Source organism: Diadema antillarum, unplaced genomic scaffold, assembly GCF_040938485.1.
Source record: "Diadema antillarum isolate AM-2024a unplaced genomic scaffold, OU_Dant_1.0 seq00001085_RagTag, whole genome shotgun sequence".
NCBI lineage: Eukaryota > Metazoa > Echinodermata > Echinoidea > Diadematoida > Diadematidae > Diadema > Diadema antillarum.
In genome coordinates this window covers 167,398-228,345 of record NW_027271905.1, presented here as the reverse complement: position 1 = coordinate 228,345, position 60,948 = coordinate 167,398, and the positions used below count along the sequence as shown (strand labels likewise).

The window sequence follows — 60,948 nt, the reverse complement described above, 5'->3', positions numbered from 1 at the left end:
GCACTACAGGCCTACTAGTTGAGTCTAAAAAATGCAAAGTCGTCAGGCAGTTGAACGAGTCAAGCAGGTATTGACATATAGAGTTGGAGTTTTGATAGCACCACAAGGTGAAATGTCTACACAACCTGCACAGAAGCAAATGTACATGTAGCTCTGCCTTTTCAAACTCCTTCTACAAAGAGATGTTGTAGGGCTTGCTATTACCAAAGTCCGCTTGGTTCTCCCTGTAAAAGAACTACGGATTTCTTTCAATATACAGGTAGCTCATGCCTGCTCCATTTGCTTGAAGTACAAGGTATCGGCACTTCATACCATCATTAAGAGAGTAATGACAGACTGATGTGACGATGTGCTTGCATCTCAAAATCATTCACATTAGAATTCCAGGAAAATCTAAATCACTTACTGAAATGTGACATCCCAACAAACAATCCTACAAAAAAAAAAAAACTAAAATGTATTAACCTCAGCATAATTACAACAGATATTCCTTTGAGCATGACACGGTAAGAAGGTAGTCTTCAATATGTGTTGTCACGTTGTAAAACACATGAACAATTTTAGCCACATTAAGACAGCAGAAGAATCGAAAATATACATCTTTCTATGAAATTACACTTTTCTTAAGTTAGTTGAAAGTCAATGTTATTTTTTTTTTCATTCACGAAAGTAAAGAGTTTGTGTACATCCCTCTTATGAGTCAGAGGTTGAGAAGGATATTGATGTTGACTGCTGTGCCCATCTCACGGTAGAATGTACCGCAGACTGGAAAGAATTCCAGGGGGCCCAGGGGCCTCCTGTCACGCAGTGTCTACGGCCTCGCTCGTGTCGCTGGTGAACGGCTCGGCACCCTCGCCCGTCACGCGGCGCCTGTGGAGGAGGGCGCGCTCGAAGGCAATCTGGACGTTCTTGCGGACGGTGGACTTCCGCCCCTCCATGAGCTTCACGTTATCCAGGCCGGAGTCGACTCCCAGGGGTTCTAGCTTGGTGCGCGGGAGCCACTGCCTGCAAACCAATGAGGAACAGGATCAGCAACTCAATGCAGGAGTACAAGTTGTAGGTACAGGTCCAGGTATTAATATTGTTACCATTCCATGCACATCTTGTTTCTCAAAAGTTGAAGGGGAGGAGCATTTACATCATCTCAAGGTCAACAAGAAGTGACTATGAAGAAATTCTTTACCATGGGTAAACACCACATTGATCCATTTCTGCTGTCCAGCCATTCCATCACATTATTTTAAGCCATGTAATTCAATTCAGAACAGAAAAGTATGATTCTCATAAAACAAGGCACACATTACAATTGTTATGCTCAAATTTTGGGAGAACTAAAGACAACAAACTTCTTAGAATGTGCAGGGATCAAGGGTGGGTGTAAAAAGACGACGCTTTAAAAATTTGGGCCGTGCTACAGCATTCTGCCATCATATAATTCATCACACTTGGCACAGAGTCTGAACATGACATGCTATCACTTCAAAAAAAAAAAATCATTTCTGACAAACTTTGATTAGTAATGTAGATATAAATTTGAGAGTGTCTGAAATTACCAGGAACTAAACATTCTCTCAAAGCTGGAAGAACTGGAACATTGAGGTACAATCTGAATGTTTGTCACTCGACAATTAGTGTTGTATTTGCTTCACAGACCATTTTATTCTCATGTGCAACATAAGCACCAGTCTGGGACACTGTGTCTGTACCTGAGAAGTTTTGCTTTGTTTTCATACAGTTGGATCAAGAGCTGTGGTATGCATTTGGCTGTTTCCTCTCAACACTTCAGCATCTCACGTGTACTCTCACTCTGAGACAGAAATCTTGCAAGTCTAAAAGCTGCATTAAAGCATGAACCTTCATGAGAAACTAGACGCACTTGGAAAGTGCAAACCTCCCCAAAAGGCCATTTGGTCAGCAACGATTAAAGAATTTGGCACACAGCTTCCTTTGCAAAAATCAAGATCATGATCCGAATCACCACTAGAAGCTTATCACCTGATCCTTTTACTTAATGTCATGGTTGAATGGGTGTTTGCTATTACAAGTTATGTGCACTTCCTAAAGTTTGGTTTGCAAAATCCTTTTGTTCTTATCTGCTTCACTATGAATACCGGAAAAGGGTATTATCGACTTGCTTGATTCAATAGACTGTATAGATATGTGAAGAGTGATGACAATGCATGCACAGCTTGGATTAAACATTGCTGACACTCAATTACACAACTCTATTCAAACAAAGTATATGAAGCTGATACCTGGCAATGCTACCTACCATGACCATTCAACCTGTTGCCTCTATCAGGCACTGCCATTTCCATGATTACAGGCCACTTGCAGTTTTCATATGCAAGATATGTCAATAAACCAGTTAATTAACATATATATTCCTACTGGTTAATTAGCATAAATGCCTACCTAGAGCTGTATAGTGTAGATCACAAATGAACTTGCAGACAATCAGAAAACTTCACTTCCCTTCACTGTAAACACACAAAAGGCCAAATGTGGTAACAAAAACGGCCGCGAATTTGGCCAAGCACTGGAGGTAGTCTCGGCCCGGCCTTTTCTCACTGTAACGCAAACTGGTCCAAATACGGTACCGAATTGCGACCAGCACGCTCCCAGTAATAATCTTTTGTTTACAAGCAGAGGGCCACTACGACAATTACTGAAAGGTTTGAATTAAAAGCCCGGGCTGAGCCCTCCACTGCGAACAGACAGAATTGCGGGGCCGAGTACCGCAATTGAGGCCGGGCTTGGCCCAGCCCTACACTGTAAATGGGGTCTTAGGCACGAAAAATCTGATTAAGACAGAGTATTGACATTTACTCAGCAGGAACAGGTGAATGCAGGAGTTTCATTATATTATTTGACAATCTGAGAACAGCAGATTTTCTTCAATGGTATTAAAGATGATAAGAAAACTTGTCCTTGTCCTACCTAACAACAACTTACGGATGCAATTTGACTCAGACTGAGGTTATACTCTAAACTCTCCAAAGTCTACAAAGTAGGTGAAAGAATTGCAAATTACTCAGATTGGCTGAAAGAACACCCTTACATCAGAATACATTACAAAAGTCCCATATTGAATTGAATTTTGTATTTTGTACTTTGTTTTGTTCTTGGTTTTTTTTACAAAGTACTCGGGGAACAACATAGCTTAACTTTGATGCATATAAGTAAACTGGTTTGTTCTCAGTGTGACTACATTGCAATGTGTTGGGAAATTGAGGGGGGCGGAGATGGGTGGCATGCCCAACTCACCATGTACGCTTGTTGTCAAAGAAGAGAACGAGGTAGAGGTGTTCATCCGAGCTGATTCGCTGGTTGAGGACCTCCTTGGTGGGCACCGGGATGGGCACGCCGTTGTGGAACATTCCCGACCGCGGCATCTTGGGGTCGATGATCTGTGAGTGGGGTTGAAAGCACAGAGGCGTCATTCTTTGGGACGGTGGGAGGCAGCGGCATTGAACACAGTGGCATCCATCCTGTTTTGTGCAGAAACACGGCACCAGTGGCATAGCCCGTGTTTGTGCACAAAACAGCGGCACACGCCCTCAACGTGCAGCACTATGTGCATCGCTCATTATCCACGATGCCAATTCATATGAAGGGCTATGCCAAATTGTTGCCACATGTGAAAAGCGGGTATCAGTCACACAGCTTACGACAGGAATATCATGCCACAATGAACATTCCGATAGGGAGACACAGCTCCTGAAATCAAAATACTGAATACTCCCACAGGCTCACAAATGAGGTGCGTGTGATGTCAACCAGAGGCTTGGACTCAGATTCTGGGTATAACAAATCCTGTTTCTTTCTGCATTTCAAAACTAGATCATTAGCACATCTATTCACTTTGAAAATTAAGACATTCTGAATTCACTACACTGTTAAGAGACACTTCCATTCCCCTATGGAGTGGAAATTATCGATGGAACGACAACCTTTCCCTGCAACCAAATGTGATAAGGAAGCACTGAAATATTTTCAATCAAAATCTGTTTTGATACAGTTCTGGAAGATATTATATACTCTCTTTCTTTTTTCATCAAATGTCAAGTCCACTGTTTATACATTCAGTTCAAACAAAAGTGGATTTATGCCTGTATTATTCGACATAGACTATTAACTTCAGAATTTGTTTTTCTTTTGCATTTTGTTAAATGTTTGGCTGAAAGACGTGAACATCAAACTTCCAAACTACATTAATCTAAAATTTGTATATATCTCTCTTGTCTGCAAACCCTGTGTGAAAGTGAGTAAAGTGCTATTTTGTGTGCTTTCTAGTTCATATGATTTCTGCTCTAAGCATGGTATGTTATTCTTTTCCACTGTATATTGCTTGTGCATAGAATGTGATAGATGATTGCAATTATTGTTCTTTCTAGACACAATGCCCTTGCCTTAGGATGGATTAACAGGACCAAGGCAGTGAGCTCTCGGGGGGTATTTTCCACTTCATCTTTCTCTCATTTTTTTTTTTCTCCCCGTTTTAATTGTCCAACAGTGATGTAAATGTTTGCACAAAAATCTCGTCGAGTCAAGGCGGGGGAACAATGTCATTGAAGCTGCATATTCAGAGGGGTTAACGAACAGGTTAATAGGTATATTCATATGAACATAATATGTACTCTATGCATATGGATGCAACAATGCAAATGCAAGCTGACTCTACAAGACATGCCCATGGGTCACATACACAGAGAGGGCGGCTGCTACAAGTGTGCTACAAAGTGTCCATGACTCGACAGCTAAATGTCTACCTTTAAGTTGGAGGGGAGATATGAACATGTAGTGCACATGAAATTAGATTTCGAGAATCCTTGTCCGATTTCCACCCAAACTGATTACTTTATTTTTCTACCATAGCCAAAGCTGCACACAAAACAGGAAGCAGGGTAAATAATACCATTTTTTTTTTTTTTTTTGCCAGCAAAACACCTAAATAATATTAGAATTTTGAGGGGTAAATATGATACACATGAATAATATATCGTGAAATAAAAGACAGGAATAGGGCGGATGGAAGCCTGACATGTCTTGATTATTGTTAGGGAATAAGCGTGACAGAGGAAAAAGGTCAGTGAAGCATGAACAGCAAATGAAAGAAGGAGGTAATGATGGACAAATGTCAGGCACGCCTACTCCTCTCACCATGGAAACGGTTTCATCTCTTTGCCGCAACAAACTTACTACTGTACCTACTGGATGCAAGGCCAACGCCCTTCCTTCCTAACCTGCTAAGTCCTAATGGTCTCATGTTTTGCGTGCCTGAACCTGACAAATGCTGATGACACAAACTAGGTGCGGCTACGGCCGTCTACCACTACTCGCTACGTGACCTTCGTGACCTAGCAGGGCATGGTTTCTCCATGTCACGGGTGTCCAACCTACAGCCCACGCACCAATGGTAGCCATGCAGGGGTTAATATGCTGTACGCAAGTCCTCCCCAGACGCCAAAGAGGGGTGTTGCAAAACACACGGCATTGATAACACTTTCCAAGAACATGTAAGGTGTTATGGCTTTCTTTGTGAAGATGGCAAAACCAAAGTTTGAATGCAGAAGTGGCTTGTTGCTTGCAACCCATACAATTTTGGTCACTCTCTACATGCCTGACATTACAATCAAGTGTTGTCGATGTCAGCTACATTGTACATATGCGATCTGTCCATCACTGAATGTACACTTATAGAGAAATGGAAAGTGGAGAAGGAGGAGGAGGTGGCGGAGGGGGCTGGAATGATTGCTTCGCGACCCTTGGCTGTAGACTTTTGTAGGTTGGACACTCGACGGTGCAGGAGATCACCCCAGAATGACGGTTGGGTTGGAGTGTTTGAGTGTGTGTGTGTGTGTGTGTACATACCAGAGCGGGATACGAAGGGTAGCCTCTGCACTTGGCCCAGACCAGGTCCAGTGGATTGAGTGGGATCTCCTCTTCATCCGATCCCCATTGATGGCTCCTCAGTTTGCCTGCACGACACACAGTGGGGGTTGTGGGTACGTTAGGGGGGCCCCAAGCGGTACATCAGTCAGTCAGTCAGTTTAGGGGGACAAAAAAAAATTGTAGGGAAAGTGTTTGATTGATGACACGAACCAAAGACGTTATTTACTCTAGGATCTTATCTCTTTAGGTATCACAGGAAGAATATCTTTATATCATGTGCTAGTAGGATGGTTTGAGGTGCCAAATATTAAAGCCAGACAGACAGTGATGGTTAATGCTCAGTGATCCAAATGGGTTGTCTCAAGAAGCCCAATTCTTCTATTTGTGGTATGTTTTGTGTTGGTTTTTTTTTTTTCAATCTAACACAGGTCATACCATCTAATTCCAAAACTAAGCCTTACAGATAGGTGGGTTAACAGACTGCTGGTATGTTATCACTAGCATTTCATACATCATGAACAGTCATCATTATCATTATTACATGTGTATTATTTTTTAATATAGAAGGAAAATCCTAAAATGTTAGCTCCCATTTGCTTGAAGAATATTCTACAATTCACCAAACAAGGAAAACTCACAGGACGATACTATAATGCATAACCATGGCCCACGCATTACAAATTTATTAATTCAAAGCTTACTTTTTTGGGGGGTTCTCCATTTCTTATCTTGACTACAGTAAAATTTAGTTCATATCCAGGAGCTACAACCCTGCTTTTTAATCACTTCTCTTTGGTACTTTTCTGTGATGGAACAAATATGAAATTTAAGATGCAATCATTTTGATCTTTTATGGTTTGCTTCTTTGCAGTACAGGGCATGCATGCGAATGTGATTGTGTTAATGCATAAACAATAAGTGCCATTGATAATATTGGCTGATGAAGAGCGTCTCGAAATTTTGCGTTTTCCTGAACCTCTTGTGTTACTTTGCATCTTACAACTTGGTTTCTACGAAGATAAAATGTATTGTACACGACAAAGAAATAGGCTCTCATTCTTAAAAATGTATGCCTACATGTTGGAGGAAGAAAACTGAACTGCATTGCTGAAATTTTGCTGTTTTGCTTGCAAAGCCAAGTTGGGGGAGCCGGAGAGGATTGCGCTGCTTTTGGTTCGCATTTCATTCAGCACACTGAAAAGAAACTTTTTTTTTTGGTCTTTAAAGGCATTACACAACAAACATGCAAACTGAATTGTTCAAGATCTACTGTTAAAGTGTTCACCATATATCAGTATATCCATTGTAGAGAACTTGACAAGTTCAGACACAGACAATTTGAGGATCAAAGAACCCATCTTGGATGTTTTCTTCATGGTAATTCTTGCAAACCTGCAAGAGCACCAAGCTAGGCCTAAAAGAAAGCTTGAAAACTCAGACTGTAAGGAGAACTACTCACACCTCGTTCGTGGCAAAACCATGTACTTGTGACCCCTCAAATTTCCCCACCATCCGCTAAAAATATATACATGTACACTCGGCAGAAAAAGAAAGTAAACACTTTTTCAGGTTCATATTTCTCACAGAAAATTTGGCTAAATATTAAAATTTTATTACCATGTTAATGGTAATTTAATTGGCTATCAACCTGGTAGGTCAAGAAAAAAAAAAGAGCAAATTTTACACATGAGTGAACACACCCATTTTTCTTTTTCAAAGCACAAAAGTAAAAATTGCAAAAATGGACAAGTTGTCATTTATGCGTATGTGCTCTTCCATGTGACAATAACAAAAGACAATCCAAAACAATAAAAAATACAAATCAAGTTTCAAAAATCATCCTATGACCTCTGTAATGACTTTTTAGCGCTCAAAGATAAAGAAAGGCAAAAAAAAAGAAAGAAAGAAAGAAAATGAAGAATCTTCTGTCAAATCCAAATTCAAGTGGCATGAAAGAGGCAATGTTAACAAAAATGGTAGAAATTTCAAATGTTATTTCAAATTAAGAAGTTTGAAAATGATATTTGGTTCTTGGATTTGTCTCATGAATCCTTCAATTCCTAAATCACAAGAATGAAATAAAGAAAGACTGTCCATTTGTCATCCATTTGCGGTTTACTCCCTGCATCTTTTCAAGTTAGATTTGACAGAAAACTCTTATTTTTCCCCTTTAGTTTCCCACTTTGCTTGTGTTTGAGGATATAAAGAGAAACAAGGGACAAAAACTTATTCTTGCTATTTCACTCATGTCTCTCATTGTGTTAAATTGGTCTTTTGTTATCATTGCTATCTTAAAGGGCATTTGCAGATGAATGACAAAATGTCAATTTTTGCAATTTTTACTTTTGTATCTTGAAAGACAAAATCAATGTGTTCACTCATGCATGAAATCTCCCTTTCTATTAACCTACCTGGTTGATAGCCAATTAAATAACCTTTAATATGGTATATGACACAGCGATTTTGATCAAAATCTTCTATGAAAAATATGTGCTTGAAAAAGTGTTTTTCTTTTTTTAGCTGAGTGTATTTGTGGAAAAATGAGCAATGAAAATATATATTCATTATGGGCTTGCAGCCAGAGCAATATTTTCATGGTAAAGGGGCCCTGATGTCATCTCTCATGCAGACACTACACTGTATTACCTAATAGCTATGATTATAGGACAACAGTGGCGTAAACAGTGATCCTTAATGGCAATGGAACATGTCTCAGTTCAGCTCAAAATTGAATATCACTACATTCGCTCATTCTTCATCTGAAAATGAAAATATGCACAAGTACATGTGTGTGTATCTACCTGTCTAGTAATACACACATCTCTCTCTCTTTCTCTACATGATATTTATATTATATATATATATATATATATATATATATATACACACACATACATACACAAATATATATCTATACATATATATCTATTTCTGTATGAAATGTGTTAGACAAACAAAGTAAAAATTTCCAAAATTCAGGAGAACATTTTGAAAGAAGTAGAACAACACTTTTGTAATTATCTGATTCAGCAAAAAGTGCAAAACTATGGAATACCTACCCTACGACACGTAGAGGATTTTCTGTTCACACAAACACACACACAAAAAAAACCCCTGGAACATGGAACTATCAACTATATATTAGTTTCATCTCACAACCATACAATATGGAAAAAAGAACCCTGCAAGGTAACATGCAAATAGTGAGCCATCTCTTATCAAGTTTTAGTAGAGTGTCAACTGTGGATCATTAAGATATGAGGTTTGTGTTACACATGGTGTTTTCATTATGTGAATATGACAGTGCATATGTTGAAGTATACAAAAGGGCATACCAAAAGAACATGCTTTAAGAAGATTTCATTCCAGTCCCCTCCTATGTCTTGTTAGTCCCCTTGTAAATCATCAAGAAAGTATTGTGCTATAATAGTGCAGTTCTTACTGTAGAGGTCTTGATTTGTACAATGTGGACCATATCTGAGTTTGAACAAAATTATTATTATCATTATTGTGATTTCAACATAGAACATTTCAGATGACATAATCAACATTACATACTCAAGAAATGACATGTCAATTCCCTCCCGAATTTCAAACTTTTGTCTTACAACTGCAGAAAGAGAATTGAGGAATATGCAAATAAAATAAAATGAAAATATACTATAAAAGTTGTACAAGAAAATTCTTCACAAATTCATAACATGGGTATTTGAAATTTCCATTGCTAAAAAGAAAGGCAGCTAGATCTCATACTTGGTACCGCTAACATAAACATTTGTTTTAAGTGCTGAGCAAGTGATAACTGTGAAAAAGGGGTACTTCCTTGAAACCTACTTCTTGAAAACTGCTCAGACTTTGTCCATTACCTTAAAAAAAAAGAAAAAAAGTATCAATTCCTTGGACATTTCAAAAATGTTGTTTAAATTCCTGTGTGGGTATCTTCAATCTATTTTTTTTTTTTTTTTTTTTTTTTTTTTTTTGGGGGGGGGGCTTTTTATTTTTTATTTATTTATCATCATTATTTTTATTTCTTTTAATTCTTTATGTTATTTCATTTATTTATTTATTTATTTATTTATTTATTTATTTATTTATTTATTGATTGATTTATTATTATTATTTTTATTTATTTATTTATTTTTTTTTTTTTTGGGGGGGGTCATTGTGATGGTTGTGTTGGAATAAGACTAACACAAAATGCAGTATATTCACCCCTCGCTGAGGAGCGAACAGCTCTACAAGGCCTGGCGCAAGTAGTGCATTTAGGGCTGGTGTATTAGTGAGTGACTAGTATGTATTACATCCACAAAATGGGTTCATTACACAAACATACATGTAAATAAGCCACAAAATGATAGTACCTTGTAGATCAGTAATTATAAGAGCAAAAACTCATATCATATTTAACTCTTTCAAAAGAAGCTCTGTCACACGTAAAGTAATAGGTAAGGCCAATTGTTTGCATCATCTTGTATAAATTCTTGCTTCATTGCACACACATCATAAAAATACACCTCTACATTTGTAAGAACAATGTTTTTTCCTATTCTTTTCTCTTACACAATGTAAGACATATGCTAAATTCGCTTCCACATTAAGTTGAGATCATAAGAATTGTCCAAAAGTTTTCAGCTTCATGGAAATTCCTGTCACTTTAGCACCATGCAATGTATTCAGTCTTAGATGTCAGTTGGGAGTGTATACTGATGCTGTGTTACTTGTACAATACAACAAACAGAGTGAAAAACATCTTTTAAAAAAGCTTAATGTTATATTTTACGAGACCTGAACTTAATGTACGTACTTCTCTTTCTCTTTAATCTCTCTCTTTCTTTCTCCATCTTTTTTTTTACCTCCGACAAGGGAGGAGGTTATGTTTTCATCGGCGTTGGTTTGTTTGCTTGTCCGTGTGCAAAATAACTCAAAAAGTTGAGCATGGATTTATATGAAACTTGCGGGAAAGGTTGAGAATGACACAAGGAACAGATGATTAAATTTTGGTAGTGATCTGGAAATTTTTATGGATTTTATGAAGGATTTTCGATATTTTGGCAGGTAGGGTCAATGAACTTGAGTACAAGCTAGACATTTTTTAAAGGTTTTCATATGCGCACTAAAGTGCGTGCTCTAGTTTCTGCTAGGGCGAAGTGTGCCGAAGCGTGCTGAGGGTTTATGACATAACAAAGGCTTCTATATTGGGAAATCGGGCAATTTTTCAGCATGCATAGGCCTACGTGAGACGTATGGGTGGAAATCACTGTGAAATCTCTATGGAAGAGCAAGATCATCGGTGGAAAGTAGCTGCTTGGCGGAGGTCTGCGCTCTTAGAGTGCTTGTCTAGTTTTGTTTTGTTTTTTGTTTTTTGTTTTTTCTGGGAGGGGGGTATTCATCTATCAAAATATTACCATAATGTACTTGCAGAAAAGATTTATGAAGAGAGTGTTCATTCTTGCCTAATGATTATAGTAATACGCACTCTTCTGTGGTATTAAAGTACTGTACAGTATCTAATAGCCATAATGCAGCACTTGCGAACCTGTGTTCTGCATGTAAATCAAGGGGAAACCTGACAATATTACATCTAAAAAAAAATTCAAGTTACTGCAATAAAGCAGTTTAAACAGCACTTCTTGTAATACCAAAAAAAAAAAAAAATGAAACACTGAAACATTTTCACCAAGGACAAAGCAAACCTCTCCACATTATATTAGTAAGCTAGTACACCATGCAAATGAATTACAAGAGACCATTGGTGGTAATATGTTTTATAGTTCTCGGACAATTTACCCAAGCCCCTCCCCCTGACCCTATTCAACCCTAACCCTAATCATAAATAATACTTCAAATAGATTTTGTAAGAAGGCCTTGAAGATTGATTATAATGAAGATACACAAAGCATTAATTCACTTGATGTATTCATATTTGTATTGTCCTGTCACTGTTTATGTCATATGCCATACTATTGTCCTGTGCACCTTCTAAAATTTTGCCATTCTTTTTTCTTTCTTTTATTAAAATTGTGGGCAAATTCTAATCTGTCCGCAAATTTATTCCTCATCCATTTAATTGGATTTTTTTTCCCTTTCTGACAGATATGCGAATTACTGCAAAAGAAATTATTTTTGTGAATTTAGCAAATCACTGGTGGGTCATGAATGAACAACACACAAAAATATTGTCACATGCTGGGGTATGTACTGGCATCTCTGTGCTGTTATGATAGCCTCAGTGTCATATTGCAAAATCCACATCTTGTGGAAATGTCTGTGACCTCTTCGTTTGCCAAAATATCTGTACGCAAAAATAACAGCTTTTTCTACAGTACAGGCACTGCCTTTTAGTATGTTTGTTGGTTCCTCTATTTTTTGTTGAACATGTCTTGAATTTACAATGTACATACATCATACCTTTCATTGTGATGACAAGCATACCTGTTTCATAAGAGTGATATTCACCCATTGATTTCAGTCTGCCATCATCTCATTTGTATACCTTGTTAATTTCTGTTCCTTTTGAAAATTGAATGATAATAAATTTTGCAAATGAATGAAGTAGAACTAAACACTGATCTGAACCTGACCAGCATGCCTGTGTTTTGCTAGTTCCTAAAAATACAAACTAATCCAGGTGCTGTAGTGGAAGTTTCAAAATGGAGTAACTGATAATAATATGAAGTGCTGGTTTGAATGAAAGAGAAATAGAGAAGTATTCAGTGTTTCTTACACTCATACAAGTAATAGCAATTCCCATGTTTATCAGTGGTAACTCTCAGTCAAGTGTTACAGGTAGCATGTCATATTTCAAATGTACCTGGCAAATTATGAAGTTAAATATTCGTTGATGATTGAGCTCTCTTTCACTGACACAGTATGACCTATATTTTCAAGAAAATCATTGTGATGTGACTGACAAATACAGCATTCTGAGACTCCAAATGAATACTTTACTTGATATCAATGTTCACTCAGAACTTTCGTGATTCTTTGTCAGAAGATGCCTGCAATTCCATTATTTGCTGCATGAATTCATTAGCTCTGTGTGTCAAAATTGCTCAGAAGTTTGAACCCTCCCCCCCCCCCCCCCCCTTAAGGGCTCACAGTATGATGCGCATAGACTTGATACTGCAAAACCAGGTACAGTGGACTCTAGAATATAACGAAGTCCTCAGGACTGGCAGTTTTCTTTTGTTATATCGAAATTTTTGTTACAACCCATCAAATAAACAATAAAAGACATAGAACAAATAATGTTGCCACCTAGATTTTCATTTCATTGTAACCGGAATTTCATATAAATCATGTTCGTTACAACGGGAGTGTACTGCATGAAACTTTTGCAAATTTTGAGAGGAGCCGAGCTTTGTGAAAGTAAAATGCATGCAAAGGTGTTTTTCTATACAATACACTGAATGACAGTGGTGATTCGTGAAACTTTCATGGCGCTAACGAGGCTGTCGGCTCCCATATTCATGAAAGTTTCATGTTGCAAATGTTTTTTCTGGTTTTACAGCAGTCGCAAGCAGGCAATGTCCAAACTGAACACAGTAATCCTGTGTCTGCTCCCATGGGATAAGTACTGTATACATCATATATTTCAGGAGTCTAAATTTTCGCGAACTGGGAATTCCTGACGATTTCGCGAGTGGTTAAATTCGCGATCGTGGAGTCCTGAACTGAACGGAGAAGTGTACACGCGTATGTCACATTCACATTGGGATCAGAGTCAATATTTTTGTGTGTCTTTAATTTCACGAATAGCACCTGACTCACGAAATTCGCGAAAATAAAAACCTCGCGAAATATTCGGCGTGTACAGTATATCACAGGCATCCTGGTGAAATAATATGGGCCAAAATTTCTCACAATCAACATGACCTTTCGCACTATCAGTAAGGCGAGAGTACTGTATATGCCAAACATTTCGTGAGCATATCTCACAAATCAATATGTGTGTAAGAAAATATCCTGAGTGGTTAATTTGCGACTAAGAAACAAAAAACAGCACCTAAACAAGAACTAAGTTTTAACACTCCGTAAGAAGCAAGGTTAGTGATTTTTCATGTTGAATGTGATATGCACTGCATTTGTGCTATTCGGAGGCAATACTTACTGTATGAGGTAGAGTATTGTCAACTTTGCAAACACCAAATGACTTGCAAAAGTTGAAAAAATGAAACCACATGTTGCACGTATCGCACATATTGGTAAACCACAGCAGGTGGTCAGTCAAGTTTAGAATGTACCATTTGGTAGTTATTGTAGTGGTTCCTTCATAGTCTCAAATTGGTTATCACACAGTATGATGACTTGGAATTACCTCCTCATGGGACTTCCAAATATACTCTTTTCCTCTAAAGCCTGCACTGAAGTAGTATGGGGCATTCTGCAAGAAATGTTGGCTTCTACGAGCAAACTTCTTTGGCTATTGCTAATTTGCTGGATGGGGGGGGGGGCATACAGTGCATAGTTATATACAATGTACAAATGTAGGCCTTGGCTACTGGTGAAGGCTGTGAGTCTGGACCATGAAGTTATAGGAGATTGAGACAAATCCGTCCAACTGAAAACATCCTTGAGGATGATGTTCATTTCATCCTGATCCACAAGCTTGCAAACAAAACTTGGAAGCAGTTACACTATACTTATTTCGCAGATGCAAGATAATTTACCTTGGACTGGAAAACCATCCAACAAACTTCTCTTGGGAAATTATGTACATTATAGTTCTGACTGTGCTGAAAATTATCAAATTGGGATTAGCTCTATGAGTCTAACAGGATACATGGCTTCATTTGACATACAAGCTGTAGATCTGTTAAATAACCTTTCCTCAGAAAAATATTACAAAAATAAAAACTATAGAACTATACCTAAACACCCTCTTCCACAGTACTAAATTTCCTAGCTAGTTAGTGATGGTAACCAAACAAGTGGAATAGAAGGAGATTTGGTTCACAGGATACAGGTGAGCATACAGAGTACAGTATATAGAGAGGCTAACATTACAATATTGTCGACCTTATGCCAAAAGGGCCTTAAAGAACTTCCCCTGTTATGCCAAGAGGGTACTTATAGTGTACAAAGTCTATAGTGTTAAGGGCCTTTTGGCATAACAGTGGAAGTGATTTAAGGTCCTTTTGGCATAAGACCGACGATATTTGCTATTTATTTTCTGTGAATATGCAGAAAAGGGATAGTAATATTGTCAAAGCCGTACCATTACCATTCATCCCCATCATTGTGCATCTGACACGAGTTGACGATGTTCGATCACATCAGGATTGCAATCCTACCCTGACAAATGAAACCCTCCATGTGTGTTTATCAGGAAAGAGAGAGGACTAATCACTCACATTTCTTCAAAACTCTCACACACATGAAAATCCTCTTCAGAATCCTTCGCTCACTCGCTCACTTGAAGACATACATTGTACATTCCACTGGGGGCGATAGTGGCACACGATCTGAACAGCACTGTCTCACTAGCCGGCACTCGGATATTGATGAATATTGTCTTACCTGTTTCACATCTGTGATTCCACTTTGCAAACAGCACTGAGAGTTGTAACCACGAATGTTGGTGTTTAAAGTCAATGCACAGCAACTAACACATACACATACACAGACACACACGCAACACATAAGAGCTTACACTTTACATTGCAAATTCGACACCAGCATTTACAGGCAAAAGTGAACACCACTGATATGCGTTGCTGGAGGAACGGCAACACACGAGACTGGAGTCATGCAAGACACAACTATCGATGGAGATGGCAATCAACAAAGGATTGACAACTTTGATAAGAGTCACTGAGGAAAGTGGACGACAACTTTGCATGCTTGTAGAGTGCAATGAAATGGACACATCACAACACCACGACATACTAGTATCGTATCAGTCATCAGGATGTGAAAACGACCTGGGCAATGTGTTGGTCATGATCACGGTGCAATGAAGCTACAACACTGTGTTAGTAGTAGTAGTAGTGGTACAGTTATGGTGGCTGTGGTAGTAGTGGTGGGAAAAGTGATGTTAGCCGTGGTCTAGTAAGAGAAGAGGTACTGGTAGTGGTAGTTGTGGTAGAAGCAGTAATACCAGTACTAGACAGAACAGAAATGATGTAAAATAGCATTCTCAGGAGTTAGTTAGGGCATTTTAGAAAATTTCTGGACCATCTGTGAAAAAATTGCTTACCAATAGCTTTCTTCACCAATGTGTTCACTAAGGTGTCTACTAACACCTCTCAATTAGTTCCAACCCAAATCCTTGTGGAAAATTCTGGGGAGCCAATCAAAATCGAGCACCCGGAGGGGGGCGGGGCAGAAATGGAAAAATATATATTTTTTTCCAATATAAGCGAGTGAGATGATTTCTGGGGGTGCAGAATCGATTCCCACAATTAGTTTTGAGTACAAACAACTCTCTGACCGTGAAATAGGCCACGCCTCCTTTTTGCCCCCACCGAAATACGTAAATATTGGTATTTTTATACTTATCTTATTAGGTTTATATAATGGGTTTTTAGGGTGCACTGAAAACACTTGTGTGCGATGGGAAGTAGTTGTTACCATTTCTCTTATATCCATAACACCAAATATAATCATATTACTGCTGTGTATACTTATTAAATGTTTGATTCTCAATAGTTTTGAACCAACATCCTCGTGGAAAAAAACCAACAACAACAACAACTGTAGAGCCAGTTGAATCTATGCAACAGAATGGGAGGGGTTGTCAAACAATGGGAAGATTTTTTTTTTGCCAGTATTATCGTGTGAGATGTCCGATTAGGGGTTTCTGGGGGTACTGAATGGATTCGAAACATTAGTTTTGAGTTAAAACTACTACCTGATCATTAAAATAGGCCACACCTACTTTTTGCACCCGCCGAATCATGTATTATTGGTATTTTAATCTATACGCATCTCGGTAGGTTTATGTAGTGAGTTGGTTAGAATGCTGCATTGAGTTCTATCATCACTTAATTTGAGCTACACCTCCTCTAAAAACAGTTGGCAAAACACTGAAACATAAGTGTGCAAAATAACAAAAGTAGTCGTTCCCTCTTCTTTTACTTCCAGTATGCCCATTTAAATCCAACAGAAATATATCTCAATATTGAAACCTTGGTACATTATCCTACTCACAGACATCTCCCTCACTGCTCCCATCAGCTGTTTGGTCGATGTTCTGGCAACAGCTACCACGACATTTGCCGCAAAAAGAAATACACTTGACTCCTTACTTTTTATTATACAACTTGCTTTTTACAACTGAGGGCCGGCGACTGTGTGCTACAGTCCCCCTCACAGTTACAGCTGACAAACTTCAGAAAATAGTCCTTTGCGATGGGTCTGTTGAAGGGACCGGTGCGTAACCTTGGTCCTCAAGCTTCCATCCATACTCCAAGACATCCAATGATGGAGTTTGCAACATTAGCCAACCTCTGGTTTGGAGATAAGTTTGTAGAGAATGCTGCTCTGCAGCTTATGTTGTCGGGGACATGTAATTTCTCAGTTTTGATGCTCCCAGCAGCAGCCCGCTTGCTGAAGACGTCAAATCTCAAGTCTCCAAAGTCTGTTGGGTGATCTTCCATGGAACATGAGCTTAAATAATACACAGCCGGTTTTAATGATATCATCTTTCTTGCCTCGGATATCCAGAGACGCATCCATGGCCCTTTCCGCCATGTCAGTCTCGCAGAGCTTGTTTATCAAAGTTGATTTGCTGAACCCAGAAATTGCTGACACTGTATCGCAGCCGGAAAAGCTGTGCAAGAATTCAAGATCAAACACTTCCGGTATCTCTCTGGGAGGAGGGCCTCCCTTATCTTTGGGATTATAATCATAAGATGTTTCCTTGGCGCTTGTGAGGAAGACAGAGTGAATCAGCAAAAAGATGATGTCGGTGTCCCCAGCCCTCACCTCAACAGTAGAATCTTTTGCCTCATCTAGAGCTGCCCGGACTGTAGCAGTGTCTGTATCATCATGGTATTGCTGTACACTGATCTCATTTCTACTGAATGTCTCAGCAAGCACCAGAATAAAATGGGCCTTGTTGCTCTTGCTTTTCTCTTGGAACGAGGCTTCTAATGTCTGGGCGAATCAAAATGTCACATCAAGCATTCTTCGTTCGTCTCCGGTGATCAAGGCCCTTAGTGGTGCTGCCGTATCCGTCAGAGACCACATTGATTTGGAGAAACTGGCTCCCCATGGACTTAAAAAATAGAGGTATCTCTTGGCAATTAATGCCCTTAGCAGGTGAGGTTAGCTTCCCATTTGACGTTGCGCAAGAGCCATCCACCATCCGTCACCAGACTCGTGCAGGGGTTTATTCTACGGGTTCCACAGAAGTCTTGCTAGGGTGCATGGTTTCCATACACAGTGAATTTGGTATAAAGCTCTTACCAAATTCACTTTGTATGGAAACCATGCAGTCAGTTTCTCAGACCATGAGCGGTCAGGTACATGGACTAAAATCACGATGGAAACCACACTCATGGGTGAGGCCAAATCCTCAAACAGTCTTAACAGAGGACGCTTCCGGAATGAATCTCCTCACAGGTGTTGGGTTAAGACGCTAAACCACTTCTCATGCATTCACCAGGAACTTGAACAAGGTATGAACAAGCGTGAGGTACCTGACCACACGCACGTCACAAGAGCCCAGATGAAGAATGACGAAGATGCTGTCAACGCCATTTTCGGATGGTTGGAGGAGATCGACCTCTTCGATGCAACATGGGACAAGAAGACTATCCTTTATAACGGGATTCAGCAGCACTCCAGAGGACCCAGTCAACGCTGATCAGGCAGAGGAGGTTGGCAGAGCCATGCTGGCCAAGATGAATGGACGAACGGTTCTGGATTCAATTGAAACTAAAGCAAAAGGTGAAGTCATTAGAGAGCCTTAGAAGTGGACCCAAAGCCAATGGAAAGAAGCTGGTTATTGACTCATTCAAGCTCTTCAACCGTCTAATCATCATCAGTTTGCGTGAAGTCAAGACCGAAGGTCTGTCATTTGAGTTGACGCCAACACCAATGTCTCTATTTGACAAAGACTAGAAGTTGCGAAATCCAGACAATGCTGCCCAAGCAAGATTTCTGAAAGCATTTGTGGAAAGCGTTGAACGAACCCCCTGCATGAGTCTGTTTATTGATGGTGGATGACTATACTGCACAACGTCAAGCGGGAGGCTGACCTATCCTGGAAGGGCATTTCCGAGAGCTACCTTCAGTTTTTTAAGTCCATGGGGAGCCAGTTTCTCCAATCACTGTAGTCTTTGGTAGATACGGCAGCTCTGCTAAGGACAATGATCACCTGAGACGAACAAAGAATGCACGATGTGACATTCCCTTTCGCCCAGACATCAAAGCCTCGTTCCAAGAGAAAAGTTCATCCACAACAAGAGCAACAAGCCCCGGCTCATTCTGCTGCTTGCTGAGAAATTCAGTAGAAATGGGATCAGTGTACGGCAATGCCACGATGATGCAGACACTGCTATAGTCCGGGAATATATCTAGATTAGGCAAAATATTCTCCTGTTTAGGTAAGGGCGGAGGACACCGATATCATGGTTTTGCTGATTCACCCCATCTTCCTCACAAGAGCAAAAGAAACATCTTGTAGTATCGCAAAGATCAGGGAGGCCCTTCCAGAGAGATACCGAAAGTGTTTGATCTTGAACTCTTGCACAGCTTCTCTGGCTGCAATACAGTGTCAGCGATTTCTGGGTTCGCAAATCAACTTTGGTAAACAAGCTCTGAGAGACTGACAAGGCGGAAAGGGCCATGGATGTGTTTCTGGACATCCGAGGCAAGAAAGATGATATCATTAAAACCGGCTGTGTATTATTTAAGCTCATGTTCCATGGAAAACCACCCGAAAGACTTGGAGGCTTGAGATTTGACATCTTCAGCAAGCGGGCTGCTGATGAGCGCATCAAACCTGACAACAGAAGCTGCAGCAGAGCATCCTCTACGAGCTAATCTCCAAACCAGAGGTTGGCTAGTGTTGCAAACTCCATCATTGGATGTCTTGGAGTATGGATGGAAGCTTGAGGACCAAGGTTACGCACAGGTCCCTTCAACAAACCCCATCGCAAAGGACTATTTTCGGAAGTTTGTGAGCTGCAAACTGTGAAGGGACTGTAGCGCACTGAAGTGCAGTTGTAAAAGCAAGGAGTTATGCATTTCTGTTTGCGGCAAATGGCATGGTAACTCTTGTCAGAACATCAACCAAACAGCTGATGGGGGCAGTAAGGGAGATGTTGGGGAGTAGGATAAAGTACCAAGGTTTCAATACAGTTCTGTTGTGCCAGATTTAAATGTGGCATAATGGAAGTAAGAGAAGTGGATTGCACAGTTAACGGTATATGTTGCAGTATTTTTTGCTCACTGTTTTTAGAGTTGATACAGCTCAAATTCAATAATAGAACTCAATTCAGTGTTCTAAAAAACTCACTGAATAACCCACTGATGTACGTATGAAATACCAATAATACATGATTCAGCGGGTGCAAAAAGTAGGCGTGGCCTATTTTAATGGTCAGGTAGTATTTTTTTACGCAAAACTTATGTTTCGAATCCTTTCAGCACCCCTAGAAACTTTAATTGGACATCTCACAAACTAATACTGGAAAAAAAAATCTTCCTATTGATTGTCACCCCCACCCTTTTGTTGCTTTAATAGGTTTAACTGGCTCCACAGTTTTGGGTTTTTTTTTCCCCCACAAGGATGTTGGTTCGAAATTATTGAGAATCAAACATTTAATAAGTAAAGCCTGTTTACAGTAATATGATTATATTTGGTGTTATGGATATAAGGGAAATGGGAACAACTACTTCCCATCGCACACAAATATTTTCAGTGCACCTTAAAAACCTACTATATAAACCCAATAAGATACGTATGAAAATACCAATATTTACGTATTTCGGCGGGGGCAAAAAGGAGGCGTGGCCTATTTCACGGTTAGAGAGTTGTTTATACTCAAAACTAATTGTGGGAATCGATTCTGCACCCCCAGAAACCCCTAATTAGACATCTCACACGCTTATATTGGAAAAAATATATATTTTTCCATTTCTGCCCCGCCCCCCTCCGGGTGCTCGATTTTGATTGGCTCCCCAGAATTTTCCACAAGGATTTGGGTTGGAACTAATTGAGAGGTGTTAGTAGACACCTTAGTGAACACATTGGTGAAGAAAGCTATTGGTAAGCAATTTTTTCACAGATGGTCCAGAAATTCTCTAAAATGCCCTAACTAAGTGGAGGTGGTGGTAGTAGTAGTAGTAGTGATAGTAAAAGTAACAGGAATGATGGTACAAATGTATTTGTACTGTAGTCTTATTTGTAAGTACTGAAGTAGTGGCAAGTTAGGACATGAAGTTTAGGTAATGGCAGTAGTTGCGATATAAGTGACAGTGGCATTAGTTGCTACTAATAGTAGCATAACACAAGTGGAGCGGTTTACTAATGTTATAAACACTTGACAGCTAATGCTATTCGATTCACTGTCTTGTTGTTGTAACAAACATGCATCTCAGTAAAGTTATGTGGAATTTAGTTTGTCCTGGCTGACACAAAACTATGAAAGCATTTGCACTGTGTGCATGACATACAAAGATAGTTTAAACTGCATATAATGGTGCATATATGGGCAAAGCCAGCTAGCTGTGGTCTCAGTCATTTTGTTAATATGACTACCAAAGATAATTCAAATTGATGGTCTGCATTACCCGGTACTATGAGATTCCTATGACTTAACCAAACAATAACGGGTAATGACTTGGGAGTCACACAGAGCGTTCTAAGCAAGGGGTGAAATACTACACTTCCCAAGATGAATGCTAGTGACTTATAACCTTCCTAATGTATAAACACCCAAATAAATAACTGTGTGCTCCTGCTCATGCCAGTCTACAAATCGTCACCTGCTCAGCAGAATGGCCTAGGGCCTGCACATTAAAAAAACAAAAAACAAAAAACAACACAAAAACAAAAATAAAAATAAAACAAAACAAAAACGTCACAACATCAGTTTCTAAACTCTATCAAATTATGTCACATACAAAAAAAAAAAAAAAATTGGGTAAAAATTTCATGTTGAGGTCCTTCTGCTGGACAGGTGACGAAAGTATTGTCATATCATCTTTATAGGTGGCACATACCTCTTTTGCAAGTACTCCCTATCTTTACTAAACTTCTGCTTTGTGGCCTAGCTGTATGTAGTTCTATTTTAGGTGCGGCAAACAGTGACGTGAAGGTAATATTTCCACAGAGCTTATTTTCTTAGAATACAAAACACACTTTTTAGTTGTTTTTTTTTGGGGGGGGGGGGCTGGGGCAAAAGAAGTATGTTTCAAAAGTCACTTGAGAATTACTCTCATCTCATCTTTGCTTCATGAGACAATTGATGTAATATTAAAGTTTATTTCTGTTTGACACCATGTGAAAAAAAGGGGGAGCAGGGAAGAAGGTGGGGCAACCTTATCACATCACCTAGATCGCAGACTTATATTCATTTACATATATATGAGGATGAGAACATTATCATTTCTTTCGTAAACAACAGCTTTATGGTCTAAATATTGCAGGGTGGGTAGGCGACATGAGCTTAATGGCAAACATGTCTGTTAACATTTATTTTGCATGACAAAGTGTAATGTAGTGAGTGGATGGTCTAACAAATGTGAATGAACTTAGATGGTGATGAAGGGATTAAAGCAGCACAAAATCCATGATTTTGTGCCCTTTGAGTACTCACACTGAGTGCTAAAGAGCATTGCAAATACCCCCTATTATTATTACTATTATTATTATTATCATTATTATCATCATCATCATTTCACAGAATATTCCAGAACTTTAGTCCATAATCTTGCTTGTTAAATTATTGTCTCACATGCTTTGGAATGGAGGGAAGTGTAAGTATTAGTACTGGAAGACATTGTCTGTAGGTCGAAACGTGGTCATCAGAGTTAAGGAGTTCTAGGTGATTCAAACCATGTGGTTAATACTTTAGATGAATGAGGGGGAGCCTTTCACTGGAGCTGAATGCAGCTGATTTGGAAGCTGTAACCCCGGTGCACCCCTTTGAGTTCATGTCATTCTAGGCACTGCTTGATCGATTTTCACAAGACAAAGTACACAGACTAGGACATGAGACTGCAAGCAGATGAGTTGTACATGCAACATGCAATTGAGTGACAAGACTTTACAGGCAAAGGGTCACAAAGACACACATTATTTTTCTCAACAAGGACACAGAAAAGAGACAGGTAGACAGTGCCACTTTTTTTCCTTTCACTTCCCAAAATACATTTCTTTCAAAAAAAAAATGATTGATATATCAAAAAAGCCTAATCCAATCCTTGTACAAACAACATTCAATAGGATGTAGAAGTTGCAAAATTTTCAAGAGCCCAACCAAAAGAGAGCAGAGGGAGAATAGAGTCAAGTAACAACCGCATACAGAAAGGTTAAAAAAAAAATTAACACATAAAGCCAAACATAAGTGCCTTTGAGTGACACAGGAGGACAGAAATGAATCAAGGTAAGATGCACGAGAAGTACAGTAAAGAGCACAGGCAGAAGGTTGGAAATGATGAAAAAAAGGTAAGAGATCAAAGCACAAAACAATTGAAAGCAGAAACAAAATTTTAGGGTAAGCAATCCAATGAATGGAACGTAGTCAAAATTTGCTCAGAAGATGAATGAGAGTATGAAAACAAACTGACATTTCTATTTTTTTTTTTTTAGCTTTGTAATGAAAATATGCAACTTTACACATACACCCCGGTTTCTTGACAGTGGTGATTTCTTTTTGCTATTTGTTGTAGTTGGGTTTTTCTTTTTTTTTGTTGAGAAATTTGAGAAGAAAAGTGTTGTGTGCACGGTCACCCTACCTCTCCTGTCCCTTAGCACAGGGCCAGCCGCACCTGTTGGGATGGGTCTGCTAGTAGTACTGGTGCTCTCGCCACACGATGTGTCGCCGCTGCTGTCATCTGTGTAGGGATTCCTGTTGGCCTGCAGCAGGCTGCGGCCACCCGGCCCGGAGTCCTCCCCTAGCGAAGAGCTCATTTCGGAGACAGACCCGTTGGATGTGCTGGTGGAGGAGCTACTGCTGTCAGAATCCGAGCTGCTGCGAGGTCTCGTGCTGTCGGTTCGGTATCGCGAAAAACTCTCCCCGGTCTGCTGCCCCGTCTCAAAGCCGTTGGGCAAGTCCTTGGAGGGGGACGTGACCCTTCGGGGACTCCGCTGCCCAATGGTGCTCATGCTCATACTGCGAGATCTCTTTGAGGGTGGGCTGGCACCAGCATCATTGTGTGCAGGCAGGTTTCCTTCATACTCTGTCTCTACATGCAAACTTCCACTCTGGCTGACGCGATGCGCGGGTTTGTTCGGGGACGCTCCCTGGTCCATTGACAGGGACCGCTTTGGAGGGCGTCCGGGTTTCCTCGGGCTGGGGCTACCCTGCTTGCCCTTTGTTGTGAAGAGCACAGATGTCCTCCGACCAACTCCAGATGGGGACGCCGTTGCCTTGTCGACAGGGGCAGGACTCTTCGTCTTTGGTGTCTCCGCATTGTCATTGGCCGACAAGGTTGGGATGGTGTCATCCCCAGCACCGGGCTGGGGATCAGACATGGTGCGCACAGATCTGCCACGCCCCCTTCCCCTCCCCCTCCCTCTGCCTGGGGAGCTGACAGCCTTTCCCGGAGAGGGTCTGGAGGGGGACGACCGACTGCGACTGGTGATGGGTAGAGGCCTTGCTGGGGACAGCTTGGGTGGCACTGAATCACTCTGAGATGTCACTTCACTCGACTCGCCTGAATGGGGGCAGAGCAAGGAAATATTACAACAGAAATCCATTAACAACGAAATAGACAGTGGGATATATACAACAACCTATGCTAGATGTTGTCCCACCAAAGTTGTATCTTTTGGTTATCATTTCTGCTCTTCATTATGAACATATCATAAGACAAAGTAAAGAGATTCTCTTTCATTTCAGCCCTCTGTTGTTCACATATAACTATTCATTTCAGTCAAGAATTTTCAAAAACATCATTACAGCTAAGTGTGTAACTAGTGATTTGACAACACAAACAGATTTAAAGTTACAGAAAACTTTCATGAGATGGGGACTACAATACAACAGGCTATGGCTTCCACCTAGCTTTCAAGTTCTTGTTTCTCTCTTGTAAAATTGGCACATTTTTCAAAATTTCCCACAAATTTGCCACAGACAGATTTTGGCAACATGTTCCAAGCAAGAAGTAGGGACTAAATCCGTTAGGGTCAAATTCTCACTTGAGGAGTCCTCCGTCGTCAGTTCGGCGCTCCTGCCGCCGGTGTCTCCTCCGTTCTGAGGCTTGCTCTTGTTCTTCTCGATGGCCAGCCGCCGACGGATCATGTTGATTTCGCGGCGGAGCTGTTTGGAGCGCTTGGAGCGGGCTGCCGAGTGCTTGATGCCGCACGTCGCGTCCAGCTTCTCCAGGAGTTCTCGAAGCTGGTCTTCCAGGGTCATATCAGCCCTGTTCTCTGGCTGCAGTACTGAGTCAACTGGATGGACAAACACACATTGCCAAATTAATTACAATCATCATCACTCCCCTTGCTTCCCTATCACGGTATTCTCAAGTGATTTCATGCATATCTGGTTTACACCTAGCACACTTCTGTTAAACACTAGTTAGCAAAATAAATTGTAATATTTTACAAAGACCTCATACCACAAAAGGATGTAATTTTATGCAAAAAAAAAAATGAACAGACAAAACACAATAAAACATATAAAAGACCAGAATGTGAGTTGGACATCAACTATGCATTATCCTGCATCTTCACCAATGTCTGCATGAGTGAGCCATATCAAAATCATTACACACTGAACATACACTTGTAGGAGTTGCATAATCATTACAATATATTTTGTCCTGAAAAATTAGCGAGACACTGACCACCGCCATTTAAATAAAATGTGAACTTCTGAAAGCAGCCAACTTACAAAAACAAGAAAGGTTTGCAAAAGGATAGGACATTGAACACGCTTTGTACAACACAAATGTCAGACAACACTGGACTTACTGTCTCCTAGTTTGATTTTTGCCTCCTCGTATTCCGGTGCCTTGTCAAGGTGTAGTCCTGTTTCTGGGTCGTAGCCTGCTTTCTCTGACTGCCTCTTTGCTTGTCGTATTACTGCTCCTCCCTGCACACGATGAAAACATTTTTTTTTTTTTTTTCATCTCATATTGTATTTCACTTCTACTGAATTACAAAATTGCATTCCATTTGGTACATGATACACTTAAAATGAAAAGTCATCTTCATTCAAATTATGCAGAATGCAACTCCACCTACATCATTATCTTTGGTCTTCATATAGAACACTTCAGCCAACAACCCCAACCCCAATATCAAAATCAATGTCCTGCACATTATATCATAACTAAAGAGGAGGACATATTGTGGGCTCTAAAAGTTCAGAAACACAATGAATGTTTATGAATAAGGAGCAGGAGTACACAGCAGACAAAGGAGACCCAACCATAATGACAGCACAATGCTCTTCAGCAGTTGTAGCTACTGCCACTTGACATAATGGATCACTTTTCCACCACACTGTGTGTAGCGCCCTTTTGAATCACTGAGTGGTAGCACAGACACTTGGGTGTGCACAGTTTGATGGTTCTGAAGGACCATGGACATATTGTCCATTATCTCCCTCCTCAATGAAATCCTGTTCAGTGATTAGTCTGTACCTAGTGTCATGTGACCAAACATAACATTGCTGTGACGTTGAAGACAAAAATGCTGGAGAAAAATGTGCTTTACCATGACATCTTCATGAAATTGTGCACTTTGTCATGAATATTATGTCATAGATATGGGATTGATAATTTTTTTTTTTCATTGAGAATGCGTGTGAAAAGTTGTCAGTATCAGCCTCATATACCACTGTGTAAATTGTGTCCACTGTGGCACACTGATTGCCTATCCTGCAAGATCTATACATCTTTTCAAAAAGTTTACATTTTTTTTAAAGATTCCTTGAAGCGATATAACCTAACAATATCACATAGCATTTCAAGTCTCTAGTGAAATTATGAATTCCTCAGTGACAAAAGTTGCACTATTGCCTTTGAGGCTGCACCCCTCAGAAAAGAGAGCAATTTCTGCCACCTCGCAACCCATTATGTCAACTAGAGCCTCTCAGTGCATGGTATATTTTGTTTGCTATGACTCTACATCAACGTACCTGGTCACGTAGCTTGACAGCTGCTCGGTAGTACTTGGTGTCCTTACTGTTGTACGTCATGCAGTTCTCCACCATCTGGTTAAAATCCTCCTCCATCTGGTCCAGCCCTGTGTACTTGTGGCCGTCCACCTTGCGGCTCATGGTGGAGAAGTCCATGGGTTTCTTGATGACATCGTAGTAGTCCGGGGCCTGCCACGAAGGAACAAAAGTTTCCCTTTGTTAAAGGCATTATTTACCATTTGCAGATGAAACACAAACCAACCTTTAGTGCTTCAAAATGGTTCAGAAACGTGAATTAGGGATAGAAACAACCTATAAAGAAACACTGATCAATGTAATCAATATTAAGTATTGGTGAATATACAAAAAGTGAACAATAATTATAACAAAATTGCTTCTAGAACAAACAGTCTACAGTTATGATTTATCATGAAAAATAGTAATATCTCCTTATATTTTATGCTTTATTGTGATTCTTTCTTTTTATATGGTAGAATGCTTTGTGATAAGCCCCATCTCAACCAAAATTATACCATCCCTATTAAATGTGGCCGATGGTGGGTTGAAAATCGGTTTCTTGACTTTTTGCCCAGTAGCATCTTTGGGACACACGCCATTCCGTACCTCCTCCACGGAGACTGGCTCTGCAAAGATGCTGAAGGGGTCCTTCTCCTCCAGTTTCTCCAGCGTCCTCTGAAGCAGGATGTTGAAGGGTTGCAGCTGCATTTCCGTTGCCTTTTGGCTCACTTTGATCTGTGATGGTCGGGGGAAAAACAAACATTATGGAAGGACTGAATCAAACATACACGTGTGAAGGGTTCTAGGGCAATTACCCCCTGGACAATTACCGTGTGGACCCTTCCCCTGACCCTCACGCTAATCCTAATCCTAAACCTATCACTAACCAAAATTTAGCCAGGGGGTACAAGTAATTGTCCTCGGAGGGTAAATGCCCTGACATGGAGAGAAGATTGCATTTAGTGTAGAAACAAATAAATTACAGAACTTTTAGAACAATGGTTGCATGAAAACCTGCTTATTGAATCAATCAGAAATCAGTGGTGCATTTCAACTTTTTTGAGAGGTGAAAAACATTCTAGAAAAACGTCCCATAAAAATGATCTTCCCTTCTTACTCCTGTCTGTGATGGTGGTATCTGTAATATTAGGTGCATAAAAGCATCATCATTCAAGTGACACATATGTTCATTCAAACTGATTTGATGAGTAAGAGTGGCACTTCATTTAAAAAATGTTTGTGTCTGGAATGTAGCACAGGCATGAATGTGCAAATAAGTTCTACCACAAAAACTAAAAGCAGAGGTAAAGATCACATATCTACGTTACTTTACAATCTGACTACTCCACAGATGTTGATGTGACATTTAGGAGGTATTGGGTGAAATTAATTTGGGCAATGCCAAATATGAGAACGCTTTCACGTCGCTGCTATTTTCATGACACTCGGTTCTACAGTGACCACCATCACAGGAATGGCCCAAAGTGTGAAGGTTTATGTAATATGCAACATCACAGCTCCTCTTCAGAATAGTTCAGAAAGTTTGCTCTCCTTAAAAAAGTTTAGAAATAACACATAAATGGAAAAAAAGAAGACGGGAGAGTTACCTCACAAAGTGGACCCATGCCTTCCTTACCTGTTCTCGCTTGAGCTTCTCCCGCTTTCTGATGAGTTCTACCAGCAGTCGGGCCCGCTCCAGGTCGTGCCGTAGTCTCTGCCAGTACTTCAGCTGCTCCTTCAGTCTGTTGGCCTTCTGGTTCTCCCTCTGATGAAAGGAAAAGGGGAGGGGGAATGAGATGCACAAATATCGCACAGAGGATGCATACATAAAATGACAGGCACTGAATACTCCGTCTCTCTTTTAATACAGCATGTGCGCTAGTGTGTGGTCTCCACCTTCAAGCAGTGAAACTTACATTTCACAGTAAACCCTAACAAATATTTGTGACCTTCCTACGATCTTGTATCATGACAAAGTGGCTGAAGAGACTATTGTGTATCCATCTATCTCGCATATCATTACTGCTATACTCAGAAGTGAATGTACAAAGATGTAGATCTAAAGTGTTCAATTTAGGAATAGCTCTAGAGATGAAATCAATCACCATACCCGTCATTTAGTACATGTATGTAATCAACCCTACCTTGTGTTGACCTGTGATACTTCATCCCAATGCCTAATCTTCTGGTAATAGTTTTGGACAAAGATTGCTGTCACAAATTATAGATTTCTTCATCATTGCTTCAGAAAATCATGACAAGCCGCCATTCTCTTTTGTAACTTCAAATACTTTCATACACAGTTAGTGGTCCAGAGTATTGGCCCAAATATCATTTAAGTACACTTGTCCACATACCCATAATTATTCACTTTCCCACTACATTCTTGAGCATTAAGCAGCTAATAAATTGTGTACCTTCAGAGTGTATTTACGTAAGATAGGACACCTCAAACATTATTGACAATGGAAGGATATACACTGTAGAGGACAACTTTATAGCCATGTATGAATAAAATTAAAACACTGCCGTTCTCATATTCTCTTTTCACTCCACAAACGCACAAAAACAGCTACACTTTCTAAACCACAAACGTACAGGAGTTGTAATGGCAACTGGGCATTCAGGACTCGGCCATGCATGATGCTACTAGTGTCAAGATCTACAGCAAAAGTACTCTGGATAGTGATATCAATTTCACATTTCCACTGCAGACAAACGACATAATGGGGTGACTACAAGAAAAGGTAGAAAGTGAAACTTGTCTCACAGGTGGACTAGGCTATCAAAGCTTGAAAGAGCTAGCTACAGGGTGTATGGCATACACTCTAATCTTGCATTATATCTACACTAATGAGCTTGAGAAAGAAAGGAAGGTGCAATACAATACTCTGAACGGGCAGCAGACTGGACACAATGCTTACACTAACCGAATCCTTGTTGCGCTGCGACTGGTGGTGCGCTTGCAAGCGGCGGAGAAGCGGCACGCCATTCCGTGACTGCCGCTTCAGGGTCCAATAGCTCACCAACCTCTGCATGAACAACTGCTTTTTCTGCATGGACACCTTTTTCAGAATCTTGGATATTCTAACATATCAACATTCAAGTGGAAAAAAAGAGGTCAACATGAAAATTATAAATATCAGATATACACTGTACTGTACCAATGTCAAATTACACACAAATATGTGTACTGTGTCACATGAGTTGATAGAAAGTCCATGATGGATTAAAATCTCTTCTTGAAGAAAATATTGTTATATTGTATGTGAGAAGACAATTCCATGATGCCAAGGATAAATGTGTCCTAATCTGGACATGGGTTTCTTTAAGGTTTGAATCAACATTGGGAACAAGAAGAGACCCAGGGGTCTCGGCTCACCTGAGTATTACAAGTTCACCTTCCATGCATTCTTGCAGACTCTTACCTGACAACATTGGAAACTTGGGGCAGGGGCAGCTCTGAGAGCTGGGGACATGGTGTCCACTTGCATATCCATCACACTGGTAAAAATACCTGCCAAGTACATTGTACTTTATACAAGGTTGGACTATACAGTTTGGGGACAAAAAAAGACTTAAAGCTCTATAACTTCTGATTCTAGAGAAGAATATTATTGAATATTCCTTAATTTAAAAGGTTTGGGCCCCCTGGGGCCCCCAAGGAAAGTATGGTGCCCATTCAAGCATTTGAATCCCCCCTGGATCTGCAGTGAACAAACTTGGAACTAAAGTCATCAATGTACAAACTCATGGTATTAACTTTGCTTTATCACTTCTGGTTCTAGAGAAGATTTGTAAATATTCCTTAATGTTAGGGGGGGGGGGGGGATTGGCCCCCCCCCCCCCCCCACGGGCCACTAAGGGAAGCATGGTGCCCATTTGAAGGAATTGAGATTCTATCCCCCTAGGGATGCTACCCGCTAAGTTTGGTGAACATTCATCATGGGGTTTTCAATTTAGGCCCCATTAGGACCCCTCCCAACCCCCAGGTCCCAAGGGAGTACCCCTGATTCCGCCATGAACAAAAACTTGAAACTCCAGTCATCAATGTACTAACTTCATAGTATTAACTTAGCTCTATCACTTCTGGTTCTAGAGAAGAAAATGTTTAAACATTCCTTAATTTTGGGAGGTTTGGGACCCCTGGGGGCACCCCAGGTAGGGCATGGTGCCCATTTGCACAATTGTGATCCTATTCCCCAAGGGATGTTACCTGCCAAGTTTGGTGAAAATCGGTCATGAGGTTCTCAAGAAGAAGATGAAAATGTACAATTTAGGCCCCATTAGGACCCCTCCCTACCCCCTCCCCTGGGTCCCAAGGGGGGGGGGGGGATCCCTGATTCTGCCACGAACAAACTTGAAACTGCAGTCATCAATGTACTTACTCATGGTATTAACTTAGCTCTATTACTTCTGGTTCCAGAGAAGAAGATTTTTAAAGATTCCTTAATTTTTTTTTTATTTTATTTTATTTTATTTTTTTTTTTTTTTTTTGGGGGGGGGGGGGGGGTTGGGGGCCCCTGGGGGCCCCCCAGGTGGGGCATGGTGCCTATTTGAACAAATTGAGATCTATCCCCCTAGGGATGCTACCTGCCAAGTTTGGTGAAAATCGGTTATAGGGTTCTCAAGAAGAAGATGAAAATGTATAAAAAGTTTACGCACGACGCACGCCGGACGCCGGACGAAGAGCGATCGCAATAGCTCACTTTTATAGGTGAGCTAAAAAGTCATTAACAATAACAACAGTCTACTCACATGATACCAATACAATACATGGTAGTCTTATAACACATGTCCATGTCTCTTTGAAATGTTCATATAAGACAGTGTGCAACTACAAATTGGACATTAGAATACACCCCATTAAGTTTGTTAGGAAAATTTCATAACACCACAATCAAAGTCAAGCTTCATCTTTGTTATGTGCCATACCTTGACATACAATGTTGTACATACTTTGTACATGATGTACAATTCTTTGCTCAAAAAGAAACTCTATACATGTACAATGTATACATACGTATTGCCTTGAATATGTCTGAATTCCATATTTCAGACATTTGATATCGGCAAGAAAAGCTTACAAGAGATTAGAACCTACCTTTGTTGTGGAATGCATGGAATGGAGACAACTGGCATTGCCGCCCTCTTTTCTGCAAGGATCTTGCGAGCCTTTCTCATGTTCTTCCTGGACTGCGCTTTGGCCTTTTTGGTCGACCAACCTTTATCGGTCCCATCCATCTCACACGTCTTTTCATTGTTCATGATGGGCTTCTTCTCTGCCTCTGCTGGTGTGTGGATGTCGCAATACGCCGTCTTCCTAATGCTGATGGAAGTGCCATTGATGCCCGTCTCGCGGATAGGCTCCATCTTCATGAAGAGAGTAGCCTGTTGCGCGCAGGTGACATGAAACGCCGTGTAGCAGTTCGTTTTGTGACACTGAATGCATGCACCGACACCACGTTGTTTGCAGATGTAGCACGTCAGTTTCCACCTTGCTGGCGGTATGTGGGCAATACTGTCAATGGGTTCTAGGAATACTGTGTTGGCGAAGCCCACTTCGGGGATCCAGAGAGCACACATGACGTGGGCCCACCTCCCATCATCGGTCTGTTTGAACGCACCGCCTTTGTTGGGACACAGAGCGCAGTCCACTGCGCGCGAGGGGGACTGGAGGCACCGCCTGCACAGCCACTGTCCTTCTGGAATGTACGGCACTCCATAGCACTCTTGATGTACAGCGAGATTACACATGTCACAGAATAATATCACATTGCTGTTCTGACACTCTCCATCGTTGCATATGCAGCACACAGCATCCTCATCGATAAATTGTTGATTATCTGGCTTTCCTGAGGACTGGCTTTGGAAGTGGGACTCTTTCTCCAGTCTGTCCATCAACAGCTCAAAGATCTCCTGGGAGACAATATTCAAACTTGAGTTCTTTCTTTTCTGATTGATCATGTCCAGCCACACATAATCTTCTTCGTCCATGTCGTATTCCACATCGTCGTCGAGCTCTTCTGCTGTCTTTTCAATGTATCTAAAGTACGCATTTGGTCTGTTAGGAATATCTGGTGGCTCTTCGTAGTCCGTCAACACAGTGAAGGAAGCCTCTGGTAGTTTCAGCGAAGACGCCACAGGCTTCTCTTTCAAGGGTTTTTGTGCTTGCTCGACTACCTTGTTCCCCTTAGTCTGTGGTGGTTTCTCATTTTTCTCCTCTTCACTCGTTTCACTTTCAAACTCGTCTTCTGTCATCACATCAATATTCTCGTAGATGTCCAGCCGCAGGGTCTGACCATCAAGGTCAACTTCCACAAGTCTCTGTGCCTGGGCATAAGTAAGGGCCTCCCGCGCTGGGGAGCGAATCAGCTGCGGCGAAGAAGCACGCTGGTTGGGCCGGCTATTGCCACGCGTTTTTCTCCACCCCCCACGCTTCACTGGTGTCGCATATCCGTTCCCATTGGGATTGTCGTGATCAAAGTGGAAGAGGTGAAACTCTATCCCGCTCAGTGATTTGTAAACTTTCCCACAGTCATTTATGGGGCACTCATACGGAGGCTTCGTGGCCCGTAGATTATGACAGAACGTCTTTACATCAAAATCCGGTGCTGGCATGGTGGCTGGCTTTGTAGTCAACGGTCTCATAGAAACAAAGTTTGTTTTGCTTCTTCAGTCATCAATGTTGTGAGGTTGAGTTGGTTTACTTGCACAATATGTTGTACATCTTTGCTGCTCAGTGGCTATTTCCTCTGTGAAAAAACCCCAAAAGGATTTAAAAGATAAAATGAGGGCATTAGTACAATATCTACAGAATAATTTTCTCTGACAGTTTTGATATATAGGTATGTATACAACATATCAGTTTGTGTTTTAATGTGATACATGTACACAATCTAATTTACAGTCTTCATTTGTATTACACAAGTGTACACTTGTACAATATACATGTGTATGAGAAACAACCTGTTGTTGTGCACATTACATGTACTGTATTATACAATTTGTGAGTCATCTTGAATGAGAGATAAGTGGTGAACTACAAAACAACACCAGACCTACAGTTGTACCAAGTTTTCCCACCTTTGGTGTACACATAAGTATGTGTATCATGCCTATAGGGTCTTCCTCACACTCCACTGTAACATGCTTGACAAGCTTTTACTCATGCACCGCCTCACAAAAAAGACCCCTAAAACACACAAAAAACATGAATTTCCGAGTGCCACAAAAGTCACATATTTGAGCATTAAAAAAAAAAAATCAAAACAAGATCAAATGATACTAGTACAATGCATAATACCACAAGATTTACAGCTGCTCTTTCAAACGATCAAGCTCCTTACCGTGGGAGGGGGATTCCATCCCCTCCCACAGCATCCCCTCCCACATCCCCCCACAAATTTGCACCTCCCTTCCTTGGGCAGCAAAGATATTTGTAACCTTGTGCCTGTAATGTGGATACACTGTAGTTGATCTCTGACCTTGGCATCTCTGTAATACAGGTGAATCCTATTATAACAAGATACATGTACATGTACTGGCACTGTAATGATTTTTCTTGTTACAACTAGAACTATCACTTAAGATACAGTTAATGGGCCGGATGCATAAACGCTAGCAATTGCTTGTGCTAGCCTTTTACTCCAATCCGTATGCATAAAAACAAGCAATTGCTTGCTGCCCGCAAGCAATTGCTTAGAGACCAAGCGTTTGCTTAAAAACGTATGCATAAAACATACCTTTTGCTTCTTCTTGCTGACATAGCAATTGCTTACGATTTTTCAAGCTCTGTAAAATGAACTTGAGCTTTTGCTTAACTTGGACGTTCCCTTTTAAGTATCATTTTCACATCATACAAGAAAGACCACACTTGTGCAGCAGTGCTATAAATCTAAAAGAAATTACTCTTTAGCAGTGTAAGAAACTCATTCATTTCAACAACGGGAATGTCCAGTGGTCAGCACGCAAAATGTGACGAAAAACAGGTATGGTGGAGAGCAAGAAGACCTCTCTCCACGTGAGATCTGGCAGATCCGGGCTATCTCTACAAGCAGTGATGGGAATCAGCCAGTACGTGTGTGTGTGTGTGTGTGTGTGTGTGTAGATCTGTGTGTGCGTCGGTGTGCGCATTTATGAGTGCCATTTCATAGCTCTATTGCTATGTCAGGAAATGTTTCACGCACACACGCCCTTTCAACTACATGCTGTCACACTCGCCTTTGTTCTTGTGTTCGCACAGGCGTGACGTTCCTTTTGTTGAAAATGCAAGCAATTGCTTGTGCGCGACAAGCAAAAGGTATGGTCACAAGCAAAAGGTTATGCATATGGATTTAAGCATTTGCTTGAGCTAGACCTTTTGCTAGACGAGCTTGTGCTTTTGCTTGAAGTAATTGCTTACAAGCAATTGCTTGTTTTATGCATTCGGCCCAATAACTCCACTTCAGCAGCTCAGACTCCCATGAAAAGTCAGGGTTTGATAGAAGGTTCTGTTTGTGTGTGTACATGTGTGTGTGTGTGTGTGTGTGTGTGTGTGTGTGTGTGTGTGTAGTACACTTGTACATGTACATAGGTAGGTTGATCAGGTCTGCAATGCTCTTCTTGTACATCCAAAGTTTACAAGTGTATGTAGAACTCCCTAAATGTCACAAGGTTTGGGTAAACTTGTGGTTACCATGGCAACGCTGTCTGGCAAAAACAAAAAACGGGTCCCCACATCTACTGTACATTATGTACATGTACAATGTATGCCTCAATGCCATACATGTATGTCCACCAAATTTGATTTCCATTGCTTCACAACTATGGAAGTATGTATACAAAAATATTTCACTCTACAAGATTTTCAAGAAAATATGCAGTTACCATGGTAATGCCTCATAGGATTAAAGCACAGAGTATCTTGCATAACTACAGGTAAGCCTACATGTAGATCACTGTACACATTGTATGTGTGCATTGTACAGACTACATACATGTACCAAATTTGAAATAGATGTGAAAGTAGTTCATTCCTCAAGGTTTTGGGAAAATTTTGGTTGCCATGGCAATGCTTTCTCTTACAAACACAAAAACGTCTTGCACATCTACAATTTGTACATGTACCCAAAGTTTCACCGAAATTGCTTCTAAACTGTAGGAGTTCGCGACGCAATATTTGCAACGGGCAGCTCCACTGACTGCCCCACCACACGCTGATATACCCCCTTAATTGTACGTGTACACTTCGTGTGTGCTGGGGTATAAAAATCTAGACAGATGCAGATGGTGGCAACATACACATGTACATGTATAACCCCACTTGCAGCCGAGAGTTACCTTTTTTATATTTGTTTGTATCAAAAATAAAGTATTTAGAAAAGTTAATTATTATGCAGTCGGTGTATCAAATGTGTGTAAACTACTGTATACGCCGAATATTTCGCGAGGTTTTTATTTTCGCGAATTTCGCGAGTCGGGTGCTATTTGCGAAATTAAAGACATGCGAAAATATTGACTCTGATCCCGATGTGAATGTACAAACTGTAACGTACACGTGAACACTTCTACAGTGTACGTTTCAGTACAGGACTCCACAATCGCGAATTTAACCACTCACAAAATTGTCGGGAGTTCCCGATTCGCAAAATTTTAGACTCGCGAAATATATGGCGTATGTGAGTATGTAACACTGAAACTGACTATACAGTATGAACATTCATTCGTGTGCGTATACACGTATGTGTGTATGTGGGGGAGAATGGTTCATCTACTGGTATTTCTGATAACAATCTTTCTATGAACTCCGAGAAACCATCCAAACAGGAGTGGAAGTGTCTGTTATAATCATATCCTTAGCACCCTCTCCTACAACATTTGTATGACATGACCACACTACTGTAGGGTGTACAGTGCACTCCCGTTACAACGAACACGGTTGTAACAACATTTCATTATAACGAAGTAAAACTTCTGGTCCCAAAATTAACACCATTATAAGTCTATGGTACAAAATTCACTTATAACGAAGACGGTTATAGCGAAATTTTTGTTATAACGAAGTCTTTTCCGAGCGCCACTGACAAAGAAAAACAAAAGAAATGTGCTCCTTTACAACGAAACGCAAATTGCTTTCGAAAATATGTAGCGGAACAAGCATTTACAATGTACAGCGTCTCTGCATGGGCGAATGCTTCACATCACTGTGTTTGCTCCTTGTGTCACGCACAGTTTCTGAGGGGTTCTTGCGTTTAATATTGTAATACAATAATCCCATCCCATTTCACATAGCTTTCCAACGTACGATGAGTATTCAGCAAACAGAATATGATATCTGTGGTTTCCTTGTTTTCATTATACAGCTGTATATTGTATTTGTGGGCAAGTCCAAGATAAGGTCCCCTCAGAAGGCAAAATTTCATCTTTGCTCAATATTGACATGTTTGGTATCAGTTTGAAGCTTATGAGTTGAAGTTTTGATTTCCGTGGAGGAAAAAATGATATTATGTAAATTTATGCAAATTTCAAGGGCTTCATTTGCATAAATGTGAAACACAGCGTTACGTATGGGACATTTATAAAAATTCATATTAATTCAAAGGAAAGCAAATAATATTTGATTAATATGTGGACATAAGAAGTTCATCACATAGTTTAACTCAGTATAAAAATTTAGGGATTATGCAAATGATTATGCAAATTAGCTCGTGTCCTATCACGAGATGTCCCATACGTAACAAAATGAGGTAATTTTTTTAGGTTTTTTCTGAAATTGCTAAGGTTATTTTAATGCCCTTTTGGAAAGTTCTAATTTATTGTTTAGAGAAATTAAATACCAGAGAAAAAAGAAAAAAAAGGTAAAAGAAATATTTTTTATTAGGCATTGAAATAATGTTACGTATGGGACAAATGCGTTACGTATGGGACATCCTCATACATATTGCATGTAAATGCATGTAGCTAGCTGGGAAGGTCTCTCAGTACACAAATGGTCAATCATCCTGAAGAAAGCATCCCAACATTGTAGCTACTTTTTGAGTTATAGACACTTGAAACAATACATGAACTTGACTGAACAATTTTCAGAAAGGGGGAGGGGAAAATGGCAAAATACACAATGAAAAATCAGCATTAAAGGGATGGTATAGTTTTTTGTAGAAATGGGGATTCAGTTTTCAACATTTAAAGAGATGATTGGAAACCAATTATATGAATTACTTGAGAGCATAAAATCCTAAGACTAGAGGAATTCAAAGTTTATGTGATGGAGATCCAATTTGAAATGGTTGTGATATACACGTATATGGGAAAAAAAAAAGTAAAATGATTTTTTTTTTAATTGCAAGTGATACACAAATTGTCCTTATTCAGTTTTCAGTAGTAGCCACAACAAAATTCATGGGTATACATACTGAGTTGTGACTCGAATCAATGACCTGACTGCTAGACAGACATCATATATATCTCAATCACCGGGGTTCCACGCAGCAGGTGATGTATTGCTTATTTATTAAACTTAATATTTCTTGTGTCAAGTTGTTTTTTATTGAAACTAAATGGCAAACTGCCCTTCATCAATGCAAGTAAACACTTTAAACTATTCAGTTTTCAGTAGTAACTATCCTGATAAAAATAGGGCATATATACTCAGGTTGGTCATAAGAAATATAGAATATGATTGAATGTGATTATGATGGTAAATATCAGGAGAATATTGTTCCCTTGACAATCAGGATCAGTATTTGAGTAATTTCAACTGATTCTACCTCAATAATTATGCAAAAATTTGTTTAAATGGGCATTTTGCAAAATTATTTTGCAAAATACATGTACCCATAAACATGGTTCTCCACACACTAAACGAATGCGGGACAAAGGGCATGCATACCCAGGTTGGTCATAAAAATATAGAAATATGATTGAATGTGATTATGATGGTAAATATTTGGGGAATATTGTTTCCTTGACAATCTGGATCAGTATTTGAGTAGTTTCAACTGATTTTACTTCAATAATTATGCAAAATACCCATAAACATGGTTCTTCACACACTAAATGAATGGGGGACAAACTGTCCCATACGTAATTGTCCCATACGTAACACGTCATGTCTATCTTTAATTAGATCCTGTAATTAGAGCTTTTTGCCTAATGACATGAAACTTACCTGTTATAATCTTGAGTGTTGTGACTTTCATCACAGTGAGTTACAAGTTGTAGAATGATATACTTTCAGAGAGTTTTGAGGTTGAAAAAAATGTTCAAAAAAACAAAAATTTTCTGGTCCCATACGTAACGGCACATATTTTCTCTTCTAGAATAGAATTGTCAAGGTAATTTTTCTCAGTTTTTTACATGATTATACTTCTTCTCGATATCAATCACCATGATGAAGTTCAATATGATCAAAGGCCATTAATACTATTTTTCAGGTCATAAAAGTCTCTGAATGTCCCATACGTAACGTGCGTGTTATCTTGGACTTGCCCTTGTTCGGTTCTAACGAAATTTTGTTATAACGAAAGAAAACTGCCGGTCCCGAGCATTTCGCACTGTACAACTGTACATGGGGAAATACTGATGTCCAGGTTAATAATATCCTATGGATTGGCCTTGGGAAGGATACAACATTAATTGCCTGAACTAGAATTGTATTGCCTTGTCTTCGACTTGGGCAATTTAATGCTATATCCCCTGAAAGGCAATAGCTACATACATTGTACTATTACAACTGTATTATTACCTATCTCAGGCATCCTGAGCAGTACTGGCAACATAAAATATACATTGTAAGTATCAAACAATGTAAACTTTTTACAACTTTCCAATAACAAATAACAAATTCTTCTCTCGCTATCGTATGCTTTAAAAAAAAAGAAAAAAAAAAACTACCACAAATATGTTCTTGCAATATGGAAATCTTGCATCTGTATTGATTTTAATACACAGGGGCTATGTACATTGTACAAACTTGTACAAATCCTACAGTACAGTTACCTTAGCTTACTTGCACTGATAAGCATTTGCTGTAGGTGTACTTGTAATAGGCATGCCGTTTGTCTTCAGCAAAGCAGAGGAGTGGTACAGATTGTAATGCTGAACTGTGCTAATGTTCTATAATGATGAGTAGAATTATTGTACATTGACGTACATGATGTACATGACGTACAATATTGCATGTGTAGAAATTCTAAATGAGTACATTGTACATACAATTTGTAATGTCTAATTTGTATAAATTGGTTGTAACAAGGCAACTGAAGGGAATCAGTGGGCTCATAGCAAGACATAAAATTATTGGCCACAACCCACACAAGTACACCCACTCTTGTTTGATGCTCTAAAAATCTGACAGTACAGGGCTATAGATGTACGTTGTATTTTATGTGTATAAAAAGATGATCTCTGACATGTACTTGGTGGTACAGCTGTACATAATGTACAAATACATGACCATTGCACCTGCAAAGAAATTCTCATAACTTACAGTTGTACTATCTGTACTCTGAACTCAACTGAAAAAAAAAAATGACCAAAACTCTGCGGCAATCAAAATATTAAATACAGTTGTGTACATTGTAGTGCTTGCTTACATTGCATGTTCATTAAATACTGTTTTTACAGTATGACGCAAAGCATCACAGCGGGACAGCATATTTCATAAAGTAACCTTTTAATATCAAAGGACAGGGATTGAGAGAATGCAGCAATATCAGTAGAACACATCAGTGAAAGTTTGAGGAAACTTGGACAAGCCATTCCAAAGTTATGAATTTTTGAAGTTTCTGTGCAGTCACTGCTAGATGAGAAGACTACTACAGATCATGATGTCAAGTGCATAAAACAATTTATGTTTAATTTTTTTTATAAATGCTTTCCTTAATAAGGAAAGCATTAAGAAAATAAAACATATTTTCACTATTCTCGCATAATAAAAAAGCACTTGACTTGCCTCTTTCAGGAGGCAAGGAAAATAATATTACCTTAACAATGTCAGCAGCTAGTCGAGGGAATGTGTACTTTTTTCAAGAAATGAAATTTTGTGTAATTCTCTTTATAAATACCTTGTTACAGTCTTCCTTCATCATTCTACACGTACATGTATGCATGTGACATCATACACTGTAGTAGTCTTCTCATCCAGCAGTGACTGTGCAGAAACTTTTAAAATTCATAACTTTTGAATGGAAAGTCTGATTTTCCTCAAACTTTCCATGTGTTCAAAATATTGCTGCATTCACTCAATCCTACAATGTAAATGTATACAGTACTAATACATGAAGGTGGACTTGTCCTTTAATCTTTTTTTTATGAGTTTTTATTGTGAGACAACTCATGAAAGTGTGCTTGCATAAATGATCTAAACGTAATTTATCATTAGGCATTTCCAGAGACTCCAACCCCAAGCACCTTGTGTTCGGGAGATTCTCCCGCCTGAAACCCCTAGCAAATGGGAGACTCCAATTTGATGTGCGTGAAGCACACATCACGAGCGCAAAGCGCAAAGTTCCTTGTGGCCAGGTTCCATTGCCCGCTTAAGGGCCCTGGAGGCTCGGTTCTAGATACTCTTTCGTGCTATCTGAGGCTTATTTTTCAACATGCAATGATATTAAAGTAAGAAATCATTTCAAGCGGGAGACACAGAGCCAGGGCGGGAGAAATTAAATCTCAAGCGACAGAACAGGAGATTTTGCAAAAATTGGCTTTCGGCAGGAGATCTCCCGTCGAAAACGGGAGAGTTGGAGTCTCTGGATTTCTGTGCATTAAGGCTTTGAACACAACATACACGCTGTACATGTGTGTTACACTTGGTATTCCCCCAAAAAGGGTTGGACACCTAAACATTAAACGAGCATAACAACATAAAAAACAGAAGATCTCCTTTATCGCATTTTGTAACATACACATGTACATGTACACATACACGTACATGACATAATAATTTATACTAGTACAGTTGAACCTCTCTTATCCGGCCTCCCTTTATCCGGATCTCTCTATTATACGGACGCAATCTCGCCGTGAATTTTTTTTTCTTTTCATATAATTACGGGAGGAAAGGGGGATTCCCAACTCCTTGAGAACTCCTACACAAACACACATGAATTACATATTACTTCCAACACGATTAACATACATTACATCAAATTTCCTTCCATTGTTCCAAATTGCTTAACTTCACTCTTCAGACATTTTAACATCCACAAACATCCCCAAATGTAACAATGAAAAGGTTGCAGTATACACATTACTACATGTGGTGTTACAATGGGCTACATCAGTACTTGTGTATGCATGTACATGTATAAAGCATTGAGTCTCCCGTATCCGGCCAAATCCCTTATCCGGATGAGCCCCGGTCCCGACTTGTCCGGATACGAGAGGTTCAACTGTACACCACACATTGAACTTTGGGTAATGTGCGCTTACAGAAGTAGCATTTGTATTAGCAGGTGATGAGATTTCGCCTATGTGCCCCAACCCCAATGAAAGACCCAAGTCTCAATATTTTGTGCACAAAACAAATTAAAGGACAAGTTCACCTTAATAAACATAAGGTTTGAAAGAAAGTAGCAATATTAGTAGAACACATCATTGAAAGTTTGAGGAAAATCAGACAATCCGTTCAAAAGTTATGAATTTTTGAAGTTTTTGTGCAGTAACCGCTGGATGAGAAGACTACTGCAGTGTACGATGTCACATGCGTACAACAATATAAGAAAAATATAAAGAGAATTTCACAAAATTCGATCTTTTGAAAAAAGTTCACATTCCCGACTCGTTACCGACAAATGTTATGGGTAATGTTATTCCCCCTGTCTTTAGAAAGAGGCAAGTCAAGTGCTCTTTTATTATGCGAAAAAAGTGAAAATATGTTGAATTTTCTTATACATTTTCTTTATACTGTTGTACGCAAATGACTCACAAGGTGTAGTAGTCTCCTCATCCAGCGGTTCCAACACAAAAATTTTAAAAATTCATAACTTTTGCATCGGTTGTCCAATTTTCCTCAAACTTTCAATGATGTGTTCTACTAATATTGTTGCATTCTCTCAATCCTTATGTTTATGAAGGTGAACTTGTCCTTTAAATACCCTGTATCGGTACCGATGTGTTGGCTCAGTGAGTAGAGCGGCTGCCCTCACAATCGGGAGGTCGTGGGTTCAAACCCCGGCAGCGTCATACCAAAAGACGTTAAAAGATGGGAGTTGCTGCTACCTTGTTTGCCGTTCAACAGTTGGAAAAGTTAGAGCAACGTCGATCTGGCGCTGCTCAGTGGCTGCCGGGCCCACGATCAATTGGGCAAAATGAATTTCCAGTCTTGGACAATAAAATTTGGAGTTTATATAGGAGTTTTATCGGTATACAAATGATGCACAGGTCTGAGTGCGTCAGTCGGAATTGTGTGCATAAGGTAACTATGGAATGCTTAACCCACGAGGCGAAACCGAGTGGGTTTAGGCTAAATTCTATAGTTACTGCATGCACACTATATTCCGACTGACGCACGAAAGACATGTGCGTCATCTGATTTATAGAATGGGTAATTTTCTTGTCAAAAACCCATTTTTCTATCGTGTTACCCGATGACAAAATTACTGGATGCATTTCCTTTTGGCTTGCCGTAAACGGGCATGCATACCCGTGCTTACCGTTTTTACTGGATGCATGGCGTTTTTACTGGATGCATGGCCAAGCTGAGTGCGCGAACGCTTGCTTTAGTGCGCGAACCTTTGTTACAAGTACGCGTACTCTTGCTACATGTAAGTGCGCGATAACATGTTTACCACTGTGACTCAGCGTGCGGCCAGTAAAGATGAACACATAGCTCTCGACCAATCAGATCGAAGGATTCTCGCTACCCATTCTATAATAGGAAATAGAGCTCTACTGTACCATTTGAGGAAAGCGCAGCACAGCCCTGAGCATGGCACTACTGCATGCACACAACTGTGATAGTGATGTACCGGTACATACAATGTATGCCACATTATTTAAGAAGCAGTATAAAAGACATATTTTGTCTTTTTATTAAAATTACATTGATGTATCTAACCATCTTTTTTATGTTTGTTTTTGTTTTTATGTTCTTTTGTGTATCTTCTGTATAAAACTGATTTATGATTTTTGAAAATAACTTAGATTCCAATTCTACATGATTTGTGGTAAACAACGGTGTACGTACGCCTACAGGCCTTATTAGTTTTTTATGTGTACACCATTTTCCATTTTACTTGTTGCCTGTTGTAATCTGGAACAATTTATAACTGTATTACAAATTCTGATGTCATTGTTGTGGTTTTTTTACATGTATATGTCATTGTTTTTGTTTCATCTGTAACACTGAATGTTTAATGTTGTTTTTTTGTGATTGAAATGGAAATAAACGAATTGAATTGAATAATGACTTGCAGTACAGAGGCAAAGCTACAAATGCACAATGTATGTACGCACCATGCAGTGACCGTCAATGACCCCAATTATACATACAAATTTGTACTTCTCAGGTTACAGTGCCCCGGGGTTGAGCTACAATATTTGTATATGTGGTACACTACATTGTTTATGACTACAAACGTTGTACAGTGTGTGTAGGGCCTATCATTTAGGTATCTATTTACATTGTATCTATTTATTTCCATTGGGACTCTGGTTCATTGGTGACACAACATTTGCTCCTGTGACAATTGCTCCGGTACCTTGTCGGTCATACAGTTCTAACATTGTACGAATGTATTTTTCTTTTGTCAAGGACTAAAGGGGGTCAATAAAAACCTAGGGACCCAGGATCATTGTGATATTGATTGTAATGAGTTTCATGCGAGGACTGTTGGAGTATAAACAGTCAGGGTTACAAATGTTTGTGTAGACATATGTGACCCTGCACCTCAAAACAAACAAAAAGTCGCCAGACAAAAATTTTTAGTTAAGACCATATTCTGAAAGAGCAGACTTTAAGCTTTAAAATGATGTATAACTCAAATCAAATGGACTCTTCTAACCTATCTAAATATTGGAAAGAAAGCACAAACTCAGGAAAAGTGTGAACTGAGAAAAGAGACTCGGAAGTACAGTGTCTTTTCAAGCGCTTAATCTTTACCAAACCGTGCTGGCTGTGCGATGAATGGGACAAAAACAGGAAGTAAACCACCAGAGTAACAACAATGAAGGGATTATCAAATTAAATTGAAATCAAGTATGCCTCATTAACACATTCTGTCCATAATTAATGCCAACTTTCAAAGCAGTAGCACTATCCTTTCAAAAGTTATTGGAGTTGAAAGTGAAGAGTGTGGACAAGATTTTTCAGAAATGAAAAAGGGATTCTAAAGACACACCTAATCACACTATTCTACCAAAAATGTTCGAGATAAACTGCTGAAAAAAAAGCACACTTTCCTGCCCGTTTTATGATACCAAATTTTATCATAATGTAAAAGAAGACCCGTTCTTTCAGAAAATATGAAAAAGTCAAGTTGGGCTAGGTTGACCCTTTTCACTTATTTTCAGTCCTCACGCAAAATCAGTGTGTGCGACTTTATGTTCGTTTTGAGGTGCACGGTCACATATAATGTTTGGCTTGGCATGATTGCATTTCATGGGAGCAATCGTTGCAGGAGCAAATGTCATATGGAACCTGTTCATCACTTAGATCTTCTAGAGACCCCTCTGGTCTTTATAGATCACTAGCCATGATAGGGAAGTGAGACCACCATCCATCCCACCTTGCACTTCCCTCCGCGCAGCTCCGCCTCCGGCCTCCGGCCTCCCCCTTGGCCTGGCCCTGCCTGGTCTATGGCTATGGCCCGGGTTCATGCAGAACCACATCAGACTACATATTGTCAAAAATATTTAGACCTCTATAGTGCATAGTGGTATTTATTTGGAAAAAAGAAGAAGAAATAAACATATGTCTACGGCGTGCGAATGAGCTGCTGGCGCATTCAAACTGGAATTACCCGTTAAAATTCCCATACCTCGCCTCCCCGTAACAAAGGCAAAGCCATTTGCCGAGGTATATTTTTCCACAACGAGCTAGCCGTGCCAGTTCAAATGGTTTCGAACCTCATGAATATGCATTCAGGCAGACTTTGGTTCAACGTGACGATTGTGCAGAGCGCGAGAATCCCGTGCACGCCCCACTAAATTACACATTAATGACCAAGGCAACACATTCCAACCCTCATAATCAAAATTTTTTAACAAGTGTCACACTCACTCAAATTAACAAGGCATAATCAGTCGGTTCAATGTTCTAAAATATATTATCACAATACCTTTTCGGCGTTTTTCACACACATCACATTCTCGCACGGTCAGCTAGCCGACAACACGCACGCTCCATAGGCGGGCATTTGCATGGGTAATGTTCCCCGTAGAAGACACAAGCAGATGCATTGGATTGTACGTACGGACGTAGGCTTTTCGAGAATATCTGTCCGAACAAAGACGAACGAACGGAGGCTTGCTACATTTACACACCCTTTTCCGTCAAAGCGCAAGGTAAAAATCCGCTATATGATAGTTCAAAGTCAGCTTGACATATTCCAGAGGGTGATGATGCCAAACGTTGTATGGTTTGAGAGATATTCGATGCCAAAATCCAGCGATTGTCTCGTCCTGATGCGCAGTCGAACGTCGGCCCTAAGCTCATAATCAGACATCTTTTCAGTGCATGAACGAAAGAGGCGCCCCTAGCTTTTCAAAAAAATGTGTTGTAGTGTTTTAGCGCCACCTGCTGCCAGACGATAAGAATTTATTGAGGGAGAGGGCGAGGGCTGGCTTGCTACACAAGCTGGCTATGTAGCGGCTGGCTCTGTTCTTTGTAAACATCCTGTTCGCTTTATACACAGCGATGTTCATTCAAAATGAATAATTGCTTGTTCAGGCCATTCATTACTTTTGTTTCCTTTTCATCGAATCCCAATATGTGTACAGATGTTGTCCCACACTCTGTGAGTGCCAGGCCAAATGTGAACATTGAGCAGTATCACGAATGCTGTGCCTGTAGGCTGCATTGAAATAAATTTTGACAGTGAATATGCACTCGTCTTCGTTCCGAGTGCACTCGAGCTACTCTGCTGTATTAGCTGTCATTTTCGGGAGGGTTTTATTTTCGCGAATTTCGCGAATCACTGGTGCACCACGAATTTAACAACGCGCGAAAATGCCGCCATCTGGGGCATAGCTAGTCTGGTTTCCAGACCTTTTGCCAACAGGACTCCAGCGCGACGAATTTACCTAACTTGTCGAAACCACCTTAAAGGGCAATTTACCTTTTTTACATGTGGGTTGAGAGAATGCAGCAATATTTTTAGTAGAACATATCAGTGAGAGTTTGAGGAAATTTGGGCAATCCGTTAAAAAAATATGAATTTTTGAACTTTCTGCTCAGTCACGGTTGGATCAGAAGACTTAGCTTGTGATGTCACATCTATAATGATTGAAGAATAAAGAAAATTCAACCATATTTTCACTATTCTCGCATAACAAAAGAACACTCGACTTCTCTCTTTCAGGAAGCAGGGGAATAGTGTTAACCTAGACATAATTATGCAGCAACAAGTCAAAGAAATTTGCATTTTATTCGAAAAGAAAAGTTTTGTGTAGAATTCTCCTTTTTATCGTCACGGTACGCATGTGACATCATACACTGTATTAGTCTTCTCACCCAGCAGGGACTGTGCAGATACTTCAAAAATTCATAACTTTGGAATGGATCTTCACCAAACTCTCACTGATGTGCTCCACTAATATTGCTGCGTTCACTAAATCCACATGTTATAGCCAAGGTGAACTTGTCCTTTAAAATGATACCAGTCTTCGACGTTGAGGGCATCAATATCCTGAATAGCGAAATAGTACGAGCAACGGGTCTGTACGCCAGACTAGGGCATAGCAAATTCACAACCTGGCCTCAGTGTCAATCTGCGAAATCAACATCTCGCAAAAATATGTGTCACCTTCTCATTCGCGCAAATACGTGTGGGAGAAAATAACATGCTTAGACAGAGCGAGATCGAGAGCGGCTACTGTATACTGTATAGATGGTATCTCACTGAGCGGCGAACAACTTTTCTGTCGAATGTTTGCGAAAAATCAACGTTCACTTCTGCCATTAGCGACAGTTAGCGATGTTTAGCGACAATTAGCATCACTTGAGCGAATGTTGGCGAAAGTGTTTGAGAAACACAGGTGGCGACTATTAGCGAATGTTAGCAAATGTTAGCGACAGTTTTGCAAATATTAGCAACTGTTTGCAAATCCCTGCGACAATTTGCGAATGTTTTGGGACCTGGAAAAGTACCAGGCGATTATTGTATAGTCAGACCGATAAAACCAGGGAGGTGAGAGGAAAAAAACGAACGTAGGCCTACAACCTTCCACTGCATTCAGATCTCTTGTGACCATTGTTCAAGATGGATTTCCAGAATATGGAAATGAATTTCTGCCAAGAAGAGGCTCAACGTGCTGATATTTACATCTTTTAAGAGCTGCTTTGCCTGGCTGCTGCTACAGCTATCATGCAGCTTAAGAGAAAGAAGATGAAGAAAAACAAGAAAAGAAGACTAAAGAAAAGAAAGACTGTTTTGGTCAGAGAGTGGTTGTTGCAGAGGACAGACTTTGGTCAATATTATGAAACGCTTTTGCAGCAATTACATGATGGAGATTTCAAGAGGTTCAAACACTTTCTTAGAGTGGAACCATGCCTGTTTTTTTATATAGAAACCATAATATGGTTACTTGTTCGCTAGCAGTGGCGAATCAAATAAAAATTTTAGCGACACCGTATTACGACCGTTTGCGAATTCTTACGAGTGTTTTGCGAATGTTTGCAACTGTTAGCGAAAATAAAAATTCGCAAAGAAATTTTGAACATGTTCAAAATTTCTTTGCGACAAGAAAAACTGCTTGCGACAATAAAAACCGTTTGCGAACTTTCTTGCAACTGTTAACGAACCTTTTGCAACCCTTTACGAACCCAGGCGAAATCCCAAATTCGCTACGTTCGCAAACGTTCGCCGTTCAGTGAGATCAGGGAGGTGGGAAGCCTCCCTGGTGAGATACCCCCTCCCCTCTAAGAGCTAGGGCCTAGAGCTAGTCATGTTTTGAAATGTAGGACGGGCCTACAAGCTAGGCGTTTCTCCTTGGTGAAATTGTAACACGGTAGCCCTATCTAAGGTGTTTCATATTGTGGCTATATACGATATAAGAGTGAAATGCATTTCATGATTCAGTCGTTTGACCGCAGATAACGGTGTTCTAACGAAATAATGCGCTCTCCTATAGAGAGGGGACTGTTTGTTTCGCGGTTTTTGTTTCGCTTTGTTTTGTTTTTGTTGTTTTTTAGTGTATGTATTTGTGCCATAAAGTTTTGATGCTTTCAATCTTGTGCATATAGGCCGTAGACGTAGAGATCGAATCTAAAGGGGAACCTTAGGAAAATGTCAGGATGTTGTGTACGTGTAGGGTCCTATACGAGTATTTCTTTTTATATAGATCTCATGGGCGGGGGCCTGTATTGCACCCCCCCCCCCTCCGATTCCATGGCCCCTGTTGTGTCATGGAAGAAAATCTTGCCCATTTATATCCCGTATATGATTCTTGTAGTTACACCTTGAACAATTGGCTTGGTAAGCAGACTATAATCGTTGGAAAAACATAATGACGATGCTCAATATGGGTGAAGTCTGGGGACAAAGACTAATACACACCGTGATAGAGGTTGCATGCTCTGATGTAATGCCCCAGTCACATCGGCATCCCGGATGCGTGTTTTTTTTAGACGGCGCAGATTGGGGAAACTAAAAATTTATCGGGGACCCTATCCCTAAACCTAACCCTAATCCTAATCCTAATCCTAACCCTAACCACCATTAAACCCTAACCCTAACCCTAACCCTAACCCTAACCCTAACCCCAACCCTAACCCTAACCATAACCCTAACCATAACCAAAAACCCTAACCCAACGTTTTTCCCATAGGTTTAACACGCGCCATGCCCCAATCTGTGCCGTCTTAAAAAAAAAAAACGCATCCCAGATCACCCCTGGACCACCCCAGATCTGATCCGGGGTGATTCGGGGAGAGATCCGTGTTGACGCCTTGGACATCCCTGGACATCCGTGTATGTCCGTGTAGATCCAGGGACATCCGGGAGGCCAACACGGCAACTTTTAGAGGTCAAAAACATCCAGCGTCATCTGGGGATTGCCGTGTTGGCAGAGCATTCAGGGGTGGTCCCTGTAGCTGCCGTGTTGATCCGTGTAGTTGTGGTGTTTGTCTGTGTATTCAAAATGTCGTGTTTGTCCGTGTAGACGCCGCGCTCTTCCGGTCTTATCCGTGTCGTTGATACCGTGTGTACAGTCATACCAACGCTTGTCGACACTCCATCGAGGTCGAAATTATCCCGGATCTCTCCGGATTTTCCCGGATAACTGTGTAGATCCTTGAGCATCCGTGTTCATTATTGTGACTGCGGCATTATGCTACGAAGTTATTTATTAGTATTTCTTCGGGTTACGCGCGGTTGCGTGCTAAGCCTACACTGGTGAGTTCGACTAGTGGACCTTCATAATACATGTATATACATATGAATTGAGTGAATGCAGCAATTTAGTAGAACACATCAGTGAATGTATGGGGAATATACTTTCTAATAATAATATTGCTGCATTCACTAAATCCATCGGATGTACATGAGAAAGGACTTGCCCTTTAACTATCTCACATGTGGCTCTCACATTATGATAGGTTTTCCCGCCCAATTTCATCAGATTTGCATTCCAATTAATGACAAGGCGTTCAAATTCAAGCAATTTTGTCACTGCTCTGCTCTCACTGTTCATTTCAATTCTTTGAATATTCAATTTCCTTTTATGTCATTACCTTTAGATTTTATTTCAACCAGTTTAGAGAGAAATTCATTCAATTTATCGGCTCAAAGTTCTTATTCAATTCCGCTCCAGCTGGAAAGACGTTCAAATTCGCGTCAAAAGTTTCAATTTCATTTATAGGAACACAACTTCGCACTTTTTAACGTTCGAATTCAGTCAACATACACAACTTCTACGGGCCTTTTTTCACTTGGATGATACAATTTAATTTTCATTTCAAAGTCTCATTTAATCATTGTAAAGGTATTGTGCAGTATGTATTTCTTTCTTCCTATATCTTCCTATATAGGAAATCTTAGGGTCCTATACGTCCAAATCCATATTGATCCATTTTCATTCCATTCCTTAGTTCCCCATGTCCATATCACTACCGCAATCGGATCAGCTGTAGATAGAACTATTTCACCAGAGGCTTTATATCGCCAGATTTGCTGGTTGTCAGAGTCATGCTTTATTCACTACTTCTGTCCGTGTTCGAGATGTGAACGCATACTCTGTAATCTGTAGCAACGGCTAAAATCGAGTATGAATAAAGTGCTAATGCATGTGTCTGAAAGTGGGGTTGTGACAAGTTATTAGCTACTTTGAGTCAAAAATCATATTTCAAGGTATATTAAATTTGTATATTCAAACAGCTGAGTAACTACAAAGCATAAAAGCAGCAAAGAAAAAAAAAAACTGCCCATACTTTGTATGCCTAATTTATGTTTGCCTTATCGTACACTAACGCTCCCTATGGCGGTGCTGATGCGAATTTGAACGCGTTGCACTTGCATTCTTACTTTGAATGCCCTTTTTACACCCTTGTTTGAGAAACTCATGAAATCGCATGCTGATGAAATTGAATTGCAATAAATGCCCTTTTTACACCCTTGTGTGAGAAACTCGTGAAAGTCGCCATGCTAATGAAATTAAATTAAATGAACACGGTACCTTTTTGAATGACGATCTCTGTGATCAGTCACATTCACTCGAACTACAATGACCGCAACGCAAATCTGATGAAATCGGCGGAAACAGTTTTATGTGCCAGTGTTACACGAGGTGGCTTGACATCAGTGCAATCTGAGTGATTCCAAATTTTATAAGCGCGCCCTCGTTTGACTACATGCTTATCATATTCTCTGCAAAACAGAAATTCTCGCGAGCATGAAATTTTCACGATAATTTCGCGAAGAGCCAAGACTTGCGAAATTACACGACACGTGCACGAAATGCACGACAATCTGAATGTCAGCTGGGGTTTGTTTGTTGTTGGGTTTCTTTTTTTTTTCTCAGCGAGGATTTTTTTGTTTTCTGCTTTATTTAGTCTTTTCATTTCTATCGATATAAATGATTCTGTAAATTGATCCGGCTTATGAAGACTGTTTAACTATACACAACAGGCGCAATGATACATCGTACAATATGAGACATGCGCCACCTGGTGTTTGGTTGTGTGTTATGTGCTTTCTAGACTGGACCTTGTACACATCACAAATGGAAATGGTCATATCTGTTGACTCGGTTTAATTCTAATTTCCTGATACAAATTCAGCAAAAGTGTGCCTTGAAAGAGCACTATGAAAGAGCGCTATGAACGAGTGCTGTTCTGACAATCAACAAAAACACTAACAATATTTTATCTTATTTGTTACCTGTCAAAATTGTGCACTTCATAACTTTGGCAAATCTGTTCATTACTATAGAGCCTATAGGGCTCACACCCATAAATATTTCCCCATAGGGATGTGTGTTAAAAATCAAATTTCAAAAAATTCTGTAAAATAGCTGGGAGAAATGAGGTGTTTCAGGTTCACTAACCTGGATAATATACCCTTTCATCCATCAAATTTTCAGGGTGGATTATTCAGTTCAAATTCTGTCCAGGGGTCCGCAAAGCCAGACTACGAGTTCTTGTCACTCAAAAAAAACCACCCATTTTCCGTACACGTACCCAATGAAATATAGTCCCCTCAAATTCCACCAGAAAAGCTTTCATCTTCCAACCAAAATGCAATTTGTAGAGGAATTCATACTCAATATCTACAGCTATTCAGTTTTTTGCCAAACTACATCATTGATTTTTAATTAATTTTTTTCTTCATTTATTTCAGTATCTTTGGTACGAATTTGTGAAGGGGTCTCGGACATTCCATTGTATTTACGGGTGTTAGCCCTATAATCTCGGTGGAGAATGCAGCTACAATTGTCTTCACTGTCATGGTGAACGTCTGATGTCAGGAGACTATCTTTGCTAAGCGATAATGAGGCGAGACTACACAGGCGAAGCTTCCACTGTTCCGAGATTCGCCGCATAAGACGCATCGTTTAGCATGGGACTTATAGTCTCACCGCATCAGACGTTTACTGTAACAGCAAAGACAATAATAGCTGCATCCTCTGGCTAGATTATAACAGGCTGCTAATACTTCATTTCATGTTACATCAACATTAAGGCGTACATCATACAGTGGTTTAACGAAAAGCTGTACATAAACATCTGCTGATTAAAGAAACGTTGCATAGTCACAAACCTCTCTGAACAGATCAGAAGAGTTAATTAAACGCACGGACTGCGCTCTGCCGAACACTAATAGGTAGAAGCAATCTTAATTTCTACAGAAATATAAAATGTATATCTGAAAGCATCGTACGCAAGGTTTATATTACAGCATATCATCTGTAGACTATGTTTATAGCAACAGTAGAACTAATCATTTACTTCCCCAAATGACGAGTAATCTTTTTCACCCAATGTTTAAAGCACAGATCATGTATTCTCTGTTTCCCTCCCCAAAAAGAAGCCGATAAAAAACAAACAAACAAACAAACAGAAAACTTCCGATAAACATAAGATGTATAGAACCTTATACAGAATGCGCCAGTATCTACATTATTTTTAACACTAGTACACCCGTAAACACTTTTATGTATTATAATCACGTAACTATGTATCTATAATAATACCGAGGTATACGCTGATCTCTTAATTGAAAGAAAGATGGGTCGCTTCAGACTTCTAAGAAAGTTATAGCAGCGAACTGGTAAGATTGTTGTTTTTCAAAGATTTAATGACGAGAAAATAAACATTACATCAATTTCATTAAATCGATAAAAAAGTAGCTACATCATACAAAACGTGATTATAATATGTTCGAAATCACATCACAGTGTGATAAGTACACAAGATACAAAAGTTTTAATCAAAAGGTGATTATAACATACAGAGAAACAGAGTATTGTTATAACGAACTTGACAAACCATGCATTCTACTCTTGCGATGACGGTCACGATAGTATACAATAACATTACGAATATCAACAAATGTTTTGGATATATTTTCCCATGACATTACAATGTGTATAGATATTCCACTCTCCTGCTATATCCTTATATAGTTATGTTAGTCATGGTTATTTCATATCAGTCTGTAAATAATGTACATCGTCACGAATATGCAAAGTGCCATGAAACTGTTATGTTTTAGTGATCATAATGAACATTATGAAGCATGAATATTTAACAGATCATAATATTGAGATGTTCTGTATCGAGCACTGGCCGATTTCTGAAAGTTTTGTACACTTTCAAGATAATGATGTTTATGCACATGCGCTTGCAGCCTGAGGACATCGTGAAATCAGTGAACAATATTTGATACAATCATGCAATCATACAGGTAACAATTGCGTTGGCTATGCTATATCGGGGGGGGGGGGGGGGGGGGGGGGCGGATTCCGCCCCCTTCAGATCTCGCCTATGGAACGCTTGATCGCGCCGAAAATGTTTTTTGAATTTCTTATTTATTTGCTTGTTTTTCGACCTTTTGTTTTTGTTTGTTTTTTGGCCAAAATTTGTCACAGACATTTTTCGAAGCTTTTTTATGCTAAAATAAATTAATTTCGTCCATTCTAAGTCAAGATATGAATTTTTATGTGAATTAATTGAAAAAATACAATTTGCATTGGATTTGTACAAAAAATCACGTTTTGGAGCAATTTTGGGGTTGACAAATTTTTTTCGAACGGGCGTCGCGTCAAAACGGTAAGCGCGGGCGCAACAATTTTGGTCTCAAAAGTTGCGCGATACTTGAAAGAAAAAAGTCAAGAAACATCGCGGCGGGAGCTTATCGCGCTGCGAAGATATTGCGCGAAACGTCGAGGGGGGCGGCGGATTCCGCCCCCCCCCCCCCCCCCCAGCCTGATTAGGGTTAACATACAACTTTACTGCATAATCTAGAGCCCTATAATGTATTATAATACACACACCTCCAGTATGATCATCGTATAGTGAAAAAAAAAATCAAACTTCTCCAAAATGACGAGTAATCTTTTTCACCCAATGTTTAAAGCACAGATCATGTATTCTCTGTTTCCCACCCCAAAAAGAAGCCAATAAAAAACAAACAAACAAACAAACAAACAAACAAACAGAAAACTTCTGATATACATAAGATGTATAGAACCTTATACAGAATGCGCCAGTATCTACATTATTTTTAACACTAGTATACCCGTATAAAACACTTGTATGTATTATAATCATGTAACTATGTATCTATAATAATACCGAGGTATACGCTGATCTTTTAATTGAAAGAAAGATGGGTCGCTTCAGACTTTTAAGATAGCTATAGCAGCGAACTGTTGTTTTTTAAAGAAATGACGAGAAAATAAACATTACATCAATTACATTAAATCGATGAAAAAGTAGCTACATCATACAAAACGTGATTATAATATGTTCGAAATCACATCACAGTGTGATAAGTACATGTTATACAATACTGAAATGTATAATTTCGTTGTCGTCTAGTTATCAATAGGAGAAGCTGAGATTCGCCTAATTCTTGGCAAGTGACATGATCCTTTGCATCGATGCAGGAACCAGCCCTGCCCTTGATTTCGTTGTATCGGAAAATTTCTGCAGGATCGTGCAGATGATGTCGCAGATCTGGGGATCCAGGCTACCCTCGGTGCGCTGAAGGTTCAAGACATGTTCCGTGATAAGCGCTGCTTTCTCCAGGCGATCGTTCTTGACTGCCTTCTCGGCATAGCGAATCAGCTGAGGTCGTAGATACAACTCTTGAGCTGCTGGTGTAAGGAGCCTCTCCCGTATCAGCAGAGCCTCTACCTCAAGAGCCTCAGAGTCCCCCTCGAACATGTCTAATTCTGACATTGTCATTGTTTCGGACTGCAATTCATAAGCCATAGCGGGAAAGCACAGCAACTTGATGGCAACCTCTGTCGTCGATTCGGCTCGAAGTGCCATGGCACGTCGGAGATACTGGAAGCCGAGAGTCAGGTCGCGGTGAGAGTGTACCAGGTGATCTCCTAGGATTAGGGAGGAGCCTGTCAGCTCCAAGGCACAGATGATGTCTTCCGGAGTATGTTTACTTTCTCCAAGTGACAGCATGCTCTCTACGTCCTTGTGTCTCCCAAGTACCGCCATCTTGGTCAAGGGCGTCAATCCAACGTTATTTTGATGGAAGATAGCTCCATGTTTGAACAACATTTTACCAAGCTGATCGAACCTCATTGGCTGAATCAAGTGAAGCGGAGTTTCACCGCCGAAATCTTGAACGTTGGGGTTTGCACCATGCTCCAGAAGTTGTTCAACCATTGTCAACTTTCCTTCGATACAGGCAACCATCAGAGCGGTTCGTCCCTCATCGTCCACTTGGTCAACATCGGCTACTTCCTTCAGCACGGTCAGCAGGGTCGGATAGATGCGTTGACAATGCGAGAACCAGTGAACCAACGCATGGAACAATAAATCTTTGGAGCTGTCTGCCCCAGCATCAAGCAATGCCTTAGCAGTTTCAAGCTGACCGTTCTTGAAAGCGTGATACAGAGCTCCGCAGAAGATATCCGCCACATCAAAACGCGCGCGATCCTCCGCTTCGATCTGCAGTGCGCCTCGAGCGGCAAGGAATCTCACCACCTGGGTATGGCCGTTCCCTGCAGCCGCCGAGAGAGCGTTTCTCCCGTCCAACTCTTTGTACTGCCCAAAAGCCTTCCACTTTTTACGCCACCTCAAGGCTGTTTTGATTTCATCCTCACCTCTGCGTTGGAAGAGACCTGAGAGTGCACGGCCATCCCCTCTATCCGAGGCCTCGAAGACTAGCTTCCCGAGACAAGTTTTCCGCCATGCCTGCGTTCAAGGTCATAAATGGATGACATTACCAGTTAAACACACTGTGACATGGATATATATCGTATGAAACATACATATACAAGCTGTAATATTTTTAAGCTACATTAGAAAACGAGTAGGGTATTAAAGTTCACAGCACACTTTCAATCGAAATAGCTAAACTTTATTTTGATGATTAAAATGTATCTGGAAGTTTCTGCAGTGTCTGTGTCATTAATTCGTCGGACAAATTTCATTCAGCACGTATAGTCTCTGGACCAGAGGCCTGAACCTTGGTTTACCTTCCGCTGTATGTTTATTGATGGTTTCACTCAATTTCAAGGGTGCTGAACCTGATACTTAAAGACATGAACGCCATGATGCCTTTATATTTCGTTACCAGAGGTGAAAATTGGAAATGACGATATGTAGGTTTTGCCTTATTTTGAAAAGGCTGAATCTGTACTTGAACGACGTAACTTTTGCATCCTTGAGGATTGTGAGAGGCTATTAAGATAGCACCCCCCAACCCCTCCCCCGAAATTCTCATATCTTTCCTTAAAGGACAAGTTCACCTTCATAAACATAAGGATTGAGAGAATGCAGCAATGTTAGTAGAACACATCAGTGAAAGTTTGAGGAAAATTGGACAATCGATGCAAAAGTTATGAACTTTTAAAATTTTTGTGTTGGAACCACTGGATGAGGAGACTACTACAGCTTGTGAGTCATAATATGCGTACAACAGTATAAAGAAAAATGTAAAAGAAGATTTAACATATTTTCACTTTTTTCGCATAATAAAAGAGCACTTGACTTGCCTCTTTCTAAAGGCGGGGGGGGGGGAATAATATTACCCATAACATTTGTCGGTAAGGAGTCAGGGGAATGTGTACTTTTTTCAAAAGATGGAATTTTGTGAAAATCTCTTTATATTTTCCTTATATTGTTGTACGCATGTGACATCTAAGTTATACATACACTGCAGTAGTCTTCTCATCCAGCGGTTACTGCACAAAAACTTCAAAAATTCATAACTTTTGAACGGATTGTCTGATTTTCCTCAAACTTTCACTGATGTGTTCTACTAATATTGCTACATTCTCTCAATCCTTATGTTTATGAAGGTGAACTTGTCCTTTAATACGAATGGTCGGATGTGCGGGTGCAGAATCAGAATCTGGGTGTTGCTACTTTTGTACTCTTAGGATTTTAAGAAATCAATAGTGGCCGCTAAAAATTGAAATGTTTTCAAGTTGTTACATTTTCCTTATGAAGAACGAAAGGCCAAAAATCTGGTTGAGGGTGGTTGAAATGTTAATAAGGATGTCCGCCAATATGGCTTCCAAAAGTATTAAATATCTGTCAGCCCTCAAGGATGCAAGTAAGAACATTATTGCATCAGATTATGATTCGGCACCCTCAAAATAGGGTATGACCCATCAATTTGTCATTGGTTAACAAATTGCCGTACATCGAAGTAAAGAAGCGCCTAATTAATCAGTGTTAAGAGCACTAATGATCTAATTGAACACACACACACATACACACACACACAAATACATGCACATACACACACACACACACACACACACAACACACACACGGGTATGCTCGTATCCCGGCAATTACCACAAAGGGCAATTACCCCCCCGGCTAAATATTGGTTAGTGGTAAGGTTTAGAGTAAAGATTAGGGTTTAGGGTTTAGGTATAGGGTTAGCAGTTGGGCTTAGGGTAGGATTAGGTTCAGGATTAGTATTAGGATCAGTATTAGGATTAGGGCCAGGGCAAGGGTCCGGGGTAATTGCCCATAGCAGGGGGTAATTGCCCTACACCCGGACATGCTTACTCGGCCTGGGTTCGAACAAACTGACTTACGATCACCGGACAGGCGTCTTATCAGCACAGTAAGTCATAAGCATTATTTTTTTTTCTTCTTGGGTACTATGAAAGACAATGATTAATTCAAAATAGGGCACTTTGTCAATCAGTTGCAATAAATCAATTCGACGAAGCAACTTTATTAACTTATCAATTGCTATTCAATTTATTCGACCATTTATTCATGGACATTTATCTCTGAATATCAATTTTGGCGGCCATCTTGTATACCTCATGACCCTCAGGCAGCAAGAATTGCTTCAAACCAAGTTGGATTCAGCACCCCTCAAGTAAGGTAAATCATCAATTTATTTTCTATTTTTCAACATCTTTGATAAGGAAATATCCACCGAAAATGAGTTTTCACTTTCAGTGGACATTTTCATGGATACTTTAAAACCCTCGGCAGTGCAAGAGTTACAACACCTGGACTCGGATACATTTGGTCATGTTGGTTGGGGTCCTCCCGCATACTCCCACTGGAGTTTTAACTGGCATAACCATCCAATTTTTCAAAGTTTTTATCAAATATAAAGAATTATGGGGATTTCAATTTTGGTGGCCATCGGGGATGGCCATCTTAATTGAATATCTCAGAGCTCGTTATAGGATGCAGAGGTTGCATCGTCTGGATTCGGTTTCAGCATCCTCGAAATGGAGTTTATAAGGCTTATTTTCTGTTCATTTTCATTTTTTCACCAGTTATCAGGAAAATGTTTAGGAATTTCAGATTCTCAAAACCGTCAAGGATTCAAAAGTTGCATTTTGATATTCAGATTCGGATTCAGCCCTTTCGATGTAGGGTAAAACCGTCAAAAAGACAACAACAACAACAACAACAACAACAACAACAAAACAAACAAACAAACAAAAAATAACGGTCGGACGGTAAAACAAGGTTAAGCTCAAAATCTGACTTTGACACCCCATAGCATCTTGTTTGGCAATTTGGTGCTCTGGGGATTCATTCATAATCAATTGCATTTTTCTCTTCAAGGAGACCTCAGATTTTTACACATGAACAACTTTAAATTGGTTATACTGGGCACAAAGTTTCAGAATTTAAAGTGATTGGGATGAGGAAAAAGAATGTTTTTCGAAATTTATAACAAATCACTGTGAACAAGGATGATGGCATGGTACCCTCACTACAAGAATGCATGAGTTGGGGTTCAAGGAAGCAGAACAAAATAAGAAGGCATGCATAGATTATCCACAAGTGAACTTGCAAGCTGGCAATATTGTATTGGGAATTACACTGCTACATTTCTGAAATATGTGAGGCTCCTATGTCAGAATCATTGTTCAGTGTAATTTGTTCAAGGTTTTTCAAAGTATTGTTTCTCTGCTCAAGGACCACAATGAATTTCACAAATCTACACATGGAACTGTTGAGTACCATAATTATGATGTGATATTATGAAAATCGTCTGGAATGCCCCTTTCAGCATTTTAGATTCTGTGCAGATGATACGTGCTATAGTGAATCACTCCCTTAATTGTTTGCATTGCGCTTTAAACCCATATTTTCACGTATGTGGAAGTTGTTCGAAACACATCTCATGAAAGAACCGACAAACTGGTCAGCCATGGACATGATATTGTAAGTATAAAAATAAGCTACGTCCACTGTAGGATTTAACACTCACACACACACACACATATACACACAAACACACACACACACACACTATGAAATAGATAGACTCATGGAATCTCCACGTTCTGCATATCATTCCTTGTCAAAGCAATGGGGTGCATCTCATTGTAAAAAACAAAGGTTTAATTACGGAGGATCAACTTGCTCGAGTATTTATAGGTTTGTATTCATGGGGAAGTATATACTCTGACAAATAAACAACCTCACCCCTCTCACTTTGGTGTACGA

At 40.0% G+C, this 60,948-nt stretch overlaps 1 protein-coding gene across 2 annotated transcripts; it reads right to left on the bottom strand.

Moving 5' to 3' along the window:
• Positions 1 to 800: 800 nt before the first annotated feature.
• On the bottom strand, positions 801 to 46,817 carry LOC139743482 (peregrin-like). 2 transcript variants are annotated; one of them, XM_071653966.1, is made up of 12 exons: positions 46,439 to 46,817; positions 32,284 to 33,934; positions 30,104 to 30,266; positions 28,816 to 28,944; positions 27,786 to 27,914; positions 27,162 to 27,350; positions 25,991 to 26,111; positions 25,214 to 25,465; positions 23,809 to 24,729; positions 5,875 to 5,981; positions 3,268 to 3,410; positions 801 to 1,005 (listed from the first exon to the last, which is right to left on the bottom strand). In XM_071653966.1, exons 2-12 carry the CDS (start codon positions 33,828 to 33,830, stop codon positions 801 to 803), a joined length of 3,906 nt encoding a protein of 1,301 aa, XP_071510067.1. In that variant the 5' UTR covers positions 33,831 to 33,934; positions 46,439 to 46,817. The 2 variants fall into 2 exon arrangements, with proteins under 2 accessions (XP_071510067.1, XP_071510066.1); XM_071653965.1 differs by lacking the exons at positions 801 to 1,005; positions 3,268 to 3,410; positions 5,875 to 5,981 and having other exon boundaries at positions 23,613 to 24,729; positions 30,110 to 30,266.
• Positions 46,818 to 60,948: the final 14,131 nt, after the last annotated feature.

Coding starts and splice junctions, on each gene's coding strand:
- LOC139743482 (XM_071653966.1), bottom strand. CDS start 33,830: ATGAGACCGTTGACTACAAAGCCAGCCACCATGCCAGCACCGGATTTT. Junction 25,466..25,990: donor AAAAATCAAACTAGGAGACA/GTAAGTCCAGTG, acceptor TTGTCCATCCAG/TTGACTCAGTACTGCAGCCA. Junction 5,982..23,808: donor TGTGCTAAGGGACAGGAGAG/GTAGGGTGACCG, acceptor TGTGTCGTGCAG/GCAAACTGAGGAGCCATCAA.